The sequence below is a fragment of the Sarcophilus harrisii genome, chromosome 3, assembly GCF_902635505.1.
Source record: "Sarcophilus harrisii chromosome 3, mSarHar1.11, whole genome shotgun sequence".
Classification (NCBI taxonomy): domain Eukaryota; kingdom Metazoa; phylum Chordata; class Mammalia; order Dasyuromorphia; family Dasyuridae; genus Sarcophilus; species Sarcophilus harrisii.
Window position 1 is genome coordinate 594,928,299 of NC_045428.1, and position 50,481 is coordinate 594,978,779.

Sequence of the window (50,481 nt, forward strand, 5' to 3'; positions counted from 1 at the left end):
GGAATGCTCGAGCGAGGAGGGGGGGAGGTCAGACAGGAACGGGCCTAGAACAGCGGGGAGGGGGGCCCAGACGGGAGCGGGCCTAGAACAGCGGGGGGAGGGGGGGAGGGGGCCCTAGACAGGAGCGGGCCTAGAACAGCGGGGGGAGGGGGCCCCAGAAGGAACGGGCCAGAACAGCAGGAGGAGGGGGCCCAGACGGGAGCGGCCAGAACAGCGGGGAGGGGGCCTGACAGGAGCGGGCCTAGAACAGCGGGGAGGGGGCCCTAGACAGGAGCGGGCCTAGAACAGCGGGGGGGGGGGGCCCCAGAAGGGAACGGGCCTAGAACAGCAGGAGGAGGGGGGGCCCAGACGGGAGCGGGCCTAGAACAGCGGGGGAGGGGGGGAGGGGGGGCCCTAGACAGGAGCGGGCCTAGAACAGCGGGGGGGGGGGGGCCCCAGAAGGGAGCGGGCCTAGAACAGCGGGGGGAGGGGCTCCAGACTGGAGAGGGGTCTAGAATGGCTGGGGGTTCCAGACTGGGGGTCTAGCTCTGGGGTTCCAGACTCGGGGCCCAGAATGGCTGGGAGGGGGGACTTCAGACTGGGGGCCAGGCGGCGCTGGGGAGAGGTCGGCCGGGGGAGGGAGTCTAAGGACTAGCAGGGGGGTTTGGGGGGCGGACTGTTGGCTTGACCCCTCAGCCCGGGGTGTGGTACACAGCTCAGGCCTCCTGCTCCCTGGGGCTCGGGCAGGGCGTCTCTTGACCCTGGGGCTAGGTAGGGCTCTCTGGGGTCAGCCAGGTGGATGGGGGAGGGGCGTGGAGCCGCGTGCGGGGGTTCCCCCACACCCCCCGGCTCCAGGGCGCCCCCTCCTCGAATCCTCTCCCCCAACCCCAGCCGGGTACCGCGCACGCTGGGGGTGACCTGCCTTCCGCCGAGGGTCTGCGCACGCACGCAGACCCGGGGTCCAGCGGCCGCCTGCCGGCGCGGCGCCTTGCGCAGGCGGAATGGTGCGTGGCGCGCGGCGTGGGGGAGGGGGGGGGAGGGGGGGGGGGGAAGGGCCCCGGCCCAGGGCGCCTCGCGCCTAGCACTTACCGGGCCCGCGCACGCGCCCTGCCCGTCCTCCGCCTCCTTCGGGCCCGCGGGTTCACTCGCTCGCTCCGTCCTCGGGCCGGGCCGGGCCGCGTCGGCCGTCCGCTCACGCGACCCCCGCAGCGACCTCGCTCTCGATCTCCTTCTTCGTCTCGGCCTTCCTCTCTCTCCGTCTCCCTCTCTCTTCCTTCGCTCTCCGCCTCGCTCTGGCCGCCAGTCGCCCTCAGCAACGCCCCGCCCCTCTCCGCCGCTCCGGCGGCCCCCTCCCCACCTCGGCCGTGCGTCCGGCGAGCTGGCGGGCGGGCGGGCGGGAAGACCAATAAGCTGCCCGCGAGGCCGGGGTCGAGGCCAATGGCGGCTCGCGGAACGGAGGTGCCCGCCCTCTTTTCCCGCCCCTCTGCAGACAGCGGCCAATCCGCACGCGACGTTTCTTCGTCGGCCCGCCTCGACGCTCGCGCCGTCGTCACGCCCCTCACGTGGCTTCTCAGAGCCACGCCCCCTACGTCAAGGACTGGTTGGGGCGGAGAGCGAGTTAGAAGTGACGTCAGTCGAAGTCGGAATGAGGCTGCGGGCGCCATCTTGTGGGACTTGGGGGTTGAGTGAAGGAGAGGAGGGGGAGGGAAGAGGCGATTAGAGGCCGGGGCGAGGACCGACACTGAATAATAGTCTTTCCGTGTAAGGCTCTTGCAGGTTTACAGAGTGTCTCCTGGTGACACCCCGAGGAGAGGAACTGGGGGAGAGTGAGGCTGTTTTCCCCGCTTTACAGAAAAGGCCACTGAGGCTCAGAATCGGAGGGGTGCGCCCTCGCTTCCGGCGCCGGGGCCTCGACGCCAACCCGCCGCGCGATGACATCACCAAGCATGAATCGCCCCCAACAGCTCTTTGCACGCTCTAGCCCAGGTCTCAGCTCCCTGAGCATTAGGGCGTTCTCGCGAGAGAACCGCCCCTGCCCGCGAGGAGCCTGGTTCTCCGAGGAGGAGGCCCGTGATGCTTAGAAGCATTAACAACACGTGCATTAGTGTTCCTTCTGCTCTAGGCCTCTGTGACCCCCAGAACTGCCCGCGTCAGGGAGCTTGCCTCGGAAGCTGGCGGACAGGCTGCAGAGGCATTTGTAGGCGTCCGCGCCCGGACGCGCCGAGCGAAGCCAGGGGCTGCTCTGTGGGGGAGGCTGCGCCCGGAAGCTGCCGGTCCCTGGTCCCTGGGGCGCCGCCGTGAAGCCGACGGTGCCACGTGTTTGTTTCCGAGCTGAAAACACGTGACCCCGGCCGGGAGCTGGGTGCTGAGAACTTGTTTTCTGGGTCTTCCGCGGGACTCTGGGGCGCGAGAAGCGAGCCTGCGGTCCCGAGGGGGGGAGAACGGGGGCTCGGAGAGAAGGAGCCAAAGCGAAACAGGAGGGACCGATGAGAGGGGGCTGAAGGGCTAGAGAAAGGGGGGCCCAGCGGCGGGTGAGGGGAAGAAGGGGAGAGGATGGGGGGGCCCACTGCGGGAGGGGGGCAAAGGAGGGCGGCGAGGTGAGGAGCAGACTCGGGGAGCATCTGGGCCGAGCCCCTCGAGGAGTTTTGTGAAGAAAAGGAGGCAGAGGGAGGCTGGCTGTAGGGCCCCTAGCACGCTAGTGGCGAAGCTGAGCATAGACCCCTTAGCTTCCAGGCTCAGTTGGGGCGCTCCCTTCTCCGAGAAAACTTCCCCGAGCTTGCTGGGCGCGTTCTCCCCTTCTTTAAAGCTGTAGGAAGTTAAGGGCCATCCCCCACCCCAGCCATTCACGCAGAGTAGGAAACAAAGAATAAACGAGGTAGGAATGAGTTCTTAGTTAACTTGCAGACTGATGTGCTTTGGGCATTGGTTCAAAAGCATGTAGAGAATGCAGTTAGACGCAAGAAGCGAACACACTTCCGCACCTACAAGTAGAAATATCAGTTAGCCCAAGATAAAGCTCTCTGTTGGTGGAAGATCAATTCACCTAACAGATTTTAGGAAAGGAGAGGATGAAGTCCTGAGTAAGGAGGCGGAACTGGCAGAAAAAGACTGAAGTATTCATGGAATTTTTCCCTGAAGCAACTAGAGAAGGGGACTGATGGAGATCGATTTCACCCTGTGTAGAGGTCATCTAGTCAGAAATCCCAGTTACGTCAAGCCCCCAACCTATGTGTGGCCCGTGGCCATGGCATTCTGCCTCGTGGGGTCTTTTCCTTCACCCCTTCCCCATGCCACACGGTATCTCTGCTCTCATCCTCCATCAAACCTCTCTTCTTACTCCTTCTTGCAGCTGATTAATTCTTTTAGGGCGCTAGATTCTATTTAGGATTTGGCCTGCCAATTACGGGCATTCTCCAACCTCATGAGGTGTTCCCTTTCTCTTGGTTAATTGTGGGTTCCTCTAGGGAACTTGTCTTTTTCATCATTAATTGCCAAAACCCCTTTCCTTGCTCTCCCAACTCTATTTCGTATTTGCCACTCCTGGTGTCTATTGTTCTCTTCATTTTGTCTGTGATCTTTTCTCCTAAATAAACCTAAGTATTGCCAAAGAGTATGATCATTGTGAGTTCTTCACAAGTGAACCCTAATATTTGGTGCCTAAATCACATCAAGAGGATTTCTCCGTCTCTCTTTGTCTCATCAAGAGGATCTCTCTGTCTCTCTCTCTTTGTCTCGGTCTCTCTTTCTCTCCCATCCTTCTCTCTCTTTCTCTCTCCCTCTTGTCCTCACAATAACTTTGTTGTTGAAAACCCTAAACAAGTAGGAGGCAACACATGCAGTTGGGACCAGAAAGAGGATAAGCATGGATGGATGCAGAAAGAAGAAAAGAGCTTCAAGGATCATGACTCTTTGCACCAGAGAAGAATTCTGGCTTTGAAATCAAGAAAGATTGGTAATGATAATTTTGTTTTAAATAATTAGCACTTATAGAATGCCCACTCTGTGCCGGACAGTGTACTGATAAGCATGTTGCAAATATCATCTCATTTGATCCAGGCCACAGAGTACAAGGAGTTGTGTTACCTTTTTGTCACAAGTCAGGAGCCCATTTTATCCACTGTTATGTGTGTATCTGTAGAAGAATGTGCCCCACACTTTTAGGAGTAAATTTTCGTAAATACTTTTAATAAAAAACAAATTGAGATTACTGATTGCCAATAGGAAGCATGCTGGTAGGGGCTCATTAAAAATAAATCTAGAAACCCAGTCTTTTACTATTAATCCTCAGAACTCTGAGAGAATAATAGTTGGGAGAGTAGTCCAGTGAGGGTGCTACATATATGGTCCTACACAGATAGATAGATAGATAGATAGTATTTCCTTAGGGGATTATAAGCTCCTTGAGGTTAAGATCTATTTTTCAGTGTTTCCATCTTGTACATCTCTCAAATACTTAGGTCATTTCTTTAATACATGTTTGTTGACTTGAATGGACCTTGCAATATCCTGCTCCTCTAGGAAATTCAGTTTCCTTCTCTGTACAACAAAAGATGATCTCTAATACCCTTTGCTACTTTATATGTTTAATTTGTCTTGAGGCTTTTCAATCTCTTCCTATGCTTCAGGGACCTGGATCTTGGTTGGACCTCTCGGGGACCTCAGGAGGATAGAAATTTACAGTTTCAGACCTGATGGTCTCTCTTGTTTCTCTATTGCTCTTTAATAGAAACAGACCCCCAAAGAGAGGGAAGTGGGGGAAGGGACAGGTGTATCTTACTCTTCCCAAGCCAGTCGATTTTTTCTTTCTTGTTTGTCTCTCTGTGCCATGTAGAGACGGGGAGAGAACCATCTAATATTAGGACTTTAATGAACCAAAATAGAGTTCTACTCTAACTCCATTAATTTTTGGATGAGGTAGTTGAGGCCCAGAGAGAAGAGATCTGTTACCTCAGGAGAATACACCACGATCAAGTAGGATTTATACCCAGGAATTCAGGGCTGGTTCAATATGAGGAAAACTATCAATATAATTGGCCGTATTAATAACCAAATTAACAAAAACCATATGATCATCTCAATAGATGCAGAAAAAGCATTTGATAAAATCTAACATCCATTCCTATTAAAAACACTTGAGAGTATAGGAATAAATGGACTTTTCCTTAAATAATCAGTAGCATCTATTTAAAACCAGCAGTAAGCATCAAATATAATGAGGACAAACTGCAACCATTCCCAGTAAGATCAGGAGTGAAACTCCTGGTTGCCCACTATCACCGTTACTATTTAATATTGTATTAGAAATGCTAGCTTTGGCAATAAGAGCTGAGCAAGAGATTAAAGGAATGAGAATAGGCAATGAGGAAACCAAATTATCACTCTTTGCTGATGATATGATGGTATACTCAGAGAACTCCAGAGATTTTACTAAAAAGTTATTAGAAATAATCCACAACTTTAGCAAAGTTGCTAGTTATAAAATAAACCCACATAAGTCATCAGTATTCTTATACATCACTAACAAAATCCAGCAGTCAGAGTTACAAAGAGAAATTCCATTTAAAGTAACTACTGATAATATAAAATATTTAAGAATCTATCTGCCAAGGGAAAATCAGAAACCTTATGAGCAAAACTACAAAACACTTTCCACACAAATTAAGTCTGATCTAACCAACTGGAAAAATATTAAATGCTCTTGGATTGGGCGAGCAATATAATAAAGATGACAATATTACCTAAACTCATCTATTTGTTTAGCACTATACCAATCAGACTTCCCAAAAACTATTTTGATGACCTAGAAAAAATAACAACAAAGTTCATATGGAAAAACAAAAGGTCAAGAATTTCAAGGGAATGAAAAAAAATCAAATGAAGGTGGCCTAGTTGTACCAGATCTAAAATTATATTATAAAAGCAGCGGTTATTAAAACCATCTGGTATTGGCTAAGAAATAGACTAGTTGATCAATGGAATAGGTTAGGTTCAAAGGACAAAACAGCCAATAACTTTAATTATCTAGTGTTTGACAAACCCAAAGACTCCAGTTTTTGGGATAAGAATGCATTATTTGACAAATATTGCTGGGAAAATTGGAAATTAGTATGGCAGAAACTAGGCATTGACCCACACTTAACACCATACACCAAGATAAGGTTAAAATGGGTTCATGATCTAGGCATAAAGAATGAGATCATAAATAAATTGGAAGAGCATAAGATAGTTTACCTCTCAGACCTGTGGAAGAAGAAGGAATTTATGACCAAAGAAGAACTAGAAATCACTATTGACTACAAAATAGAAAATTTTAATTATATCAAATTGAAAAGTTTTTATACAAACAAAACGAATGCAGTCAAGATTAGAAGGGAAACAATAAACTGGGAAAACATTTTTACAATCAAAGGTTCTGATAAAGGACTCATTTCCAAAATATATAGAGAATTGACTCCAATTTATAAGAAATCAAGCCATTCTCCAATTGATAAATGGTCAAAGGATATGAACAGACAATTTTCAGAATGAAATTGAAATCATTACCACTCATATGAAAGAGTGTTCCAAATCATTATTAATCAGAGAAATGCAAATTAAGACAACTCTGAGATACCACTATACACCTGTCAGATTGGCCAGAATGACAGGGAAAGATAATGCAGAATGTTGGAGGGGATGTGGGAAAACAGGGACACTGATGATGCATTGTTGGTGGAATTGTAAACACATCCAGCCATTCTGGAGAGCAATTTGGAACTATGTTCAAAAAGTTATCAAACTGTGCATACCCTTTGATCCAGCAGTGTTTCTACTGGGCTTATACCCCAAAGAGATACTAAAGAAGGGAAAGGGACCTGTATGTGCCAAAATGTTTGTGGCAGCCCTGTTTGTAGAGGCTAGAAGCTGGAAAATGAATGGATGCCCATCAGTTGGAGAATGGTTGAGTAAATTGTGGTCTATGAATGTTATGGAATATTATTGTTCTGTAAGAAACGACCAACAAGATGAATACAGAGAGGATTGGCGAGACTTAAATGAACTGATACTGAGTGAAATGAGCAGAACCAGGAGATCATTATATACTTCAACAACGATACTGTATGAGGATGTATTCTGATGGAAGTGGATTTCTTCCACAAAGAGAAGATCTGACTTGGTTTCAATTGATCAAGGATGGACAGAAGCAGCTACACCCAAAGAAAGAACACTAGGAAATGAATGTAAACTGCTTGCATTTTTGTTCTTCTTCCCGGGTTATTTATACCTTCTAAATCCAATTCTCCCTGAGCAACAAGAGAACTGTTCGGTTCTGCGCACATATATTGTATCCAAGATCTACTGTAACCTATTTAACATGTATAGGACTGCTTGCCATCTGGGGGAGGGGGTAGAGGGAGGGAGGGGAAAAATCGGAACAGAAGTGAGTGCAAGGGATAATGTTATAAAAAATTACCCTGGCATGGGTTCTGTCAATAAAAAGTTAATTAATTAAAAAAAAAAAAAGAAGAGACCTGTTAAAAGACACACAGTGGGAAGGAGCAACATTAAGCATCATCTTTGATAGAGTAGATAGAATGCTGACAAAATCACCGATATCTTTGCTACTCACTAGCATAACCTTTCTCCGAAGCAACTTCTGCTTAAGATGCTCAGTTCTATGGGTGTCAGAGGAAGATGGTTAAGAGAGTGTTTGGCAAATGGGAAGACTAAGTCAGAAGGTTGCAAGAGACTATGAGCCCCAGTGGGATTCCTGATGGGAAAGTGCTTCACATTTCTCCCTGGGGTTTCCATCCTCCAGTCTTCTTGGGGTTTGAGCCAAGAGTAAACATTTGAAACAGGATGGTATTGGAAACCTGGAAGAATCTGAGACAAAACTAGAAAAACTGATTAAGGTATGCAGAAGTGGGCATTCACACTTGTTGATTGGGATATAAGGGAGCTGCTGTGGTACCTCATGATGTGATTCCTTAGAGCATCTGGCTAAGGAAACCAGTGTCCAACTTATTTAGCATGTGGCTAGTTCTTGAGTGGGGGTTATTACAAATGTAGCCAGAGGGTGAGAGGATTATTGAGGGAAATTCTGTCTCAAAACCAGAATCCTTGAAACCAAAGTGCTTGGAAGGGGATTTATCAATTGAACTCATCTTTAGGTGTAAAATCAGATCCAGAAGATTGAAGGGCTAGGATATTAAGGTTTCAAATATCATTAGGAATGGCAAGTACCCTTGTGCTGCTGAATTTTTGGAGTCAATATTGTTAATAACATTCATATACTAATTTGAGGTTTGCAAAGTACTTTTTTGTATACCATCTCCTTTGATCCATATAACAACTCTGTGAAATAAGTGCTATTTATATTTTGTAAAGTGCTATTTACATTTTACATTATGAGGAAACTGAGGCAGAAAGAGATTAAATTACCTGCCCAAGGTCATAAGACTGATAATCAAAGCTGGATTTAAACTTTAGGTATTCTTGGTTTCAAGCCCAATGGATTTTTTAGCACACTGAATGTAAGTGAGTTAGTTATGGGACACAGGAGATAGAATGTTGGACTTAGGAGTCAGGAACATCCAAGTTCAAATCTGCCCTTAAACAATAGGCCTACCTTCTACAGGAAGCCTTTCTTGCTTCCTCTTAATTATGATACCTTTCCTCTGTCGGTTATTTCCAATTTCTCTTGTATATAGTTTATTTGTACATAGTTATGTATATGCTGTTTCCTCCAATAGATTGTGAACTCCTCAAGTCCTCAAGGTACTGTCTTTACCTTTTTATTTCTAAGTGCTTAATAAATGTTTCTTTACTCACTGATAACTCTGGACAAATCACTTAACCTGTATGTGTCCGTTTCTTTATTTGTAAAATGGAGATAATAGCACCTACCTCCCTGGGATGTTATGAGTTTAAAGTGATATATTTGTAAAGTGCTTTGTAAATCTCAAAATGATACGATCAGCTTAACTTACGAGTTTCTCATTGATACCCACGGTAAGTGAGCTGGAGTAGCTTCAGCTTGGAGAGCCACCTGGTGGCTTGCCTAGATATATGCCCTGAGTAGCTATTGCCTACTATTCATGGCAGGAGTCACCAGGATCGTTATTCTACAGTCTGACAGGATCTCTGAGGTCATCTAGTCAAACCACCTGGTTACGCATAAGAAGGTTCAGAGACACCAGGTGACATGCTCAAATTCACATAGGATTCAAGCTCAGGTCTCAGGGCTCCAACTTTATCAGAAAAGCTGAGTCCTCCTTTTACAGGATTACCTTTATATCAAGAATTGTTTGTCCTTCTGAGTGCATGCATGGGGTTCACAAATCTTTTACACTATCTCTGTGACCTTGGACCACTTATTCACACTTTCTGAACCTCAGCTCCCTCAGTTTCATAATAGAGATAATATCTGTTTTACCTACCTCAAAGATTGTTGTTACATGCCCATGACCTGCCCAGAGCTCCGTTTCCTCGTGTGTTGAGCATAGTAGGTTCTTTATAAATGACAAGTGAATGAGGACATTCCAAAATCAGGTATTAAAACACCTACTGAGAGCACAAAAGCTACAAAAAGAGCTCAGAATCTAGTTAGATGAGGATGTGATCAGGGCTATGAAAGAAAGGTGGGCATAAGACTGAAGGCAACAGTGTTCAGAGAAAAAAGAGATGCTATCGGTTTGTAGGAGGGACAAAATTGGGGACAGCTTCCTAAAGCCTTTGGGCAAGCTTTGAAAAGTAAAGAAGAATAGGACAGATAGAATTCAGTTGAAGAGGGGAGCAAGATGAGAAAACATCAGCCTGAGTGAAGGGAAGAGGGTCATTCTTTTTCCTCTTCCTCATCTCCTTCTTCTCTTTCTCCTTCCTCTCCTCCCTCTCCTCATCCTCATCCTCATCCTTCTCCTTCTTGTCCTTTTTAAAAACATGGTTGCACAACTATGCAGGTTACAGATCACTTCCCTATCCATGATCTCTTGTGAAGTGAAACAGGAAAATAAGAATAGGATTATAACTTTAGAGCTAGAAGGAATCATGGAGTTCATCCAATGGCCCCCCTTCTCTTATTTTACAGATGAGAAAACTGAGGTTATGATACTAAGCAAGTAGGAGAGACAGGATTTAAACCAGGTCCCAGGAACCCAATGGACCCTAAGCCTTGTTTTACAGATGGGGAAACTGAGGCTTACAGGGAACTCAGAGGCAGACCTGCTGCTAGGACCCAGGATCATAGATTTCGATTAGGGAGAGATTGTAGAGGTCATCAGTCCAACTGCTGGGTTTCTATTGAGACCCATGGAAATTAAGTAACCGCAAAGTGCCACGGATTCTAGGAGGCTTCCACCCTGAGCCTCTGGACCCAGAGGGAGCCTCCTTCCCATGGATTAGGCTAATGACTCTCAGTCCTGGTGCTTTCCCTTATCCTGGTCTGCTCTTAGGCGAGGGCCACAAATCCAGATGGAAGGGCCTCTGGCATGTTTGAAGGTCTACAGCGAGTTTATTGGGGAGGAGGGAGAGATGAAGCTGGGGAGGACAAAGGAGGAATGCTGTGGATGAGTTGGGGGGGGCAGGCAGGTGTGTGGGGGCGAGCCTCCGAGGGCCACGGCCCCCCCCCGGCCAGGCGGGGACCGCACAGAAGGTGTCAGGGTATCCGGGGCCCACCGGGCCCACGAGCAGAGGATGTGGTTGAGGGCCGGTGGTGCCGGGACGAGCCCCGTGTCGGGAAGGGACTGGGTGGGGCTGGGCCCGTTCACGGCATGGCCGACCCAGGACCCAGCAAGATTGGTGCCCGCGGCTGGGGTCAGGTGGAGCCTGGGGGCGCGGTGCCAGAAGGGGAAGGGGTGCAGGGCCCCAGGGCCACGTGGCAGGCGTGTGGCAGGCGCGAGGTCACGTGGGGAGCCCATGTGTGTCTCCTCCCAGTCACGAGCCACGGGGGCGGGCGATGAGTCACCCGGTCTCAGCCTCCAGCTCCAACTGTCGGCTCCTTCTCCCCCCCCAGGACCGTCTCCCATCTCCCATCTCCCTCTTCCGCCCCCTTCTGTCTCTGCCTGTGCCTCCTCTCCCTTCCCCTGAGGTGTTTCTCCTGGCCCTGCCTTTTGCTCTTTCTTAAAGGAAATCTCTCTAATCTCCATCTCTTTCTGGACCTCTCCATGTTCCCTGGTCCCCTCTGTCTGCGCCTCTTGGTCTTCCTTGAGCCTTTTCTTCATGGCTTCTTGTCCTCTCTGCTTTTGACTGTCCCTTGGGCTCCCCAGCTTCCCTTGCCTCCCTCTTAATCCCTCCAGCTTTCCATGATTCCCTCCTTGTCCCTCCAGCTTTCCATGACTCCTTTCTAGTCTCTTCAGCTTTCCTTGTTTCTCTCCTAGTCTCTCCTGCTTCCCTCACCTCCCCCCAATCCCTCCAGCTTTCCTTGCCTCCCTCCTTGTCCCTCCAGCTTCCCTCGCCTCCCCCCCTTGTCTCTGCTGCCTCCAGCCAGACCTCTCCCTTCTCCAGCCTTTCTCCCTCCCTTGGCCTCCCTCCAGGTCTCTCCTGTCCCTCCTCTCCATCTCTCCCCTTCCTCGCAGCCCTCCTTTGCCTCCTCTTGCTTCTCCTCGCCGAGTCTCTCCTGTCTCTGGCGGTCCCCTCTGTCTCTGGTCAGACGTCTTGCTTCCCCATGGTTTCCCTTCCCTCCCTCTGTCCCTGTTTCCCTCTCTCTGCCTCTTCCCAGCTCCTGTCTTTTCCTGCCCGTCTCTGGGTCTCTCTCTCCTCCTCTGGGCCCCCTCTCCTCCCTCCCTGGCTGCCCCGGGGTCTCTGGGGGTCTCTGGGGGGATGTTGGGGAGGGCACAGGAGGAGAGGCTGCCTGGGGTGGTCCCTGATGCCCAGTGCAGCTCCATCCCCCTCATTGGTATTCTCCTCTCGCCCCCCCACCGGGCGGCCAACCAATAGCAGCCTCTCCCTCCCCCTCCCCTACTCTTCTCCCTCCCCTTGCCTCTCTCCCTCCCTTCCCCTCCCTCCGCTTTGCCTCCATCCTCCTCCCTCTTCTCCTCTTTTCCCCTCCTCCCCCCAGCGCCAGCCATCGAGGGAGGACGCGGACTCAGAGAAGGGGAGAAGGGAAGCAAAGCGGCAGCTGGAGAGGGAGAGGGGTGGCCTGAGGCAGGGCCCCGTGGAGGCCGGTGGCTCGGCGCTGAGGGGGAGCCGGGAAGGGGCGCCAGGAGGCCAGCCGAGTAGGGACTCGGGACCGCTCCATCCTTCCTTCTCCCACTCTTCCTCCCCATCCCTCCTCACTGTTCTCCCCTTCCTTCCCTCCCACCTCCTCCTCCTCCTCCTCCTCCCCCTTTTCCTCCTCCTCCTCCTCCTCTTCCTCCTCCTCCTCCTCCCTTCCCCCGCCTCCTCTGGGCTCACTCTACCCCTCTGTTCCCTCCCCATCTTCCCCTCTTCTCCGGCCCCCTTCCTCCTCTCTCGCCTCTCCAATTCCCCATCCCTTCTCCTCCTCCATCCTTTCTTCTTGCCCTCACTTGCCCATCTCCCTCTTCTTTCCTATTCCTCTCTCTCCCATCCTCTCCTCCCCCATTTTCCCAGCCTCTCTCCGGCCCCTCTTTCCCCATCACCCACTTTCCTCCCTGGAGCCCCATCCCCCACCCCCGTGCCCCCAGCCTCTTTTATCTCCCGCTCTCCCTGCACTACGAGATTCCGAATCCCCCCATTCTCTGAGCCTCCTTTCTCTCCCCATCCTTCCCATCATCCACTCTCCCCATCTCTCCCACTGTCTTTTACACCCCCTATTTCCCTCTCTTCCATCCTCCCTCTTCCTTACCCCTGGGCCTGATGCTCCCTTGGTCAGGCCTGAAGACTTGAATCCCTAGTCTCCGTTCCTCTGCTGCCCCAGGGGAGGGGCAAGGCCTGGGGGGGAGGGGGAAGAACGGGGTAACCCCCTCCCTCTGCCGGCCCCTCCCCTCCCCCACCCCCTCACCCCATGGCCACGGGCTACATCTCGGCCCCTTCCTCACCCCCAGCAGCCCCCCCAGGCCGACCCGGCTGAGGGGAGGGGGCCGGGGGTGGGGAGCCCCATTTGGGCCAGCTCTCTCCCTCCCTCCCTCCATTACTCCTTCCCTTCTTCTCCTCCATTTTCTCCTTGCATTCCCCCTTCTCCTCTCCCCTCTCAGGCCTGCCCGCCAGCCCTCCCTCTCTCCCTCGCCCCTTCCACCTGGCTCCTCACCTCCAGCAGCTGGGGACCAGAAGACTCTCCCCTTGCTCCCATCTCAGTGTCCCTCCCCACCCCCACCCCTCTCGGCCCCTGAGCCGGCAAGAGAGCCCCAGCCGTCTGGCCCACCAGGATCCGTGAGTGTCTGCCCGTGGGTACGGGGGGGGGGGTGAGGTGGGGGGAGTGGGGGCGGGGTGGGGGAGTGGGGCTGGGCGCAGCCAAGCTGGCAGAGGGGGGATGGGGGCTGCTCCTGGGAGCAGGGTGGATTTGCCCACAGTCTCCAAGGCCCCTGGCAACGCGCCCTCACTGACTGCTCCCCCCAGGGAACACAGGCTGGGGCCAGGGGCTGGCGGGGAGGGGTCTTTCATGCTGCCGCCCCCTCATTTCTCCCGATCACTTTTGGGGTGCTCCCAGTATCTGCTTCTTCTCTATTTCCCCTTTCCCCCAGTGCTCCGGCCTCTCCCACCCTTTGGGACATATTATTGACTTTTCATTTGTCTTTCAGCCTCTCTCTTTGAATGTGGATTATCTCTTGTCTGGCCGGCTCTGTGTCCCCGTCTTTATGACCTAGCCTCTATTTTGTTGGGGGGGTTTTCGCTCTCATTCTCAGTCTCTGCCTCTATTTCCCTGGTGTCTTTCAGGCTGTGTCTGGCTATCTCCTTCTCCAGTCTCTCTCCGTCTGTTTTGCTGTTTCTCTTCTTCTCTTTTCCCCATCTAACGATCTCTCTGTATTGGTCCTTGGTCTCTTTGTATCTCTCTAGGTCTCTTGGCTTTGGTCTTTCTGGGTCTCCCCGTTTCAAGCTTTCTATGACCCCGTCTTTTTCTTTTCTGGTTTCCTCTCTATTTCTCCGGCTCTAGCTCTCCGATCTAGGCTTGATCCAGACTCTTGTTTCTCTGTCTCTGTCTCTGTCGATTTCTTTCGGAAGCCATCTGTTTTCCTTAACTTTCCTAGCTCATCTTTCTGTTCTCTGTCCCAACTCTATCTTGGCCAGTCTCTTCATCACCTTTTCCTCTCACTCTGCATGTCAGGCTCTCTCTTTGTCTCTCATAGTCTCATGCCATCTCTGTCACTGTTCCTTCTTGCTCTATATTTTCCCATCTGTCTCATTCTACTCCTTTTTATCTTATTCTCTCTGTGTCTCTCTCTATAACCCCTCTGTATGTCCTGTCTCTGTCTCCATTTATCTCTTTTATTTCTTTCCATTTAACTTTTAAACCTCTCATTCCTCTCCTCTCTCCTTCCCTCACTCCTCCTGATTCCTTCATTCTCTCTTTCCCTTCCTCTGTGTGTCTCTGCTTGTCTCCATGTCTGCTCTATTTCACTGTCTTTCACCTGTATCTACTCCATTTATTTCTGTATCTCTCCCCCCTGTGCTTTGGTTCTGGACTTTGTCACTCTGTTTCTCTGCACCCCTTCCTCTATGTCCGTGCCTCTGGCCCCCTTTTTGTGTCTCTGGCTCTTATTCTCACTTTCTCTGTTTCTCTTCCTGTCTTCTTGCTTTCCCTCATTCTCTGTCTCTGCTTCTCTCCCAGTTCACCATCTCTTGTTCTCTCTGGGTGTCTCTGACTCCTCCACCTCTGTCTCTCCCAGGCAGTTTGTTCTATTGCTCTGCCCCTCTTCTTTTCTCAATCCCTCTCTCCAAACACTCCAAATGGGTGTCTCTGTCTCCTTCTTCCTCTGTGTCTCCTTTCCTCCATGACTGTCAGTCCCTGTATTGATGACTCCTCCCTGTTCCATCTGTCCATCCTTTCTGTCAGATCTCATCATTCCCTGACCTCCTTTCGGACCCCACTTCATTCCGTCGCTCTCCTTTCCATCCCTTTTGCCCTTCTGCTTTCTCTTACATTCCTCCTTGTTTTTCTTCTTGTGTGTTCCTTTCTCCATGTTTCCTTCCCTGTCTCTTACTAACTTTTTGTTTTTTTCTCTGGAACCTCTTTCACCTCACTCCCCCCCCCCCCCCCCCCCCCCCAGTTTATCTGTGTTTCTTATCCTTCCTCTTCATTTGATTTATATCTGCCTGTCCTTGCTTTGGGCTGTCTGTGTCTGCCTGTTGTTTTGGATTTGACTTTATCCATCTACCTGAGTCTCTTACTCTATCCAATGAGCAGTATTTGTGTGTGCGTGTGTGTGTGTGTGTGTGTGTGTGTGTGTGTGTGCCTGTCTGTCTGTCTTTCTGCCTTTCTAGGTCTCTCTCATCTCTCTGTCTCTCTACTGTCTTCCTTTCTCTCACTTCCCACCTCTACCTCCTTCTTTCTGTCACTCTTTCTTCCCTCCCTTCTTTTCTCTCAGTCATCTGTTTCCTACGCTGCCCATCTGCTTCTGTCTTTCTCTCTCTCATCTTTACTCTGTTTCTCTCTCTTCCTCTTTGTCTCTCTCCTCTCCGTCTCTCTCCTCTATTTCTCTCTAAATGTCTCTCAGTTCCTGTTTCTATCTCCATCCCTGTCTCTGTGTGCTTCTCTCACTCAATGTTCTCCTCTCCCTGTCTTCCTTTACAATATACTTTTACCTTCCTACCTTTCTTTCTCACTGGTTCCTATCTTCGCATAACTCAGGCTTCCCTTTCTCACCCAAGTGACCTCTGCTTTCCTCTTGGTCTTCCATCTTCAGGGACCCTTAAACCAGCCAGTCATTTATAACCCGACCCAGATTTATAAAACATAAATTCGCAGAGCTCAAAGAGCCAGCCCTGAGTCAATCTAGGTTTTTTTTTTTTAAGACACACGGTGAAACTGAGGCCCAGAGAGGAAAAGGTCACATAGTACGTCAGAGTTGGGACTAGACTTATGACAGTCCGAGTCCCAGTCTGGGAGTAGTCACCACAGGAGCTGTCCAAGGTTTCTTTCATGATGTCTCCCCAGCCCTCCCCATCCCAGTCTCCTCAGGTTACCTACAGCTTCTCAAGGTCCTGGTAGTGAAATACCTTGGAGGCAAGAGCCCTGTGAAAGTCTGGTAAAGATCCTTCTAAAAATAGAAATGATAAGTAATAGTAACGTGTTATGCAGCACTTTATTGTTTACAAAGCATTTCTATCCATTATTTCATTTGATAATTTCCTCTGTCTGGACCTCAGTTTCTCCATCTATATATAAGGGGATTGGTGCAGATAATCTTTAAGGAACTTCTTGCTTAGACCTTTTCTGTTCTAAGGTCTCTCCCAATCCTGAGAGTCTATGTTTTAAAGTTCCTCCCAGTCCTGATAGTCCATGTTCTAAGGTTCCTTCAGCCTCTGAAGTGGTATGATCTATGTTCTTGGGTCCCTACAAGTTCTGACATTCTATGTTCTAAGGTTCCTACAGCCTCTGAAGTGGTATAATCTGTATTCTTGGGTACCTCTCAGTCCTGACAGTTCGTTTTATGATTTATGGTCCTTTCCATTTCAGACACTTATGTTGTAAGGTTCACCCTCAGCTTTTGTTCCCCAGTCCCTCCTGGCAATGATCTTCAGTTTAGTGTGTCCTTTCCATGCATGACATTGTATATTCTAACATCTCCCGCTCAAATATTCTCTTCCATCTTTGCTATTCCGCTCTTCAGGTCTGACAGTCTTTATATATATTAAAGTTCCCATGGTCTCTGAAATTTTGTTCTGGATTCTTAAATTCCCTCCAGGTAGAACATTCAGTGGTCTGTATTCTAAGACCTTTCCTGTCTCAGACATTTTATATTCTATGGTCCAACTCTAGCTCTGATAGTTTCTGTCCCAAAATCTATCTTTTCCAGGCCTGACATCTTGTACTCTAAAGTGCCTCTCTGCTCTTACCTTACATGTTCTAAGATCTGACATTCCTTGTTCCAGGGTCCCTTCCAGCTCTGACATTCCCTGTCCTAAGAGCTTTTCCAGTTCTGACATCCCATTTTCTTTTCTTTTCTAAACAGAAAGATTGTATCATTTTAAATTTTAAAAATTTATTTATTTTAATATTTTTCTTTTTAAAATTTGAGTTCTAAATTATTTCTCTGCCTCCATCTCCTTCCCTACTCACTGAGAAAGAAACATATGAAAGCATTCAAAATACTTCCAAGTAGCCATATTTTTTTTAAAAGGAAGGAAAATAAAGTGAGAAAATTGTACTTCCACTTGTACTTAGAGTTCATCCATTTCTTCTCTGGAGATGAATAGCATTCCATGTTCTCAGGTCTGCTTTCCTTGTCCTAAGATCCATTCCAGCTGTGTCATTCTATGTTCTAAGGTTTCTCCTATCTTTTGCATTCTCTTCCCTATGGCCTAAAAGCTCCTCAAATCCCAATTCTAAAATTCTCTGAGTTATAGGTTTGGCAGGAGAGGGGTGGGAGAGAAATTCAGGTCATCCAGGCTCTCCCATCAAAAATCCTCTATCCTCCTTCTGTTGACCTAAGCCTAGGGTTGGATTAGTTGATGAAACTCTTTCCCACCAAATTGTGTTGGGGTTATAGGAACCTCACTCTGGCACTACAGTTGAGATGAAGCAGTAATCTGCCAGAATTCATCCACAGGTCGAATGGGATGGTGAGGGGACTGGAGATCATGGAGTAAATGATGGGAAGAAAGTCAATGGTACCATGATAGTTGCCGTCGATTATGTGGAGCTTGGTTTTCAGGGAATGAATTAATCCAGTTCTTATTGGACAGAACAAAGAGCAAGGGATGGGATATATAGACGGGCAGCTTTTGGCTCGGCACAAGGTAAAATGTTGTCACTATGAGCCCTGTCCTCCAGTGGAATGGTCTGAAATAGAATGATGTAGAGAGTGGTGAGGTCCCTGTCACTGAAGGTCACTGGGATAATACATTTAGAGTTAAAAGACTTTAGAAGGACATTTGGTCATTACCCCTTATTTTACAGATGGGGAAACTGAGGTCCTGAGAGTTTAAGGGTCTTGCCCTTGTCACACTGTGTAACAGTGTGTAAGGTGTAAGGGGCAGAGCCCCGGATTTGGACTCTGGCATTCAAGTAGAGGCTGCCATGTTGTAAAGAGTTCTTGTTGTCTAGCGTGGATTGGGACTCAGTGCCTTCCAGACTTGAGTCTGTTTCTATGAATGGCTCAAAGTTCCCTCTTCTCTGGGGGAATTTATCTTTCCTAAGTTTCAGTATCTTTCTGATTGGAAGGAATAGGGGAAGACTGAATGTAAGGTGTGGGGACAGAACGGTGATGGGCTGAATGATAGTGATCACTCACTGTCTCCCTGACTCACCATGTGAATCCCTTGGGGGCTTTCGACTAAATGGTCTCCAAGGTCTCTTCTTGATTTGAGAGCCTGCTATTCTGATCCTGGTTTCCCATCTCCCCCTAGAACACCAGAACAGTAGTCAAGTAAATCACTTTTGAAAGGTTGCCAACCCCTCTGCCTTACCTCCTTCACTGTTCTCCCTTTCTCTGTCTCTTCCTCTCTTCCCTTTCTGTCTGTCCTGAATCTCTGTCTCTCTCTCCCTCTATGTTTCTCCCTGATGCCTCTGTCTCTTGTCCTGAGTCTCTGTGTCTCTTACTTTCCTCTCCATCTTTCCCTCTGGTTTCCCCCCTCATCTTTGTCACCTTTTTGTTTTCTACTTCTTATGATTCTCTCTCTATTTCTCTTCCTCCTTCCCTCCTCTCTCTCTCTCTCTCTCTCTCTCTCTCTCTCTCTCTCTCTCTCTCTCCAACCCCCTGGGATTGTGGGAAAGCTGGACGTCAGGGGAGGGGAGGTGGCAGGGATCTGGGCTGGGATATCGTTGCCTGGTGACCGCTGCATCCTCTCTAGCCGCCTCCTGTTGCCTGGTGACAGGTGCCTGCCCAGAGATAGGGGCGGGGGTTGCTTCCTGGCCCTGATTCTGATTCCGGGGTGGGGAATAGCCTCTTTCTGATCCTGTCACCCAGGGCCCTGATCTTCTGGGACTCTGAGCTCCCCCAAACTTGAGGCAGTCTCCCTGGGCTGTGAGGTCCTCCTCCGCTGGCGCCTTCTGCAGCTCTTCCCTCACCCCAGTCCCTTTGGAGCGGCTTTACTTCCCCCAAAGTGACCCTGGGCTGAAAGCTCTCTCCGCCTCCAGTCTAGCTCTTGGGCTGGGAGCTCTTCTCCAACGTTCCGCTCCTCCCTAGATCTCGCCAGGGTCCCTTCTCCAGCAGGGCCCCCCACCTTGGCCCCCCCACAAGCTCCCTCCTCCAGCGATGGAAGCTCTTCTCACCTCCCCAGCAGTGCTCTCAGGCTGCGAGCTTCCTTCTAACAACGCGCCTTGGAGGCCTGTCTCCCCCTCCCCCAGCAAAGTCCCAGGACTGTGAACTGTCTGCGGCAGTGCTCCAGTTAGGGAGCTTCCCCCGAGTAGTGCCCCAGGCCTGTGTGCTCCCCGCCCCCAAATATGCTTCTGGAGCCCCCTCCCCAATAGCCCCAAAGCTGAGGACTTTCCCCTGTGGGATCGTCCCTCTGCAGGGCCCTCCAGGACTTCCTCCCCCTGTTCCCCGGGGCTCTCGGCCCTGGAGACCTGGGAATGGGCTTTGCTTTCAGGTGGTACGTGGGGGCCTCGGGCAGCAGCTTCTCCATGAGGAGGGGAGGAAGATGCCGGCGGAGCTGCTGCTGCTGCTGATTGTTGCCTTTGCCCACCCCAGCCATCAGGTGTTGTCCTCTCTGCGCATGGGTGAGGCCTCCCCCAGCCCTCTCCCCTCCCAGAGACCCCGGGCTCTCTCCACTCAGGCCCCTGCCTCCTCACTCCCTGCCCTGCCCTCTCCAGATCCGGGCATTCGGGGGTCCGGTCCCTTGCCTTTGAGTGATCCCGTTACTCTCGATAAGCTCCTGCTTCCTCAGGCACCCAGCGTCCTGACTCCTGACAACACCCAGCTGGGACCTCCAGGGACTCAGGAACCCGGACCTCCCGGGCCTTGGGCTCAGTGTCCCCAGGATTCCTTCTCCCAGCCCTGACCACAGAGACCTCCCTCCCCCAGAGCCCCGGAGGCCCTAACCCACCAGCTCTCGGTCCTAAGGGATCCAGGAGTCCTCGCCCCCACTCCCTGCCCCTACAGGGACTTAGACACCCCGAGCCCCGAGGGCCGCCTCCCCGGGGCCTCTGGTCTCCCAGCCTCTTGTCCCCACAGCCGCCATCCTGGACGACCAGACCGTGTGTGGCCGAGGAGAACGCCTGGCCCTGGCCCTTGCCCGAGAACAGATCAACGGGATCATCGAAGTCCCGGCCAAGGCCCGCGTGGAGGTGGACATCTTCGAGCTCCAGAGAGACAGCCAGTACGAGACTACGGACACCAGTGAGCGGGGTCAAGGCTGGGCCTGGGGCGGGGGGACCGAGGGCTTCCCCCAACCGCAGAGGGAGCAAGGCAGGGCCCCAGGCCTGCTTTCTCTCTGGTCCCCAGACTTCCCGAGTCTTCCCTTCCTTTCTCTGCCTCTCAGGCTTTCTCTTCCTCAACTCTTGCCACCGGGTCCCCTTTTGACCAGTTATTCATTAAAAATGCAGATTAAATTGAGGGGGAGAGGGGACTCCTCAGTCCCAGGGCTGAAGGGACACCCCAAGGAACCATCCGTGGGCCCCAGTGGGTCTGAAAGGCCCCAGCAAAAGTCAGAACTTGAGAGTCAACACTTCACTTGGGTACCATCCATGACAGTTTCTTTGTCGGTGGCCCCCCCGGGGGGGGGTCCCAGAAAAGGCAAAGGGAGGGCCAAGGCTCATTTGAAGTGGGGAGGGGGCAGGGTTTGGGGCCTGTGCCTGATGGGAGCTTCTTTACCCTCTCAAGTGTGCCAGATCCTGCCCAAGGGGGTCGTGTCGGTGCTGGGACCCTCCTCCAGTCCGGCATCGGCTTCCATCGTCAGCCACATCTGCGGGGAGAAGGAGGTGAGGGGCAGAGGGGCGGCTGGAGGAAAGGGGCACAGGGCCGAGGAGGGAGGGTACAGACCGTTCTCTGTCCCCTTCTCCAGATCCCCCACATTAAGGTGGGCCCAGAGGAGACCCCCCGACTCCAGTACCTGCGGTTTGCTTCTGTCAGTCTCTACCCCAGCAACGAGGACGTCAGTCTGGCCGTCTCCCGAATCCTCAAATCCTTCAACTATCCCTCAGCCAGCCTCATCTGTGCCAAGGCGGAGTGTGAGGGAGGGGACCCAGCAGCGCCCTCCTCCTCCCCTTCTGAAGGGCCCAGAGGGCCCACTCCCCTTGGGCTTCTTCAGTCTCTCCATCAGGGAGAGCTCAGTCCCCCTTCCTCTCCCCAAGAACCCAGCCTTCCCTCCGGCCCCCTCAGGGTCTGGGCCAGTCTCCAGGAGGCCTGAGCCCAGACCCCATCACTTTCTCCCCTAGGCCTGCTGAGACTGGAGGAGCTGGTCCGAGGCTTCCTGATCTCCAAGGAGACTCTGTCAGTCCGGATGCTTGATGAAAGCCGGGACCCCACACCTCTGCTCAAGGAAATCCGGGACGACAAGGTCTCCACCATCATCATCGATGCCAACGCTTCCATCTCTCACCTCATCCTCAAGAAGGTCGGTGGCCCCTCTCCTGTGAATTTCCACTTTCTCCCCTTGGCCCCGGACTTTGGGGCTCACCCAGGAGCCGCTACCCCAAAAAAGGCCGGATGGAGAGCTCAGGGGAGCCGGCTTCTGCTCCTGGCTCAGACGCTGGTCTAGCCGCTCTCCTTGCCGAGGATCATTTCCGTCACCCGGGTTACCGGGAAAAATGGCACACTGGCCCCGTCCCCCCGGGGCTGACGTGAACATGAAATGACGGACATGAAAGATGGCAGAAAAAAGTAGCTTGGGACCCGACTGAGTCACAGACGGAGGGGAGGTGGAAGGAAAGAGAGAGGGGCAGGGAGAGGGATGGGGACTCTTGGGGTATTGGAGAACAGAAGGAAGCACACAGGGATGGAGAAGGGGAGATGGCCGTGTTTCCAAGGGAGGAAAGGGGGAGTCCAGAAATGACTGACCAGGGCTCTTCAGTTCAATTCAATTCCTGGTCATGCTCTAGGGTGTTCTGTAAGAGGGCGGTTGGGGCGCACCCAGAAAAGGAAGCGGGGATCAGTCAGGGTGGTTTCATGAGAAACTGGCCACACCAGAGCCAGCTGGACACGATGGAGAGACTTGAGCCAGCTGATGGCAGAGGCAGCTAGATGGTGCTAGACAGAGCAGTGTGCCGGATGTAGAATCAGGAAGACCCGAGTTCAAATTCTATCTCAAAAGCGTGTAGCTGTATGACGATGGGCAAGTCTCTCAGCCTCAGTTTTCTCATCTGTAAAACGGATGATAATAAGAGCATAGGGTTATTGTGAGGATTCAATGACCTCATGTGTGTAAAGGGCTTTGCCCACCCCAATGCTTATTGTAAAAGGTGGCTAGTTGTCCTTATGACAATTGATTTAGTGAAGATAAGGAGCAAGACAAAAAAACAGAGGGTCAGAGAGAGATAATAGGATTTAGAACTTGCTGAAAGACAATTTAGAGATCACTGTCAGCTTGAAGGGAGATTTCTAATGAAGGCACTACTAAAGATCTGTGTTCAACACTGCGCTATTTAGCATTTTTTAAATCCATTAATATTCTGAATTCATGGTTTGCATCCTCATCCAATTTGCAGAAGACTCAAAACTAGTAGGGAATGGGATCCAAAAAGATTTAGACAGAATACTGAGTTTAATTGAATAAATTTTTATATAATAAAGATAATAAGAATAGTAATAAGAAAAATAGCTAATATTCATATAGCATATTGAAAATAATATCTTATTTAATTCTCACAAGAAGTCTGGGGAGGTAGGAGGGCATATTATCTCCATTTTACAAATGAATAAACTGAGGCAGATTGAGGTTGTGACATGCCCAGATTCACAATCTAACTTGGGTCTTCAAACTCCAAGTCCAACATTCAAGGACAAACTGTGACTAGATAAATCTGTCATTCAGGGATTTTAGCATCCAAAAAACCAAATGAAAGTGTCAGAAGTTCTCAGTTCTGGGTACCAGGTTCTAGGAAAGACTTTGACAGACTGAAGGATTGGGATAGTGAAAGCCATCTAGACCTGAGGTACCAAACACAGCTCCCACAGCAGCATTTGCACCTCTAGCTCAAAGCAGATTAAAATGTAACTGGGAAACATTTAACAAAATAAATAAAAATACAAGAGAACAAAGAAGAGTTAACAGGTTGGATTTCTAAGTCAATATGCAGCCTGGAGGGATCCTTATAGAGGACTCTCGGTTTCTATTTGTATTTAACCCAGCACTTTCTGACTCTTTAGAGAAGTGAAAGCTGAGATGGGGAGGGGTCTGCACACTCATTACCTGGGCCATTGTGTAGAAGAGGTAATATAGACTTCCTGCCCTTGGCCCCAGGGGAGAGAGCTGAAAACTGTGGGTGGAGATTGCTGGGATTGATTTGGGCTGGACTGGAGAAAACGTTTCCTAACCATAAGAAGTGGCCTGAAGGGGAATTGGCCGCCCCAGGTGGTGCATTCCCAGTCCCCAGAGGTCAGCCAGCAGAAGCTGAATGATTACTTAATGGAAATTGAGAGAATTCTTGGTTTGGAGCAGGTTAGGCTGGGTGGCCTTAGAGGTCCTGCTGAACCTGAGATGTTGTGATTCTGTAGAGGGACGGAAAGGGGAAGACGGATGGAGAAGGAGGGAACAAGGAGATGTTGAGAGACTGAGGAGAAAAGAGAAGGAGAGCTCTGGAGACGGGGGAAATGAGGAATAGAGACTAGGGATTGAGGGATAGAAGGGAGACAGAGCTAGGGTGGGAAAAGACAGTGGAGGAGAAGAAACAGAGAGAAGGGAAGATTGAATGACAAAGAGAAGGTCAAGACACAGAGAGGAAGACTAAAGGAAAAGAGGGGAAATAGAAAGAGGGCAAGAAAAGCAGGGAAACAGTAAGAGGCACCAAGGAAAGGAACTGAGGTGCAGAGGGGAACAAAGAAGGAAAAAGGAAAGACGTAAAAGAGAAGGCTGAGGGACAGAGAGGAGTAGTGAGGGAGACGGTGGGACACACGGACAGGGAGGGGGATAGGCGGCTTCCCAAAGGGTAGAGCATTTCAGAAATGGGGAGCAGGTGCAAATGCAAGTGCTGATCAAGGTTTTCTGGGTGGTCTTTGGGAGCCTCTAGAGTCCAGGCTCTGAATCTTGATCCTTGAAATCCCTCTTGCCCGTCCTAACTCTCGGAGGGGGCTCGGAGGGGAGCTTTCCAGCTGGCCCCACAGGCCCCCACCCTGTCCCTGTGCCAGCCTGCCTTCTGTGTGTCTCAGCCCCTAAACCTGCGCCTGGGATCCCATCTGCCATCTCTCTAATTTGGGGTCCCTCAGATTTTGCCCTTGGTTTTAACTGTCTGTGTGCCTGGGCCTGGGCCTCTCTTGGTCCCCGTTTGGTCTTTTTCTTCCTCTTTTCTATCTCCATCCCTTGGGTGTCTCCATTTGTATGTCTCTGTCTCGGTCTCTGTCTTCCTCGCCCCACGGTTTCTTCTCCCTCCAGGCCTCAGAGTTGGGGATGACCTCAGCGTTTTATAAATACATCCTCACAACCATGGTGAGTCCCCCTTCTGCCCCTGCCTTTGCCCACTAGTAATTGCCCCCCCGCCCTTCGGCTTCTTCCCTCTCTTCCAAAGCTGGAGCTCTCGCTCCCTGTCTTAGATTTGGAGGCTCCTTCTCTTTCCTAGGATTTCAAACTCCCTTTTCTTGGGGCCTGAGCCTCCCTCTCACTCTCCACGGTCCCGAGCTCCCCTTTCTGTCCCCAGGCCTCGGGTCTCCCTCTCTGAGCCTTGCCTCTCCCCTCTCAGGCTCTGACCTTTCCCTGGCTGGGGCCTGATCCCTCCTCCCTGCCCCTAGGATTTCCCCATCCTTCACCTGGACGGCATTGTGGAGGACTCATCCAACATCCTGGGCTTCTCCATGTTCAACACATCCCATCCCTTCTACCTGGAGTTTGTTCGGAGCCTCAACATGTCCTGGAGGGAGAACTGTGAGGCTAGCATGTATCCTGGTCCAGCGGTGAGCCTCCTGTCTGTGCTGCTTCTCACGCATACACACAATCACACACGAGACACAGGCAGAAACATGCAGGGGCATCCATCCCCGACCTTTTTGTCTCTGTTATTGTCTGTCTCCCGCCTTTCTTTTTTTCTCTGTCTGGTTTTTTTTTTTCTGTCTCCCTCTCTGTCTATTTTTTCTTTGTCTCTCTGCCTCTGTCTCTTTCTAACTCTGTCTCTCTCTCTGTCTCTCCGTCTCTCTCTCTCTCTCTCTCTCTCTCTCTCTCTCTCTCTCTCTCTCTCACACACACACACAATTCCTGAGAACCCAGTCTCATAAAATGCATGCATCCAAAGGAGATTTTGTGTGTGTGTGTGTGTGTGTGTGTGTGTACACACACATATATATACAGACACATCCCAAGAAACAGAAATAACTCTGCCCTCGCCTTCATTCCATGGAACAGCTGATCTGAAAGACCTGAGAAAAGAAAAACAGAAATACAGAGATGGAATAGCTATTATAAGGAGTTTCCTTTCCTTTCCTTTCCTTTTTCCGGGGGAGGGGAGGAAGAGGTGTAAGGGAGAGAACATAATTTGTTAAATGAACAAAAAATACATTTTAATTTCAAAAAGATGGAGGCAGAAAGAAAGAGACCAGGATATGAAGCCAAACAGTTGAACAAATAGAACCACCATAAAAATAAATCGAGGCATGAGACATGGGGATGGAGAGAAGAGACAGAGATAGAGGGAGAACAGGATTGATGGATACGGGAATGCAGGAATAGAGGCAGACAGAGCCTAGGAGACAGACAGATAGAAGAGGGTTGGGAAGGGAAGGCTTCAGAGTGATGGAAGCAGAAAGAGACAAAGGGGATGAGATAAGAAAAGACAAAAGAAATAAAGAGAAAAAAAGAGAGAAATAGGGAGGGAGACAGAGAGATAAGAGAGAGAGAGTGATGGAGGGAGGGAAGAAGAGATAAAGAGAAAGAGGAAAAGCACATGAAAGGGGAGGCTTTGAAGCCCTCAGGGAAGAGCAGAAGGTTGGGAGCTTAGCTTGGGCTTTGTCCTTGTTGAGCCCTCCTGTTCCATTTTCTCCCTCCCCTCCAGTTGTCTGCAGCCCTAATGTTTGATGCCGTGCATGTGGTTGTGAGTGCTGTGAGGGAGCTGAATCGAAGCCAGGAGATTGGCGTAAAACCCCTGGCTTGCACCTCCTCCAACATCTGGCCCCACGGGACCAGCCTCATGAACTACCTTCGAATGGTGAGCTGGCAGAATGGGGACTAGGATGATGTGGGCCTGGGGCTGAGCGAGGGGGGAAGCCTACTGTGTGCCCATCCCTGCTCTCCTTTCTTTCCTGGCCACAACCCCTGTGTCTTGGGCTTTCTGGGCACGACCTCTCTGTCTCTGTCCCTGGATCTCCGTATCTCATTTTCTGTTTGTCTTCATCCATATTTTTAATTCGGTCCCTCTTGGCCAGTGCCTCCCTGACACTGTCACTTCCTCCTGGACATTCCTGTTTCTGTGTCTGTGATTGTGCTTCGTCCTTTCTGTGGACCTCTGTGGCTGAGGGGTGGGGATGGAGGACCTTACTCTCCTGACATCTGCCTCCCTGGTCTAACTGCCTGCACCTTTCTGTCTCTATTGTTTTCCCCCTTTCTCTCTCCATTTCTCCGTTGGCCTCCATCTTTATCTTTCTGGGCATCTCTCTGGGCTTCCATTTCTTCTCTGCCTCACTTTCCCTCCCTGTTTCTCTATCAATCTCTCGGTCCTTTTTTTCCTTTTTTTGCTTGGATTTTCCTATCCTTCTTCTCTGTCCATTTGTCTCTGTCTGCTTCTCTCTTCACCCATCACTCCTGGCTGGTTTCTTCTCTGGATATCTCCCTCTCTCTCCCACCCCCATCGCTCTGTTTTGGTCTCTTTATGTCTTTTCCTCCTGCTTCCTTTCCACTTTCTTTGCCTCCCGACTGGTCTCTATTCCTCTGTTGGCCTCTTACTGTTTCTCGACTGTCCCCCTCTTTCTCTTTCTGCCTCTGGGCACGTTTATCTCCCCCTTCCTCTGGTCTCTGTTCCTTTGACTCTCCTGGGTATATTTCTGTCTTTCTGCTTCCATTTGTCTTCTCTGTCCTGCTCCCTCTGCTCTGCCCTCCGTGCCTGTCCCCTCCCCGACCTCCCCTCCCTGGCTAGGTAGAGTATGATGGGCTGACTGGGCGAGTTGAGTTCAACAGCAAAGGTCAACGGACCAACTATACCCTGAGGATCCTAGAGAAGTCCCGAGAGGGCCATCGGGAGGTGAGTGGGGCTGACCGCCGCGCTCCCTGAGCTGGAGTTCCTGGGAAGGAGGAGCTGAAACTGAAGCAGATATGGACCTGGGACCCAGATGCGGGGGTCCCTGAAGATTCGGGGTCGTGGGGGGATTGTGGGGGGTGGGTTTGAACACTTCGGTGTTCATCAGTTCTCCTCCTTCCAGATCGGGGTGTGGTACTCCAATCGAACTCTGGCTATGAATGCTACCACCCTGGACATCAACCTTTCCCAGACCTTAGCCAATAAGACCTTGGTGGTCACCACCATCTTGGTAAGAGGCAGAGGAAGAAGAGGGGTCTTTGACTGGGGCAAAGCAGAGCGTGGGAGAAACTGAATTTTAGATTTTTAGGAGGAACCCTGTCTATAGAACTGCAGAACTCCTTGGTATCTCCAGCCAATTACTCTATGAAGGAAACAGGTCCTGCCCCTGGGAGGCTCACCCCAGATCCTGCAGTTCTTTCCTATTGCTTCTCTGGGGTCTTTCCTTTTATTTTTCTGTGTGTCTCTAATTAGGTGATTTCTTGTCCATGATCAGTCCCTGATAACTTGTTCTCTTTCTTGGGTAATCCCTGAATCTCGATCCCAGGTCCTTGCCCCCTGATTCTAAGTTCTTGATGGATAATTGTGGGTTCTCTATTTCTGATCGAACATGCTTTTATCTTATCTTTGATTCTGGAGTCTTGAGCTCTGAGCATTCACCCCATTTCCCCCTCCCTCTTCCCCAGGAGAACCCATACGTCATGCGAAGGCCCAATTTCCAGTCTCTGTCAGGAAATGAGCGGTTTGAGGGCTTCTGTGTGGATATGCTCCGAGAGCTGGCTGAGTTGCTTCGTTTTCGATTCCGACTTCGACTAGTGGAAGATGGGCTGTATGGGGCACCGGAGCCCAATGGTTCCTGGACTGGAATGGTTGGGGAACTCATCAACCGGGTACGGAGCAGGGGGAGCTCTTGGCCCAAGGAGAGAGGGAGGGAGGGAGGGAGGGAGGACCGGTGATTGGGGGTGAGCTCAGGGAGAGGGAAGAGACAGAGAGTGAGCAAAAATAGCCATGGAGCAAAGAATGCAGAAGATGGAAGGCAATGGTGGAGCTGGGAATGTCAGAGCCCAGCTCCACCATTGCCTTGGAGGAACCTTGAGGATCATTCAGTCCAATCTTCTCATTTTTAAGAGGGGAAATGACTTGAAAAAGCTTCGGATAAGAGTGGGGAGGATGTTCCCACCTGTATCCCACCTGGATGATTAAGAATGATCTCAGAGGTCTTCAGTGCCAGGATGAGGAAAATGAATTTCAAAGGACTCAAGAAATCTTGGGAAGTCCCTGAATGAGGCGAGAGTTAGAGCAGAGCCAAACGGTTGGAGAAGAATCCAGTTATCCAAACACAGGAAATGGGAGACAAGAGTCCTTAGGGGAAACTGGGGCAGGAGGGGAGACCTCCCCCAGGAGGGATTATGTGGGAATGTCTTCCTTGACTCCCAATGAGCTGTTTCTCCTCTTCCTCACTTCCCACCCAAACATCTGCCTCCTGGATTGTTTCTCTTGATCTCACATTGTCTCTCTCTCCCTCTCTCACATTTATTTCTAACTTTCCCCGTCTCTCTCTCTGTTTCCCTATCTCTCTTTGAAAATCTATCTCTCTGTCTGTCTTTGTTTCTCTCTGTGTGTCTGTCTCTGTCTTTGTGTGTCTTCTTTCTCTATGTCTCATTCTCTCTCTATTTCTGTCTCTCTTTGTCTCTGTCTCAATCTGTCTTTTCTCTCTGCCCCTGCCTCTCTCTGTCTCTGACTCTCTTTGTGTCTCTGTCTCTCATTTTCTTTCTGTGTATGTCTTTCCTCCCCTTCTATCTCCGTCTGTCTGTCTCTCACCCCCATGTCCCCAGCAGAAAGCAGACCTGGCAGTGGCCGCGTTCACTATCACAGCTGAGCGGGAGAAGGTCATAGACTTCTCCAAACCCTTCATGACCCTTGGGATCAGCATCCTCTACAGAGTGCACATGGTAGGGGCCCCTGGGGCCAGGTCATCCTGTGTCTGGATTTCTGAGGAAGTGCAGACTTGGGGGTCGGGATGCTTGAGTTCCCTGGGGCATAGAAGGGAGGGGATCGGGATTGGGGAACTCCACGGGGAGTTTGTGTGTGTGTGTGTGTGTGTGTGTGTGTGTGTGTGTGTATGTGTGTGTGTGTGAAGGGGGGGCGGGGATCAGAGATGAAGTCACCTGTATTCTTGAAGGAGTGTGCACTAGGATGGCTGACACCTGGCTTTCTCCCCCCTGCCCCAGGGTCGAAAGCCTGGCTACTTCTCCTTCCTCGATCCCTTCTCACCTGCTGTGTGGCTCTTCATGCTCTTGGCTTACCTGGCTGTTAGCTGTGTCCTTTTCCTGGCAGCCAGGTGAGGCCTGGATCCTATTTCTGTGTCTCTGTCTGCCTGGACCGACCCCGCCCCACCTTCTGTCTCTTGTCCGGGCCCCAGGCTCTCTCCAGCTCTGCCCCTGCCCTGAGCCCTCCCATCTCAGCCAGCATCGCCCCACCTCCTTCCTCCCCTCTGCCCCATACAGTTCCTCAGCCTCTGTGCTGCCGGCACCCTGGCTGCTCTCAGCCCCTCCCAATCCCATCCCTTCCCTTTTCCTTTGCCCCAACTGGTTTTCCTGGGCTTCTGACCCTGTCTCTTCTCTTTAACTCTGTCTTTTCTTCTGTTTCCTCCTTAATCTGGTCTCTCCTTGTTTCTTTCTATCAGTCCCCGCTCTCTACTTCTTTGTTCCTTTCTGTTCCCTTCCTGTAATTTTCCTGTCAATCTATCTCTGTCATCTTCCTTTTTATTTTCCACCTCTTTGTCCATGCCCTGGTCAGAGCCTCTCTCTTCCCCAATTGCATACCTCAAGTTCCTGTCTTTGTCTATCTTTCTTCCTAAGACAGATCCCTCCCTCCCTCCCTCTCTCTCTCCTTCTCTACTCTCTCTTTCCTTCTCCCTCCGTCCCTCCCCCTCTTTCTTTTTTTCTCTCTTTCCCCCCCTCCTTTCTTTCTCTCCCACCTCCCTCTTTCTCTCTCTCATCTCCTTCCCTTTCAATCTCTTACTGTTTCTGTCACTGCTCTTCTCTTGTCTATCCTGTTTCTTCCCTTACTGATTGATGTCATTCTCCTCCTGTCTCTCTCCCTCCTTGTCTCTTTCCTATTCCTGGGTCCCTAAGCACCATCCATCCCCTTCCCTCACCCCCAGGGCTCCCCCTCCTAACCTGCCTGCTTATCTTTCCATCTGTCCTTCTGCCTGTATGTCTGCTTGCTGGTCCTTGTCTCTGCCATGGCCCATCTCTCCATGTTCCTGCAGGCTGAGCCCCTATGAGTGGTATAACCCTCACCCTTGCCTCCGAGCACGTCCCCATGTGGTGGAGAACCAGTATACTCTGGGCAACAGCTTGTGGTTCCCCGTCGGGGGATTCATGCAGCAGGGCTCGGAGATCATGCCCCGGGCACTTTCTACTCGATGTGTCAGCGGGGTCTGGTGAGGGCACTAATCAAAATGGGTGATGGAGTGGGTCAGGGGAGCGGGGTGGGCTTGGTGTGGAGGGATGCTGGGATATTTGAGCAGTTTAAAAGTCAGTTAGAGATGGCCATTAGCTGCATCTCCATTTTATAGGTTTGGGAAAATCTATTCATTTCCCCTAAAGAGGGAGAATAAATCACCCAATCACCCATAGCATATCAGGGACAGTTCTGGGCTCAGGATCCAACCTTCCTGATAGTCTGTTCCTATATACTGCAGAAGGATCTAGACAAATTCTCCATCATACAATGTTAGGACTGGGAGGGACTGGAGAGAAGGTCAGTTCAGAGAAGGATCTCAGAACATAGAACAGAATATTAGAACTGGAAGAGACCTTAGAAAATAGAATGGTAAAAGTGATTGAGTCCTTAGAATGGGGAATGTCAGGACCTTGAGGTCCTTAGAACCTAGAATATAGGATTACAGATCTGGGTGGGACCCTAAACTTTATGAAGTCCAATTAGCTGTTGAGGAAACTGAGTTGCTGAGAGGACAAAAATCAGATGGATCAGAACCCATGGCTCTTTCCACATTAGTCTGAAGGAACAACATCACCAGAAAATCCCTATTGGGATAAAACTATCCCTGGGATGAGTTATGCATGATCCCTGAAGTTCATGTCCTAGGGAATTGGGGAAGAGTAAGTAGGGGACTTAAGAGTCCAGGAGCCTGGGGTCTGATGCTTCCAGGACAGGGAAACTTGGGCGAGTCACTGCCCCCTCCCACCAGGTGGGCCTTCACCCTCATCATCATCTCCTCCTACACGGCCAACCTGGCGGCCTTTCTCACCGTGCAGCGAATGGAGGTGCCAGTCGAGTCGGCTGATGACTTGGCCGACCAGACCAATATTGAGTATGGGACCATCCATGCAGGCTCCACCATGACCTTTTTCCAGGTACTTTTAAAATTTAACATCTCCTGGGCTTTATCTCCCTCCAGTGTCCCCATCACTCTCCCTACTTTCTCCTCTGTCCTTAATTTTCCACTTCCCTAGTTTCTTCCCCCATATCTTACACCCCCTCTTTTGATATGCTCTCAGTCCTCCCCCTCATTGTTTCTAAGTTCTCCCTCATCTAGTGATTTATCAATTCCTCCATCCAGTGTCTTCTAGGTCTTTCCCTTAGCAATCTCCCAGTGGTCGCCCTCAGACCCTTGCCTCAGTGTCTTCCCCAGTTCCCAGCATCTCCTAGTCTTCCTTCTTCAGTGGCCTACTTCCATGGAGTTCCCTTTAGTCTACTACTCTCATTTTTCCCAGTCCCCTTCCTCAGTGCCCCTCCTGGAAAAGAACTTAATCAGGTTGAGGGAGGAACTGTGTCCATCATGCTGGGTTAGGTGATCAGATTCAGCACCAAAAACAGCTCTTGGAGGATGCCTGGAGGAGATGGGAGAGGTTTAGCTCCTCCCCACCTGGTCCCCAACAACCTAGTGCAAGTGGAGGATGTGAGGTGGGGCAGGGGCAAGCTGGGAGACCTCCAATGGGCCAGTGGGATGGGGTGGAGCACCCCTCCCCATCCTGAGAAAGAGGCCCCCATTGGGGAGACTCTGATCTGAAAAGATACAGCCTAAGCTTTAATCCTTGCTCTGAGGAAGGAGAACACAACTCAGGCTTCAGATGCCTTAGGTGGGGAATGGGGTCATGTCCTCTAGGAACTCCAAGGTTGAGGTTGATGGGGAAATCTCTGAACTCCCTCAATCCAAGTAGGGAAAGGTAGTACAGTCTTTGAGAACGGGAAAGGTAGCACAGTCCTTGGGAACCCTCCCTAGTTTTAGGGAGATACATGGTCTTGTCCTTGGGAAGAGCGTAGTACTATGAGAAAGAAATGTTCTGGCTCGGAGCCCCAAATTGACAAGAGACTACTAAGGAAGGTGGAGATTCTGACTTTTTGTGTGTGAGTCAGGGCCCCCTTTGGCAGTCAGCCTGATGAAATTTACAGATTTCCCCCCCAACTTATATGTTTTTGAACATGTAAAATAAAATACATAGGATTAAAAAGAAATAATTTTATTTAGTAAGGTTATCAAAATATTAACAAGTTCATGGACTCCAAAAGTGACATAGGGGAGTGGGTTAACCAGAAGTTTCCTAGTTGAGAAAGGGTGGGTGGAAAAATTGAGCAGGACTTGGAGAGGAAGAAGGAGGTCAGAGGAGAGGGCTCATAAAGGGCAAGGGGCTGAGAGATGATGGAGAACCATGGCGTTCATGTGGTGTTCCTTTCCCCTACCTCTCCACGTTGGCCAGAACTCTCGATACCAGACTTACCAGCGGATGTGGAACTACATGCAGTCCAAGCAGCCCAGTGTGTTTGTGAAGAGCACGGAAGAGGGCATCGCCCGGGTCCTCAACTCTCGCTATGCCTTCTTGTTGGAGTCCACCATGAACGAATACCACAGGCGCCTCAACTGCAACCTCACCCAGATTGGGGGCCTCCTCGATACCAAGGGCTATGGCATCGGCATGCCACTGGGTGCGCCATGGCCCCATGGGCCTTAGCATGGAGACCCAGCCAGGAATGTGGGCATTGAGTAGGGGTACGGGGTTGGGGAGATGAGGAACATAGGGGGATCACGGGGTGGGGAGATTAAGGGGTGGGAGAAAGAGGACAATATGAAGATGTGGTACTGACAGAAGAGAGAGCAGATTGAAGAAACATATTGGGCGAAATGGAGGCTCAAAGATAGAAAGGGATTTGGAGATATGGAACAGGCGTTTGGGAACTATGGGGAATATAAAGATGGATAAGTTACACTATAGGAGTTATAGGAGGATATGAAAATGAGGAAGAGATGGGGAAGGAATGGATCATGGGTTTAGAATTTAGAGGCTATTTTTAATCCAATCCCAACATTTTACATATGAGGAAACTGAGTTCAGAGAATTTAAGTGACTTGCTTAAGATAACACAAGTGGTAATCATCAGAAGTGAATTTGGACACTGGGAGAAGATGAGTAATGGGATGAGAGGAGATATGGGGTGATATGAAGATGGGAAGAGCATGGAATAGAGAGATGTAGGTTTGGGAGATAGGGGATTAAAGAATGGGAATATGGAGACTGAAAGTGAATGGAACATAAGGTCTGTGGGAAGAGGAACTGGCTTTCATTTTTCTTTCTTTTCTCAGTTCCTTGAACAGTGTTGTTTTCATGGTCAATGCTTTAAAATGTTGAACTGAATCAAATTGATAGGACAGACATTAATATGGGGAGGTGAGGGAGGGTGGAAATGGGTGGGAAGGATGAATGAAGAATGTGGATAGAGATTACTAGAGAGACTTGGGAGATGGATCTGTGTGGATGGGGAGACCCAGAAAATGGAGGCACAAGGGTAGTAAGAGTAAAAAATAGGATTGAGAGGTAAAGAAGAACATAGTGATCTCTAAGCATTACAAAGACTGTTAAGCAGAAATGAGAACTGGATTTGGGGTCAGAGGACCTAGGTTTGAATCCTAATTCTTTTACCTAAGATATATTGAGCAAGTGATTTATCTTTTGGGGACTTCTGCCTTCTCATTTGTAAAATGAAGGTGTTGGACTAGGTCAAAGCTTCTTAAATTGTGGGTTGCAACCCCCATGGGGTCTTGTTTCTGAATTAGGGATAACAAAATTATGATTTATTATCAGTAAAGGTTGGGTTCATATATTTCTTTTATTTACTTCTACACCTGGGGTGGTATAAAAATTTCTCAGGCAAAAAGGTGTTATGAGGGGAGAAAGGTTAAGCTCTGTATTAGAGTTTAGAAATCCCTTCAGATTCTATGATCCTATTTATTCTCTTCATTTCCAGAGGGGAAAGCAGTGGGTGAGTGTTGCACAGAGAAAAATTAGGCTTGATGCAGGGAGAACTTCCTACAAATTAGAACCATTCAGTAAGAGAATAGATTGTCCCAAGAAGGGGTGGGGGTCTTTTTCAATGGACAGCTTCGAACAGAGGTTGGCTAGCTACTTGTCATGTTGGTCATAGAGGGTTTGGGAGAGGAGAATATGTGAAATTTGAAATTCTGTGTCAACAGAACCAAGTGAGGACTGTGAGATTCTTCATATGTAATTCACGGAAAGATCGTGTAATAGTGGGATACTATTTGAAGACAGTTTGAACTTGCCCTTGTAGAGAGTGTAACTTCCTATGAACATGTAATTCCACTCTAGGCTACCTCAGTCCCTGACATTCTCATAGGCTGGGTCCTGAGTGGGGAGGCTTGACTAGTACAGGTTAAAGGTACTCTGTGGTTCCATGTACCTACAAGTACAGTTCACAGATTCCCACCACTCTGTTTACCTTTACTTTATTCACCTGGGACACAATTAACTCACAGCATGGACATTTATTAAATTGACATACTAAGAGCAGTCGTGACAAAATAACTGCCCCATAAATATGGTATGTTCTCCCATAAATAAGTGCGATACCAGTGGGAAGAGCAGACACACATAGCATTCACAAGTGGAGAGGTATTCATGCTGCTTCTCAGGGGGCTGTGCCAGCTGTACAGTGGGAAGCCAGTGTTTCTACACAACATAGCTAGCGTGATGCCCATGGATGGGGCAACTTAGTACAGAACCTTGCATCTTGTAGGTAATTAATAAACGTCTGTTGAATTGAAAAATGGAAGAATCTAGATGGAGATGGAAAGTTAGGGAATATGGAGATGGAAGATGGAGATCTGGAGAATTTGGAGGCGATGGAGCATCTAGGCTGGAGATGAAGATAGGCTGTTTGATTGAGGTTGCAAGACAGAAGGATAAAGGATACAGGGGAATCTGGGTTGGAGAGATGGAGTAAGAAAGGAAATTGAAGGAATGGGGATAAAGAGGAAGATAGAAGGGGAGGGAGATATGGAATATTAGAAGTTTGGGATTTTAGGAGATGGGGAGACGGGGGAAGAAAAGGAAAAAATGGAGAAAGTAAGAAATATTAGTCAAGGTAGGGATGAGTATACTAATTATCAGAAGACTCTAGAGGGATGGGAGGCCAGGACGGGAAGGAGCTAGGGAGGGAATTGAAAAATTGAAAATGGGGAAGATTAGGGATTGGGGAGAGATAATCTGAGAGGATCTGTGAAGCCGAAGGGCCCTCAACACCTTCTTTGCTTTTCCAGGCTCCCCATTCCGGGATGAGATCACATTGGCCATCTTGCAACTGCAAGAGAACAACCGGTTGGAGATCCTAAAGCGAAAGTGGTGGGAGGGGGGCCGGTGCCCCAAGGAGGAGGACCATCGGGCCAAAGGTCGGTGTTCCCTCCCACACCCCCTGAAATAAGCGCCCCCCACCCTAGCCCTGGACCTCGTCTTGAAGCCTCGATATCTCCCTGGCCCTTCCCCCGTTTCCTTCCAGGGCTGGGAATGGAGAACATCGGTGGGATATTCGTGGTGCTCATCTGTGGCCTCATCATTGCTGTCTTTGTGGCCGTCATGGAGTTCGTGTGGTCCACCAGGAGGTCGGCAGAGTCCGAGGAGGTGAGGGTCCAAGGAACCAAGAGGAAGGGGGTGGGGAGGGACAGAGGGCAGGAGTAGAGAAAGAAGGCCTGGAGTGGAGGGAGAAGGAATAACTCAAAAAGACGGATGGAGCCGAGTAGAGGAAGGAGAGACAGAGGTGAGAGTGTGAGGCTGGGGAAGGAGGGAGCACAAAGCGGATCAGCAGAGAAGAGAGATGGAGGGGGAGGGAGGAGGTTGCGGAGGGAGGAGGCTATGGAGGGAGGAGAAGTGAGGACGTGGAGGGGGTGGTGAGGTTAGGGGAGTGAGCGGAAACAAAGTCAGAAGTGGCTCAGAGAGGGAAGGAGTAGGGAGGGCTTCAGCAGGACAAGAAGGAGGAGAAAGAGACTGAGCTGAAGTGAGAACAAAGAGAATGGAAGGAGGCCACAGGCACAAAGCCATTACCACAGCTACCTGGGCTTCTCCAACCTCCCATGCTAGAGTTTCTCTGGTCTTCGAGGTGATATCTCCCTCAAGACGCAGGCTGAGGACGTCTTTACTAGTAATTAAGGGAAAGGAGTCAAAAAAAAAAAAAAAAAAAGCCATGCTCACAAGGCACAGAATTGTTGAATCGTAGGGACTAGGAACCTTACCCTACAGTATCCAGGATCTGATGACAAAGCCCATCAACAGCTGTGCCCTAGTGGGAAAATCATCCTTCCAGGGACTCTGAATTCCAATTCCAGCTCTGGCATTTAACTCCTCTGCAAGGTTGGGAAAGTCACCTCATCCCCAGAATCAGGGAATCTGGGAGTTAGGAGAGCCCTTAGTTTATCTAGTTTACCTCTACCACAGAGAAATTTCCACTAGAGTTACCCAGCAAGTGGTAATCCAGCCTCCGCATGAAAAGCTCCAAGGAAGCCCTTTTACTTTTGAACATCTCTAGTCGTTAGGGGTATGTGTGTGTGTGTGTGTGTGTGTGTGTGTGTGTGTGTGAATGTATATGAGTGTGTGTGTGAGTGTGTGTGTGTGAGTGTGTGTGTGAGTGTGAGTGTGTGTGTGTGTGTGCAGATTACATTTTCTTCTTTATTCTTTCTATTTTTATTCACTCCCTAGTTCTGCCATTTGAGGTCAAATAAAACGACAGTTCTTCATATATTTGAACACATCTCTCATACCCAGCTCCTCTTCTCCAGGATTAAGACTCCCATTTTCTTAAATTGATATTCTTCTTCAGCAGCAGCAAAGGCTTTCATCATTCTGGCTGTCCATGTCCTGGTTTTGAATTCCAGTACCCAGAGTTGAGCCCAAGACTTCCGTGTGATCTGACCAAGGGTAGAGAACTCAGAGATAGCACTTCTTTATTCCTGGGAGCCATTCTCTTATTTCAGCCCAAGGTCATATTGAGCATTTTGGAGGGCCCCATGTCTTGGCTAACTGACATTGAGCTTTTGGTCCACTAAAGCCTCCAGATCTTTTTCAGAAGAATTGTGGCTTAACTAAGCCTCTCTTGCTTTGTACTTATGAATTTGAGTTTTGTACCAAAGTTTATGGGTACAGTTTATTGAAATTTTTCTTACCAGCTTCAGCCCATTGCACTAACTTGTCTAGACTTTTTTGGATCCCAGTGGTGTCTTCTAGTGGGTCAGCTGTCTTTCACATCTGCAGATTTGATGAACATATCATTAGTGCCATGATTCCAGTCATTGGTTTAAAAAATATGAATGAGACACGCGTCCCTGGAGACCCTGGATGCCGTTACCGTTAACCTATGAATGGCTACCCTTAGAGCCCTACCATCTGGTGTAAAATTCACATCTCCCTATTTTCTTTGTAAGAATAGTAGTTGTTCCGTAAGTACTTCCTCTGGGCCAAGCGCCGTGCAAGGCAATGGAGATACAAAGAGAAAATCCCCATTCCTGGGGCTTACATTCTGTCTTTACTTCTTGGAACCTTAGATTTTTTCTTCTTCTATAAAACGAGGGATTTGGGCTAAATGGTCTCTCACAACTAGATTTGGCATTTCCCGCTTCTGGGAAATCTGTGGAACTCTCTTATTCTTGTAGAGCTTTAGTTTTCACATCCCTTACTATGAGGGAATGGCATCATGGGATCCTGGAAGCTGCATGGTTTGGGTGCATGAGCATTATCTCAGGAAGCAGGGGACTGGGTTCAAATCCTGTCACTGTCATTTATTCTCTGTATGGTCTCAGAACTCACAACTTCTGAGCTTCAGTTTCTCACCTATAAAAGGAGGGAGTTGGACTAAAGATTTTCTTCCAGATTTTTGAACCTGTGGTCTGAGGTATTTCCCCTCTCTTAAGTTCTCTGATTCCTATTTAACTTTCTCTTCCTATCTTGGGGTTTTACCTAAAGCTGCTCTTGCTTTCTGTTCCCCTTCAGAGCCAGCTCCTTCCAACCGGCTGCAGGCTCTCAGGCACCCCTGTCCCCATAACCAAGGTCACTCTGATGAGTCCTGGCTCATATTCCAACAATCTTTCTGTCCTTAGACTTTCTTGAATCTCATTAGCTACCTCGAGCCTGATGTCAGGGTTTTGAGGCCCCCTTTTATAATTTTCTCTGTGTTTCTTTAAGCCATGACACTTTTCTCATGCCCTCATATACTCAATGTCAAATCCCCTGATCCGTCTGCTTCTTGAGTCACATTGGATCGCAAGATTCAGGAATCAGTCTCTTCCACCTCTGATTATCTCCTCACCTTTATTAATGCTGTTGTTACTGCTTTGGCTTGGCAAGGAAGAAAGGAAGGAAGGAAGGAAGGAAGGAAGGAAGGAAGGAAGGAAGGAAGGAAGGAAGGAAGGAAGGAAGGAAGGAAGGAAGGAAGGAAGGAAGGAAGGGAGGGAGGGAGGGAGGGAGAAGGGATGGAGGGAAGGAATGAAGGAAGAAAAGAGGAAGAGAGGGAGAAAGGAAGGAAGGAAAGAGAGAAAGAAAGAAAGAGAGAGAGAGAAAGAAAGAAAGAAAGAAAGAGAAAGGAAAGGAAGGAAGGAAGAGAAAGGAGGAAGGAAGGAAAGAAAAGGGAGGGAGGGAGAGAAGGAAGGAAGAAAGTATGCATTTATTAAACACCTATTAAGCAGGTACTGTACTAAGTGCTTCACAAATATTATCTCAACTGATCCTCACAACAACCCTGTCTCTGGGAGGTAGCTACTATTATTATTCCCATTTTACAGCTAAGAGGGATTTACTAAAGTATAAAGATGGATTTAGTAAAGCTTGGAGGGGCTCACACCTGAATCAGGGGAGGAATACTCACACTAATGAAATCCCAGATCCCTAAAGAGGTTGAAATATTTACCAGGGAAAAGAGAGAGTAACAATAATAGCTGATTTTTAAGTGGGGCACTACACTCATCATAAATCAATTACATTAATTATAAATTAATTTTGCATTAATGTTGCCTTCAGTACAGCTCTTATCCCCCTTGGGAGATCAGTTTTGCCTTAATTATCTTCATTTTGCAGGTGAGAAAAATAAGGCTTGGAGCAGGGAATGGGGTTTTCCCAAGGTCACACAGAAAGGTGATCAGCAATGGCTGATATCCAGGGCTTCTTCCCACTTCAGTGCAGGGACAGAGTCAGAAATAATTCATGAAATAATTCAGAATAAGGCAGCCAGAGGGTTAGGGAAGAAAAGAGACTAGAAGCCGTCTCCGATGCCTTGGGATGTGGAAGTGACCTTGGGTTTTTGAGGGCTACGTTCAGAGCAGAAGCTCTAGCAGGTCCTGCCAGGCTAGATGGGCTCCGAGGAGCAGCCCAGAGACAGATGGTGCGTCTGGCGGCTGTGGACCAAGCTGGCAAGGGGCAGAAGGGCCCGGCACCAGAGCCCTGGTCTCCCGGGGAGATGGTTTTTGGTCGAGGAATTCTTGAAGCAATAAACTCCGACGGGAGTGAGGGCTGCGAGCCGAGGCCGTGAAGGAAGGAACCAAGCTGAGAGAATCACAGGGTCACGGGCTTTGGGGAGTCACCGGACCTTGAAAATCATTCATGCGGTAGTTTTTTATTAAGCGCCTGCTGTGTACCGAGTCAAAGGTGGCTAGGGGAAGGCGTTGAGTTAGGCCCAATACCTGCTGTCGGTGAGCTCAGTGGGAAGGAGCCCAGACAGATACTGTGCTATACCATGTCACACGCGTGTCCAAGGCAGAGGGGAGGGAACGAGCATTTGGACAGAGCTCACTGAGCGCCAGGCCCTGTGCTGTCTTTACAATGTGATCCTCACAAGGACCCTGAGAGGAGGGGCCGTCATTGTGCCAGGCAACTGTGAAGCAAACACAAGTTCAATGAACCGGCACCGAAGGCTGGATTTGAACTCAGATCTCTTCTGACTGCTTCGCTCAGCTGCCTGACCAAGAGTCACAGGACAGTGTATCCCCTGGAGAGCTTTGCCTCAGAGCCAGGGGGACCTGAGTTCAAATCTTGCTTCTGACAGTGAGTTTGTGACTGTGGGCAAGTCATTTAAGTACGTAGGGTGTTCTAGAGTCCTGAGGGACAGCCTCACCGGCAGTCAGCTTGGAAGAGGGAGTTTCCTTAAGACTTCTCTCTTTGATGGACAGAGGGGAAGAGACCACCCGAGAGTTGCAAGCATTGTTGGAGGAAGGTCCAAGGGGATGGGATCAGAGGAGGCTTCCTGGAGGAGGTGGCGTTGAATCAGACTTTACAGGGACAGGCATGAATGTATTTATGATTCCATTGGTACAGGGACCTTTCCAGTGAGAAACCTCCCTCTACCAATGCAAGTCAGAGCCTTCCCTGAAAATCAGACTTAGAGTTGTCTAGATCCCCGAGGAGTTAAGTGAGTTGACCAGGGTCACGTCGCCATGATGTGCCAGGGCTAGGCCTGGACCCACGTTTTCCTAGATTCAGGTTCACTCTCTATTCCACTGAAGAAGAACGAGGGAATAGGAACTCTTATGACAGGGGCTGAGAGCCGGGAGGGCCTGAGGAGTCACCTTGTGCCTCTCGGGGCTTTCCTGCAGGAAGCCAGGCTCGGACTTTGAGTGACTGTTCAGGTTCCCACAGGGAACAGTCAGGATTAGAGCTCAGGTCCTATGCCTTCAAGTGTAAGTCCTACACACTCTCACTCACACTCTCACACACACGCAGGCTCTCTCACATTTTGTTCATATGCTCTCAAACATTCACACACTCACACCCTCATTTACACACACTCTCTCTCAAACACACACACTCAACAGTTCTCTATTACCCTCACTCTCATACTTACACTCCCCCCCACACTCATTGGCACATATATTCACTCACACACATTCTCTCACACACACTCTCATACACAAATGTTTTCCTTCCCCAAACCCGGGAAATAAATGAACGTTTAAGCTTTCAGAGTTTACCACTGCACTAAGACTTTTGGGGCTGTTTTCATTTGAGTAGGGAAGTACTTCATGGCAGCCAGATGGCCCAGGGGGTAGAGCACTGGGAAGCGGGAAGACTTGAGTTCAAATCTGGTCTCAGACACTTAGCTATGTGACCTTGGGCAAGTCCCTTGACCCTGTTTGCCTCATGTTCCTCGCCTGTAAAATCAGCTGGAAAAGGGAAATGGGAAACCACTTCAGTATGTCCACCAGGAAAGCTCCCAGTCAGGTCATGAAGAGTAGAAGATAACTGGAAAAGGGTTGAACAAAGGGATTTAACAATATTCCTCCTACCATGGTCAGCCCCTACTTTGCAGCCTGTGGTCCTAGAGATTAAGTTTCTTGCCTAGGATCACCTAAGCAGATGTGTCAGAGGTCAGATTTGAACCTGTCTCCTTGACTGCAAGTCCAGTGTTCTTTCTACTACATTTCACTTCCTTGCTTCTGATGATTTTAGCTTTAAAAGGTCTCCCCTCGGCATCCAGGGCCAGTCATCCTGATCTGCCTTTGGCTACTGGGCCTAGGTGGTTCAGGAGGGGAAAGTGAGGCAGGTGACCTTGCCCAGTCCAATTCACTTGCACATCACTTCCCGGATGCCATGGTTCCCTTTGAGAGGGAAGGATGGATTAGCAGTCCGGCCCAGTCCTTCCTTTTACAGAAAAGGGAACAGGAGCCCAGAAAGTGGAGCAGTGCTTGATATGCTGGGGCTGGAGGAGGCCTTAGAGATTGTCCAGCACCTCTTCCTCATTTAGCAGATGGGGAGACTGAGGCCCAGGGAAGTTGACTTGATTTATCTAAAGTCACACAGAAGAATTAGAAAAAAATCTCCTTTCCACACGCTGGGCAGCAACTAAACTTCCTAAGCTCGCCCATCCCAACTAGCTGCTAAGGAACAGTTCTAACAACTCACACTGGGCCCAGCACTTTAAGGGCTGCAGAGCCTTGACTCATAATTTTCAGAAGAACCTTGTGAAGCAGCTGCTATGGTGATCCCAGACCCAGACGCCAAGTGGGTCATGCACAGGGCAAGTGTCTGAGGCAGGATCTGAATTCAAGGCCAACTCTTATCTCACTGTGCCATCCAGCTTAGGCTGAGCCCAGTGCCCCCCCCCCCCCCATCTCTGCTCCATTTCCCTTTGCTGCCTTTAGAATCTTCCTAATTCCCAGCACCACCTGATTTGGGACCATTCTGGATCGAGCTGTCTCTGTCTCTGTCTCTCTGTGTCTCTGTCTCTCTCTGTCTCTCTCTCTCTGTTTCTCTCTCTCTGCCTCTGTCTCTGTCTGTCTCTGTTTCTCTCTCTCTCTCTCTCTCTCTCTCTCTCTCTCTCTCTCACACACACACACACACACACACACACACACACACACGCACACGCACATGTTTCCTCTCAGCCAATCAGAAAGCTGCCTGATGACTTAGTGCCTTCTTACCTTGCAGAGCAGAGCCAGAAGGAACCTTATAGGCCATTAAATCTAGCCTCTTCATTTCAAGATGAATAAACTGAGGCTCAATGGATAGACTAAACGGCCACACAGCTGGAACCTGGGCCCAGGCCCACTGAAGCCAGTTGCTCTTTATGCAACAGTTTCCTAAAGGGATTCTTTTCCCTCCCTCATCCTCCAGTTTTCTGGAATGGAAAACACCGTCCCATAAGTTTTCACTTTTCCCTCCCCTCCAGAAAATACATTGCCATCCCCTAAATGCTCCTTCATGTGCTACTTGTGGAACTTCACTCCCAGTTCCCCTGAGCTCCTCCCAAGTCAGTTATTAGCTTTGTGATCTTGGATGTGGCCCCTCAAGTTCTCCAAGCCTCAGTTTCCTCATCTGCAAATTGAGAAGTGAATCTAACTCACAATTGGCTCATTGTCTCTAAGGTCTCTTCCAGCTCCCATCTATGATCATATCCCACTCTGTAGGTGACAATCGTGGTCCAAAATAGCCCACATCCCCAATAAGGTGAAAGATCAACAATAATTCCAGTGCTCGGCTAAAGAAGAGGCAGCTAAGTGGCAAGAAGATCCTGGGCCTGGGTCCAGGAAGACCCAAGTGCCAATACTTCTAGCTGTGTGACCTTGGACGAGTCACTTAGCCTGTTTTTAGTTCAGTTTCCTTAACGGCAAAATGGCCATTATAACAGCCAGGATCATTGTGAGGACCAAATGAGATGATATTTGTAAAGAACTTTGCAGACGCCATATTTTATTATTTGGATCATTTTGTCAGATACCGAGCTCCAAAGTGGATAGAACCCCTGGGCTCTGAGGGGTCTGAGAGGTGGAGATGGGACAGATCAGGGAGAAGAACCCCGATCAGGGAGGAGAACCGGGATCAGGGAGGAGAACCTGCTGCTCGGGCAGCCGGGGGCTTAGGGTCAGGAGAGGAGGTCAGAGGGGAGAGAGAGAAGGGGAAATGAGAGTAAGAAGTTGGGAGAGGAGGAGGTGAGAGGTCAGAAAGATGAGGGTGAGCACAATAGAGCCGAAGAGGGGGACACAGGAGGAGAGACGCAGAGCTGAGGGACCGAGATGCCGAGGAGGAAAGGTGGAAGGGGAGGGAGAGAGACCTGAGCCGGCCTCTCCCCGGCCGCCCCTCCTCTTCCCCGCAGGTGTCCGTGTGCCAGGAGATGCTGCAAGAACTCCGTCACGCCGTGTCTTGCCGGAAGACCTCGCGCTCCCGCCGCCGCCGCCGCTACCCGGGGGTCCCGAGCAGGGCTGCTCTGTCCCTGCGGGCGGTCCGGGAGATGCGCCTCAGCAACGGGAAGCTGTACTCTGCGGGCGCGGGCGGCGGAGACTCGGGCGGGGGTCACGGGGGCCCCCAGCGCCTCCTGGACGACCCTGGACCCCCCGGGCGGCCCCCGGCTCCCGCCCCGGCCGGCTGCACCCACGTCCGCGTCTGCCACGAGTGCCGGCGCATCCAGGCCCTTCGGGCTGCAGGCGGGGGGCCCCCTCGGGGCTTGGTTCCCCCAACGGAGACCACCAGCCCCCCGAGGCCCAGACCGGGGCCCCCCGCGCCCCGGGAGCTGTCCGAGCAAGAGTGACCGCGCCCTTCCACGGGGCGCGCTGGCAGCCAGCTCAAGAACTCAGGCTTCGGGGAGAACTCGGGCTTTCGCGCAGCCGAGACTCGGAGGGACCTGGGCGTCCGATCCCCTGACCCCACGAGGTGCAACCTGGGCTGGAGGGAGAGCGAGGAGCCCTTTCGGCCGCCCTCGCGGACGCGACCCAGGCGACAGGGCGGCCCGGATGGAGGGGCCCCCGGGGCTCCGCCGGACCCCCGGCTCCAGACTCCCGAGACTTGGCCCTTTGGCAGCCGGGCCCGCGCGAGGGAGGGCGGTGAGGGTGGGGACTCGCCCTCTGGAGCCCTCTGGTGGATTGGTCGGGGCGTAGCCGAGAGCAGGAGTCGATCTCGGAGGTGGAGGCCCTGAGCCCGGATGCTTGAACGGATCCCTCTTCGAGGCGGGGGGACGCCTGGGGGGCCCCGCTTCCAAATGCCCCCTGGACTCAGAGCCCACCCATCCTGGAGCAGGAGAGGGAGGCGACCTCTGGCCCAGCTTTCTGTCTCTGTCTCTGTCTCTTTCTCTATTTTTGGGGAGAAGCCCCCGGATTTCTATGACACTCCCTAGGGAGGGGGTCGGTGGCTCCCCTGTCCCTCCCCCTCCCGAGTCCCCCGTCCCCGTTGGAATAAAAAAAATCAAAGAAAACCTCAACCGCTGGGGACTGCTGGGCCTGTCTTGCCGAGGGGGGCGGGGAGTGGCGGAGCAGATGGACATGTAGGACACTTAGAGGGTGGAGGAGAGATCGGGTGCCAGCGGCCCTGCGGGCCTATGGGTCAGATCAGGACGCCTGGGGTCCTGAGAGTCTGGAGGACAGGGAAAGGCTACTTGGGGCTCCGAGGAGCCGGGGGGTGGGGTGGGGAGAAGGGGGGCGCAGAGACCGGGGGCCTAGCTCAGGACCACCTTGAACTTGCTCTGTCCCTTCTCCCTCGGCCCTAGAGTCACGTAGTCCCTTCCCCACTTTGTCCTCACCCCACCCCACCCCCTCGCTCCAGTCATTGGACAAAAGAGGAAACTAAGTCAGGGCCAAGCCAGAAGCAAGGTCGGAACTAGAATGCGGGTCTCCCGGCGACCAGACGCAGGTTCCTGCCGCCGCTGCCCCCACATCCCCACATTCTAGGTTTGCAGGCAAAAGGGGGAGGAGTTGTCGGGTCAAGTCTTCTCCCTGCGCAGTCGCGTTGCGGGACCTGCCTTTCCTCCCACCCACCCCCGGGAGGCGGAGAGCTGGGAGGGGGACGGGGGGGGGGGGGGGGGGGGGGGGGGGGGGGGGGGAGAGGTCTCCTGTCTCCAAGGCAACCGAGATTCTGGGCTCTTCCGCCCCGCCCTTCTTTACTGTCCCTGGTGCTGAGCACCCAGAGACACCGAGAGATGTGGTGGATGCCTGAGGGAAGGCAGACAGACGGCCAGAAAGACAAAGAGAGATTGCTCTCTGAGGTCTCTGTCAGGGAAGGAGTGGAGACCCCCACACAGATAGAGCTGGATCTCAGCCTCCCTCTGCTCCAGCCCCTGATTTTACAGAGAAGGAAACTGAGGCTCAGAGATGAAATAACTTGGCAATAGGTAGCAATCATAGAAGCAGATTGTGGCGTCCTCTCAAGTCCACCTGGCCCCCAGCATCTGATGTGATTGAGGGTGGTTGTGTAATATTTCCCGGGCATAATTGTGGCATTGGGTGTGACCCCTGGCAGAGTGTGGGTGCCATGCACGGTGGTTGTTTTCATGATGTGTGTGACATAGCGTGTGTGACGTGGCTTTTGTGGGTCTGGGGGCGCTTTGCTTTCGATATTTTGGGGTGTGATGAACACAGGCGTCTGTGGCGTGTAGGTCAGATGAGCCTGGCTTGCCGGCCATGCTCTGGGAATATTTATCGTTGTGACTGTGATTTATGCGTGTTCTTTTTGCAATTGTGTTGTGTGTTTCCACGTGAGGCTTGTTTGTGAGGTTGTGTAATTGTGTGTACTCCCTGTGAGTGTGACTGTGCGTCTTGAGAGCAAAGGGGGTGAGGTGAAGAGGCTCGAGATCATCATTTCACCAGTTGGGGTGGGTGGAGGGAGCTCTCTAGCGGCCCCGCCTCCATCCCCACAGCCCGCTAGTATTTTTCTGTGAAAACTTAACTGCAGCAAAGAAAGGACAAGTGAAGGTCAGATGGAAGAGAAAAAAGAGAGAGCCCGGAGAGACAGGGACGTGGAGAAGTGAACTGATGTCGGCAGAAACCAAGGCAGAGAGAGAGTGACAGAGAGACACAAAGGGTCATGGAGAAAGCAGGCGAAGCACCGTCAGAAAAAGCAGAGGCCGAGGGAGAGGCAGGGAGGGGGAGACTGGGGAACAGATGGGAAGACTGAGGGAGAGGGGGGAAGGGATGAAGGGCAAGAGAGAGGGCGAGCCGAAGGTCAAAGGGACAGTCGCAGTGACCCAAAGCAGTGAAGAGTGAAGGTCAAAAAAGAACAACTTGGCTCAGAGCTCTGGACTTCGGTCGCTGTCCATTCAGCACCACATTCGACAGAAACAGCTTCGGGTTAGGGACCAGCATTTGCAGAGAATGTAAGCCTTAAGAGTGGGGGGTTCTACTATACACCTTCCACGTCTCCTCCTATATATAACCCATCACCCATACACAATATAAATATCCTTTCTCCCACCCCCGGCTCCGCACCAGACACCTTTACTCACTAGTCATCTGGACTCTTCAACCTACACCTATCACATCCCCCCCACACTTCCCAACATACACACTCCTCATGACATATGTCTGCCCCAACAAACCATACAGTATTAAATGCTGCACATGATTCACCCACTCGCCACCCCACAAGCCCCACGTTTCCTTCCACAGCACTCTCTATCCCTCTAACACTCCGTGTTCCTGATCCCCCTGAAAAGAGTACTCCATTCCTTACACCCTACCCACCACAACCACCCACTTTAAATTCCTTACACTGCTCCCCCCCAAACACACACTATAAATCTCTTCCACTCCACCCTTATAAGCATGAGAAACCCTTGGTCAGATTGGATGGGAGACCGCACACATATTGGGTCCCCTCTCCAAGGAGACATTATCCTGATTCATGGTCTAAACCTCAAAGGTCTCTCTTGCTTTCTCCAAGGCTCTGATTCTGTAGGGATCCTGTTCTTGTCTCTTGTCTCCTTTGCTCAATCGTTGACTCTTTGAGTACCCGTCCCAGGCTCAGGGTAAGGGGTCCTCCCTGTCTCTTTTCTGTCTAAATCCTGAGAAGTCCCGGGTTCTGTCCCTGTGACCTTCGCTTTCCTCTGTGGCACCGCAGCTCCTGCATAGGGAGGAGAAAGGCTGCAGAGTCATCAGTCCTTCTGTAGTCTGGTGTCAGGGAGTGTGTGATCGGTGGCCTGTGTGTGGCTGTATATATGGGACTGTACTCTCCGTGTTTAATGGAATTGTACTCTGTGTTTATCCCCATGCGTTTCTGCAGAGGTTGAATGGGAATTCTTGTGGAATTGTGTGTATCTAAATGTGTGACCATGTTGGGTATGTATTGATTACCGTTCCATCTTAAGTGAATTACATGTAGATATGTGGACCATGAGATTTTAATCAAAGGATTTATTAGAAGGGCATAAGATTCACAGAGATCACTTGTTCTACCCCTCTCATTTAGAAGATAAAAAAACAGATCCTTCAGGAAGTAACATGTCTGGAGTCAGACAATGACTAGCAGTACTCAGGTCTTTCTGCTAGGAAGTCAAACTAGCATTACAGCATACTTCTTACCCCCCCCCCCCCCCCCACTCAGGGACCTAGATTTCTTGCCTTTTGGGTTTCCCAAGAAATATCCTAATGTTTTTCCCTTCAAGAAGGGCAGACAGTCTTCTCAAAAGGTGATGTTGTCCTTCCCACACCAACTCTTTCAGGGAGCTGTGTATCTCAGTCTTTCTTTAAATACCAGGAGTCTAATGCCTTTGAGCTGGTCCTTGAAGACTGTTTAATTCTCTCATTTTACAAATGGGGAAACTGAAGCCCAGAGAAGGAAACTGACTTGCCCATGATGGCATTAGTAGAAAGCAAGCAGCACAGTCAAGCTTCCAATCCAGCTCCAAATGTGCATTCATTTGCTACTGTGTGTGTGTGTGTGTGTTTATGATGAATCTGGCACTGGGAGTACAAGGAGAAGCCATATTGGAAACTGTGACCTCTCCTTCCCAGCCTCATAAGACAACTAGGGGAAGACAGTGATGGGGCTTCCTGGAATTGGACCACAGAGGGCTCCCAGTCTCCATAGTAACGGCCCTCCACAACCTTCCAGCCCTTCAATGTAGCCTGTCTACCGTTACCTGGGCAACCGGCAGCTACTGAATTTTTTCTGGGGATGGGGAGGTCTCTGAATGTCTCCATCCGACCTGTGTGTCTTCCGGTCTGCCTCTGCTTCTGCTTTCTGCCTATCTCTCTCCATCTTTCTGTGTGCTCTGGGATTTTCTGCCTTTTTTTGCTGTCTGGATCTCTATCTCTGTCTCCATTTCCATCTCTCTGTCTCTTAATCCATGTCTCTGGACTCGATTTCATTACCTCTCTTATGCCCTGTCCAGTAAAGCAAACACTTTTTTCCCACCACCCTCTCCTTAATAGGGGAGAATTAAACTTTATTCTGAAAAGGGAAAAAATTCCCAAACCCACTTCCCCTTTTGTGTTTTTTTTAATGGAAAAAGGAGCCAAGAAAAAGGGAATTAAGCTTAAAAAAAAAAACGTCCTTTTTTTTTTGCTTTGGAAGGCCCAAGGGAGGCCTGTTAAAAAAAAACTTTACCAATTTGAAAAGGGAAATTCCAAAGGGTCAAAAAAGACCGGAGTCACCTGGGCCTTAGGGGAGGGTGAACCGGGAAGGGAAGCCCAGGGTTTTCTTCAATCTTGGGTTTTTTTGAAAAGGTTGTTTTTTTTCTTAAAGGAAAAAGAAACAAGGTCAAATTTGAAGGTTTAGGTTTTTGTGGGGAAAAAGAAAAATTCCAAGTTTCCCAAAATAGGAAATGGAGAGGTAGTTGGGTTTTAATTCAACTCCTAAAGGGAGGTGGGGAAATTTGGGGAAAGGAGTTTTCAATTGGTTCAAAGGAAAAAGGGATTGGAGGGTTTTAAAGGGTCTTTTCCAATTCAAAGTTTCCCCCAATTCTTTTTTTCTAAGGACCCTTTTAATTCTGCATTTTTCCCTAAGAAATTTCGGGGTTTTATAAAATTCTAACTAAAAGGGCAAGGGGGAAATTTTCGACAGTTTGGAAAAACAATTTTTTTACCCTAAACCCCAAATTTTGGGGGTTTTTCCCTTCTTTAAGTTTTAATTTTTCCCTTTTCTTTTTTTTCTTTTCGCCCCTTTTTGGCCCCTTTTTCCCCTTTTTGGGTTTTTTTCCCTTTGCCCATTTCTATTTTTCCCCTCTTCGTTCTTTCCCCCCTTTTCCTTTTTGGGGTTTTTTGTTTCCGTCCTTCTTTCGCCCGTTTTCTTTTTTGGTTTGTTTTCCCCGGTTTTTCCCCTTTTGTCTCGTTTTCCCCTTGTTTCTTTTTTTTTGTCCTTTCCCTTTTCCCCTTTTTCTTTTTCTCCTTGAATTTTCTTTGGGTTTTTTGTTGGGTCTTGTTTTTTTTGTATTTTCCCTTTTCTCTGTTTTCTGCTTTTCTCCTTTCTCTGAGGTTCTGTTTTCTTTGGCTTGATTTCTTTTTCCTTCTTGTCTTTCTTTTTCTCTTTGTCCGCTTTTTCCCTTTTCTTGGTTCCCTTTTTTTTGTCTTTGATTCTTTGTCTTTTGTTCTATCTTTAATT

General features: G+C 50.0%; 2 protein-coding genes across 3 annotated transcripts in view; one reads left to right on the top strand and one right to left on the bottom strand.

Moving 5' to 3' along the window:
• ZNF574 (zinc finger protein 574) overlaps positions 1-1,304 on the bottom strand; it is a 6,578-nt gene extending 5,274 nt beyond the window's left edge. The window contains exon 1 of the mRNA XM_031963254.1: positions 1,069-1,304. The gene's annotated coding sequence lies outside the window, so the exon portion shown is untranslated. The remainder of the gene's footprint in view (positions 1-1,068) is intronic.
• An 11,198-nt stretch (positions 1,305-12,502) lies between these two features.
• Positions 12,503-45,388, top strand: GRIK5 (glutamate ionotropic receptor kainate type subunit 5). 2 transcript variants are annotated; one of them, XM_031963252.1, is made up of 20 exons: positions 12,503-13,284; positions 19,603-19,732; positions 20,187-20,351; positions 20,835-20,932; positions 21,016-21,181; positions 21,389-21,567; positions 24,541-24,594; positions 24,894-25,055; positions 26,147-26,299; positions 27,224-27,328; positions 27,507-27,614; positions 28,069-28,272; positions 29,221-29,334; positions 29,614-29,723; positions 30,657-30,830; positions 31,602-31,767; positions 33,112-33,337; positions 35,967-36,095; positions 36,203-36,324; positions 44,273-45,388. In XM_031963252.1, exons 2-20 carry the CDS (start codon positions 19,654-19,656, stop codon positions 44,702-44,704), a joined length of 2,946 nt encoding a protein of 981 aa, XP_031819112.1. In that variant the 5' UTR covers positions 12,503-13,284; positions 19,603-19,653; the 3' UTR covers positions 44,705-45,388. The 2 variants fall into 2 exon arrangements, with proteins under 2 accessions (XP_031819112.1, XP_031819113.1); XM_031963253.1 differs by lacking the exons at positions 12,503-13,284; positions 19,603-19,732 and having other exon boundaries at positions 20,277-20,331.
• The last annotated feature ends 5,093 nt before the right edge of the window (positions 45,389-50,481 follow it).

Bases quoted from the DNA above. Each gene is read 5' to 3' on its own strand.
- GRIK5 (XM_031963252.1), top strand. From the start codon at position 19,654: ATGCCGGCGGAGCTGCTGCTGCTGCTGATTGTTGCCTTTGCCCACCCC. The intron at 21,568-24,540 runs GTCGGTGGCCCC...TTCTCCCTCCAG, and splicing joins CTCACCTCATCCTCAAGAAG to GCCTCAGAGTTGGGGATGAC. The intron at 24,595-24,893 runs GTGAGTCCCCCT...CCCTGCCCCTAG, and splicing joins AATACATCCTCACAACCATG to GATTTCCCCATCCTTCACCT.